This window comes from Perissodus microlepis, unplaced genomic scaffold, assembly GCF_051167445.1.
Source record: "Perissodus microlepis isolate ML-2025 ecotype Zambia unplaced genomic scaffold, ASM5116744v1 scaffold_44, whole genome shotgun sequence".
Taxonomy (NCBI): domain Eukaryota; kingdom Metazoa; phylum Chordata; class Actinopteri; order Cichliformes; family Cichlidae; genus Perissodus; species Perissodus microlepis.
The window spans coordinates 896-72,984 of NW_028182066.1; the positions used below are offsets into that span (position 1 = coordinate 896).

Below are 72,089 nucleotides of genomic sequence, written 5' to 3' on the forward strand. Positions count from 1 at the left end.
TGTGTTAATGCAGAAAGGTATTGAAAAACTCTGGTCAACCAACCAGCAGTCTGCCTGCTGTGTCGTATGAAATGGATGGAAGGAGAGGTACCAACTGTCTGTTACATATAGATAAAAAATAAAGCTCTGACGTGACCTCGGGTCAGCCAGCCTGACGGTCAGAGAAACAGAAACGTGCTGGATTGTGGATCTCTGAGCTGCACATCAAAGATGCACCTATGCACAGATCAAGTCTGAAAAGTGCAATGTACCTCATATACATGTTGATGCGAAGCGCTGCCAGAGCAAACGTTTCCACTGCATTTGCAGAGGTGTTTTTATTTTGGATTGTGTATTTATTGTTTGCAATCTTTAAATATTAGTTTGCAGCTCTTTGCACATATTAATAAAAGGTTCAACTAACTGATCAAATAAAGTCTGTGCGGTTTAGTTGTTCCACTCATATTAAACCAAATGATGGTGTGGCGGCCTGTTCTAGTGTGAACTAAGAGAGGCTTTGAATGTAAGAGAGGGGGGAAAGGAAAAGCAGACCTAACATGTAACCCCTGCAGCTCGACTGAGGAGGTGAGTTACATTAGTGCTTCCTCTTTATTAGAAAGCGGTTTGAGTGAATTAGAAGTCTGTTATTTTTTTGGAGGAGATCTACTCATTAGTCATGCGAGGCATCCATCTGAGCTCTATCAAAATAAAGGTGTATTTGAACTCATTTTAATTTTTTCTAATATCAGAGATATAGGACTATACAAAGTAGCTGGTGACATCTAAAACGACAGCAGACTTATTGTGTCTTTCTTCACCTCATCACTTTTTTCTGTGTGTTTATTTTTCTGTTGATGCCTTTCAAACAAAACTAGCCATGATATTTTCCACCTTCCCCCTCTGACAATTAATATCAGTTAACCCCGCCCCCTTTCAGATTTGTTCACCAAAAGAAAATAAAAATAAAACGTCATTAACGCTGTTTATTATTTGTCAGACCGGTTTCATTTTCATGCTTTGTAAATATCTATGTTGTATGGAGCTTGAACTAAAATGTAAATATGTTTACTGTATTTGTAATAATTATAATCCATTAGCTGTACAGCATAGATGTGTCATGCAGATATCCTAATTCTGTGTATGGTAATCTTGCACCATTGAACTGTTAGTGAATGAGGCAACAATAAAAGTGGGAAACGTGCATTAGCAGATCAAGTGCTGCCTGCTTATTTCCTGCTTTATGTGAGCTTCTGCTGTAGTTTATTATGTGCTTTTAGCCCCAAGAAACCACCCTGTGGCGCACAATAAGATCTTCTGATGTTTGGTGTCATCTTCCTGTGATCTCCTGTGAACAGGTGGATTCATTCATTTCAAGTTTATGTATGTAGCACTAAATCACAGCAGGCGCTGAACAATGTAAAGACTCTAGAATAATTATGGAGGCACAACATTTAAAGCTCCTGTCCTTCCATCCCACAGACCTAAAAGTTAGTTATATGATAAACAGCCCCGTGTTTGTTTACTTGATTTGTAAAATGCAAAGTGGTGACTTTTTCTCTTCAAGTACGTCCTCATATGGAGACAGTTTTTTTAATGGCCCAAAACAAGTCATTGTTTACAAAAATATATATTTTATTCCGCAAAATGAGGTAAACAGTGAAGAAAAGTATGAGAAAAGGGAGCATAGGATCTCCGGAGACTGTGGCAACTAGAATTATTGTATACATGTGTGTATTAAGGACTGACACAGACAAAGAATTAATCATACAATGAAGCAATGTACTTTTTAAATGTTTATTAAAACCATTCAAGTATTGAGTCATGAATAAAACAGCAACCTCTGATCTGCTAATTGGGAAACAGAGGATGTCAGTGTATGTTTCAGTGCTAGTTGTACAAATTGAGTGAGATGACTTTACATTTGAATAGATTCGATTACAAGTTATATTTGGTTTTAATTGAATGAGTTCAATTTGATTTAAATCAAGCCAATTCACAACATATAAACTTGAAATATATGGTAAGATAAAGGTTGTGCAATAATACAGAGGAAGCCCAAACGATCAAATGACCCCCTATGAGCAAGAAAACTCCATTTTCGGCAGAACCAGAATCAGGGAGGGGCGGCCATCTGCCTCCACCGGTTGGGGTAAGAAAATGAAACGAAACTATAGGAAGACAAAGAGGAAAGATGTTCATGATATATATGAAACTTTCCGCTAGCCCTGACTAAAATATTGTTTTTGACAGGAAAGTATTGTTTCATTCATGTTTATTCCACGAGGTGGACAGCAGGAATAGAACAAACCAGATACTAAGAAATAAAGTATACAATGAAATATTCTCGATATGCTAAAATTCCCACTGAGACTGGATAAGATTATTCTAAAACTGGTCAAAATACAATTCTCTTCATGCACAGAAATCCCACCCAGTCCCACAACCCAGGACAAATATTCCTTGTGTGTTCTTGAGCTGGACAGAAATTCCTCTTGCTGAGCGGGGTCCACGCCAGCCTCGTGTCAGGCAGGCGAGGAGCCTCCTGTCCCAGTCTCGTCCGTCAACTGGGTCCATCACATCCCAACCCAGTTCGCATTCTGCATTGGAGTCCGTCGCTCGATACCACCGCGGCTCCCCTCACGTCATCACCTATAAGTAAAAACAAATAGGAGCCAGAACCATCATCCCGGAAGCTGCCCTGGCTTATAACCATGGCGACACTCTCCCAACACGGCTGCACCCAGTGAACAACAGTGAGACACTACTCACAAATGCAGGCAGTATACATCTGTCCTGATGTCAATCACACACGTTGTCTCCTACTGTCGCCGTTCCTGCTGTCGGGACTGGGTCACCACATCACGCTGACCGGTCTCCAGACGAGGCGTCGCACCCCCCACGATCACGCAGCGGCTCCCTCTTTTCCACCTGGCCTTCATGCGTTCCTCTTCCAATCTAGGGCCTCTCTCCTCCCAGTGCTCAGCTTGCTTCCTTTTAATACGACCTTTAAACAGCTGAAAGGACACCTCTGGACACACCCATGCCTCAACATGTGATCACTATCAGCTAATTTGTCCCATTGCCAAGCCAATCCACAGTGGATTAAAACAATGTAAAATAACACACTGAAACAATGTGATACAAACAGAATAAAATCATGCAAATAAAAACTACACTCACAAATAAACACTAAAATCAGAAAAAAAACCAATATAAACGATGAATACAAATTTCTACTGTGTGAAACAGTTTCACTCTTTGAATATTTTTCATTTCTTACAATCAGAATTCTCCAATAGATTTTTAGAAGAAATTTATTTTCTTTCATGCATCACCAACTGACCCTTTTATGTTAACGTCTCAATCTCCAGCCTAACCTCATTGAATTTTGCTTAGCAAAGTACTTTTCAACTCTAATAATTAGTAAGATTATATTTCTTATCATCTGTTGGTCGTCTGACCTGATAAACTTCAATGAGCATTATAACACAGGAATGATTGTCTCTAAAAATGGGCTCCTGCACGCTTGCAGACATTTTTCCATCACAACTTATGGATGATGAAGGATTTGATTAAAGCTGTGAAACATTACTGATAAACTTCATGTGATGTTACATTAAAGCCAATTTTCTATTAAAATCAGGGTCTTTTCTAACTGACCTCTGACCTTTGAGCAGTAGTGTGTACTGTATGCTTGTATGTAACTGTATCTGACCTGGATTTTATCACCAGTTTCAAATAAGAATCTTCTTTAAAGTCTGTCTTTCAATACAAATGAAGTTAAACTTTATCAAGGCTGATGGTAAACTGTCCCTAACAAGTCCACTTTATTGCGTGCTCATTGACTTTCTCCTATCAGAGCTGTTTAACAAGTCCACTTTATACATGCTTATTAATCTATCACGCTTATCAGTGGCTCATGGTTGCTTAAAGCCTATGTCTGAACTTGACCACAGAGCCAGAGCATCGTTCAATCTTGGCAACAGCTCCAGGATGACAAACTCCACTTTCTCTGCATCAAGACAGCTCATAACTTTTTAACAGTCTCTCCTGATAGCCTCATATCATCTGCTCTAATCAATAACCATACACTATCATTACAATGTAGACTACAGCTCAAAAGTCTGAGGTGAATTAGAAATGTCTTGTTTTCAGAATAGACTCAAATTTGGTTTCAGATTGAATCACAGCAATTTATCAAAAATAATCATATAAATGCTTAATATTAACACTGATCACAAATCATGAATGATTTTTAATAGAATATCTACAGAGGTGTTCAGAGACCCATTTTCAGCAATAATCCCTCCTGTGTTCAGTGGTACATTGTCTTATCTAATGCAAGCTTAACACATTAAAGCCAAACTTATCACTCAAAACAGCTTTTTAAGAGATTTTAGCACAAACTGAAACTATTGTGGTGATTAAAGAAACAATAAATGTGTCTGGATCATCCCAGTGTTTGTTTTTAACCTCATGAAACCAAGTTTCCATTTTCCTCTAAAGGGGCTGCAACACCCAGCTGCACAAAACCTTCACTTTTTTTAACAGTTTCACTGTTTTAATATTTTTCATTTCTTACAATCAGAATTCTCCAATAGATTTTTAGAAGAAATTCTTTTTTTTCATGCATCACCAACTGACCCTTTTATGTTAACATCTCAATCTCCAGCCTAACCTCATTGAATTTTGCTTAGCAAAGTACTTTTCAACTCTAATAATTAGTAAGATTATATTTCTTATCATCTGTTGGTCGTCTGACCTGATAAACTTCAATGAGCATTATAACACAGGAATGATTGTCTCTAAAAATGGGCTCCTGCACGCTTGCAGACATTTTTCCATCACAACTTATGGATGATGAAGGATTTGATTAAAGCTGTGAAACATTACTGATAAACTTCATGTGATGTTGCATTAAAGCCAATTTTCTATTAAAATCAGGGTCTTTTCTAACTGACCTCTGACCTTTGAGCAGTAGTGTGTACTGTATGCTTGTATGTAACTGTATCTGACCTGGATTTTATCACCAGTTTCAAATAAGAATCTTCTTTAAAGTCTGTCTTTCAATACAAATGAAGTTAAACTTTATCAAGGCTGATGGTAAACTGTCCCTAACAAGTCCACTTTATTGCGTGCTCATTGACTTTCTCCTATCAGAGCTGTTTAACAAGTCCACTTTATACATGCTTATTAATCTATCACGCTTATCAGTGGCTCATGGTTGCTTAAAGCCTATGTCTGAACTTGACCACAGAGCCAGAGCATCGTTCAATCTTGGCAACAGCTCCAGGATGACAAACTCCACTTTCTCTGCATCAAGACAGCTCATAACTTTTTAACAGTCTCTCCTGATAGCCTCATATCATCTGCTCTAATCAATAACCATACACTATCATTACAATGTAGACTACAGCTCAAAAGTCTGAGGTGAATTAGAAATGTCTTGTTTTCAGAATAGACTCAAATTTGGTTTCAGATTGAATCACAGCAATTTATCAAAATAATCATATAAATGCTTAATATTAACACTGATCACAAATCATGAATGATTTTTAATAGAATATCTACAGAGGTGTTCAGAGACCCATTTTCAGCAATAATCCCTCCTGTGTTCAGTGGTACATTGTCTTATCTAATGCAAGCTTAACACATTAAAGCCAAACTTATCACTCAAAACAGCTTTTTAAGAGATTTTAGCACAAACTGAAACTATTGTGGTGATTAAAGAAACAATAAATGTGTCTGGATCATCCCAGTGTTTGTTTTTAACCTCATGAAACCAAGTTTCCATTTTCCTCTAAAGGGGCTGCAACACCCAGCTGCACAAAACCTTCACTTTTTTTTAACAGTTTAACTATTTGAATATTTTTCATTTCTTACAATCAGAATTCTCCAATAGATTTTTAGAAGAAATTCTTTTTTTTTCATGCATCACCAACTGACCCTTTTATGTTAACGTCTCAATCTCCAGTCTAACCTCATTGAATTTTGCTTAGCAAAGTACTTTTCAACTCTAATAATTAGTAAGATTATATTTCTTATCATCTGTTGGTCGTCTGACCTGATAAACTTCAATGAGCATTATAACACAGGAATTATTGTCTCTAAAAATGGGCTCCTGCACGCTTGCAGACATTTTTCCATCACAACTTATGGATGATGAAGGATTTGATTAAAGCTGTGAAACATTACTGATAAACTTCATGTGATGTTACATTAAAGCCAATTTTCTATTAAAATCAGGGTCTTTTCTAACTGACCTCTGACCTTTGAGCAGTAGTGTGTACTGTATGCTTGTATGTAACTGTATCTGACCTGGATTTTATCACCAGTTTCAAATAAGAATCTTCTTTAAAGTCTGTCTTTCAATACAAATGAAGTTAAACTTTATCAAGGCTGATGGTAAACTGTCCCTAACAAGTCCACTTTATTGCGTGCTCATTGACTTTCTCCTATCAGAGCTGTTTAACAAGTCCACTTTATACATGCTTATTAATCTATCACGCTTATCAGTGGCTCATGGTTGCTTAAAGCCTATGTCTGAACTTGACCACAGAGCCAGAGCATCGTTCAATCTTGGCAACAGCTCCAGGATGACAAACTCCACTTTCTCTGCATCAAGACAGCTCATAACTTTTTAACAGTCTCTCCTGATAGCCTCATATCATCTGCTCTAATCAATAACCATACACTATCATTACAATGTAGACTACAGCTCAAAAGTCTGAGGTGAATTAGAAATGTCTTGTTTTCAGAATAGACTCAAATTTGGTTTCAGATTGAATCACAGCAATTTATCAAAATAATCATATAAATGCTTAATATTAACACTGATCACAAATCATGAATGATTTTTAATAGAATATCTACAGAGGTGTTCAGAGATCCATTTTCAGCATTAATCCCTCCTGTGTTCAGTGGTACATTGTCTTATCTAATGCAAGCTTAACACATTAAAGCCAAACTTATCACTCAAACAGCTTTTTAAGAGATTTTAGCACAAACTGAAACTATTGTGGTGATTAAAGAAACAATAAATGTGTCTGGATCATCCCAGTGTTTGTTTTTAACCTCATGAAACCAAGTTTCCATTTTCCTCTAAAGGGGCTGCAACACCCAGCTGCACAAAACCTTCACTTTTTTTTAACAGTTTAACTATTTGAATATTTTTCATTTCTTACAATCAGAATTCTCCAATAGATTTTCAGAAGAAATTTTTTTTTTTCATGCATCACCAACTGACCCTTTTATGTTAACATCTCAATCTCCAGCCTAACCTCATTGAATTTTTCTTAGCAAAGTACTTTTCAACTCTAATAATTAGTAAGATTATATTTCTTATCATCTGTTGGTCGTCTGACCTGATAAACTTCAATGAGCATTATAACACAGGAATGATTGTCTCTAAAAATGGGCTCCTGCACGCTTGCAGACATTTTTCCATCACAACTTATGGATGATGAAGGATTTGATTAAAGCTGTGAAACATTACTGATAAACTTCATGTGATGTTGCATTAAAGCCAATTTTCTATTAAAATCAGGGTCTTTTCTAACTGACCTCTGACCTTTGAGCAGTAGTGTGTACTGTATGCTTGTATGTAACTGTATCTGACCTGGATTTTATCACCAGTTTCAAATAAGAATCTTCTTTAAAGTCTGTCTTTCAATACAAATGAAGTTAAACTTTATCAAGGCTGATGGTAAACTGTCCCTAACAAGTCCACTTTATTGCGTGCTCATTGACTTTCTCCTATCAGAGCTGTTTAACAAGTCCACTTTATACATGCTTATTAATCTATCACGCTTATCAGTGGCTCATGGTTGCTTAAAGCCTATGTCTGAACTTGACCACAGAGCCAGAGCATCGTTCAATCTTGGCAACAGCTCCAGGATGACAAACTCCACTTTCTCTGCATCAAGACAGCTCATAACTTTTTAACAGTCTCTCCTGATAGCCTCATATCATCTGCTCTAATCAATAACCATACACTATCATTACAATGTAGACTACAGCTCAAAAGTCTGAGGTGAATTAGAAATGTCTTGTTTTCAGAATAGACTCAAATTTGGTTTCAGATTGAATCACAGCAATTTATCAAAAATAATCATATAAATGCTTAATATTAACACTGATCACAAATCATGAATGATTTTTAATAGAATATCTACAGAGGTGTTCAGAGACCCATTTTCAGCATTAATCCCTCCTGTGTTCAGTGGTACATTGTCTTATCTAATGCAAGCTTAACACATTAAAGCCAAACTTATCACTCAAAACAGCTTTTTAAGAGATTTTAGCACAAACTGAAACTATTGTGGTGATTAAAGAAACAATAAATGTGTCTGGATCATCCCAGTGTTTGTTTTTAACCTCATGAAACCAAGTTTCCATTTTCCTCTAAAGGGGCTGCAACACCCAGCTGCACAAAACCTTCACTTTTTTTTAACAGTTTCACTGTTTTAATATTTTTCATTTCTTACAATCAGAATTCTCCAATAGATTTTTAGAAGAAATTCTTTTTTTTCATGCATCACCAACTGACCCTTTTATGTTAACGTCTCAATCTCCAGTCTAACCTCATTGAATTTTGCTTAGCAAAGTACTTTTCAACTCTAATAATTAGTAAGATTATATTTCTTATCATCTGTTGGTCGTCTGACCTGATAAACTTCAATGAGCATTATAACACAGGAATGATTGTCTCTAAAAATGGGCTCCTGCACGCTTGCAGACATTTTTCCATCACAACTTATGGATGATGAAGGATTTGATTAAAGCTGTGAAACATTACTGATAAACTTCATGTGATGTTGCATTAAAGCCAATTTTCTATTAAAATCAGGGTCTTTTCTAACTGACCTCTGACCTTTGAGCAGTAGTGTGTACTGTATGCTTGTATGTAACTGTATCTGACCTGGATTTTATCACCAGTTTCAAATAAGAATCTTCTTTAAAGTCTGTCTTTCAATACAAATGAAGTTAAACTTTATCAAGGCTGATGGTAAACTGTCCCTAACAAGTCCACTTTATTGCGTGCTCATTGACTTTCTCCTATCAGAGCTGTTTAACAAGTCCACTTTATACATGCTTATTAATCTATCACGCTTATCAGTGGCTCATGGTTGCTTAAAGCCTATGTCTGAACTTGACCACAGAGCCAGAGCATCGTTCAATCTTGGCAACAGCTCCAGGATGACAAACTCCACTTTCTCTGCATCAAGACAGCTCATAACTTTTTAACAGTCTCTCCTGATAGCCTCATATCATCTGCTCTAATCAATAACCATACGCTATCATTACAATGTAGACTACAGCTCAAAAGTCTGAGGTGAATTAGAAATGTCTTGTTTTCAGAATAGACTCAAATTTGGTTTCAGATTGAATCACAGCAATTTATCAAAAATAATCATATAAATGCTTAATATTAACACTGATCACAAATCATGAATGATTTTTAATAGAATATCTACAGAGGTGTTCAGAGACCCATTTTCAGCATTAATCCCTCCTGTGTTCAGTGGTACATTGTCTTATCTAATGCAAGCTTAACACATTAAAGCCAAACTTATCACTCAAAACAGCTTTTTAAGAGATTTTAGCACAAACTGAAACTATTGTGGTGATTAAAGAAACAATAAATGTGTCTGGATCATCCCAGTGTTTGTTTTTAACCTCATGAAACCAAGTTTCCATTTTCCTCTAAAGGGGCTGCAACACCCAGCTGCACAAAACCTTCACTTTTTTTTAACAGTTTAACTATTTGAATATTTTTCATTTCTTACAATCAGAATTCTCCAATAGATTTTCAGAAGAAATTTTTTTTTTTCATGCATCACCAACTGACCCTTTTATGTTAACGTCTCAATCTCCAGCCTAACCTCATTGAATTTTGCTTAGCAAAGTACTTTTCAACTCTAATAATTAGTAAGATTATATTTCTTATCATCTGTTGGTCGTCTGACCTGATAAACTTCAATGAGCATTATAACACAGGAATGATTGTCTCTAAAAATGGGCTCCTGCACGCTTGCAGACATTTTTCCATCACAACTTATGGATGATGAAGGATTTGATTAAAGCTGTGAAACATTACTGATAAACTTCATGTGATGTTGCATTAAAGCCAATTTTCTATTAAAATCAGGGTCTTTTCTAACTGACCTCTGACCTTTGAGCAGTAGTGTGTACTGTATGCTTGTATGTAACTGTATCTGACCTGGATTTTATCACCAGTTTCAAATAAGAATCTTCTTTAAAGTCTGTCTTTCAATACAAACGAAGTTAAACTTTATCAAGGCTGATGGTAAACTGTCCCTAACAAGTCCACTTTATTGCGTGCTCATTGACTTTCTCCTATCAGAGCTGTTTAACAAGTCCACTTTATACATGCTTATTAATCTATCACGCTTATCAGTGGCTCATGGTTGCTTAAAGCCTATGTCTGAACTTGACCACAGAGCCAGAGCATCGTTCAATCTTGGCAACAGCTCCAGGATGACAAACTCCACTTTCTCTGCATCAAGACAGCTCATAACTTTTTAACAGTCTCTCCTGATAGCCTCATATCATCTGCTCTAATCAATAACCATACACTATCATTACAATGTAGACTACAGCTCAAAAGTCTGAGGTGAATTAGAAATGTCTTGTTTTCAGAATAGACTCAAATTTGGTTTCAGATTGAATCACAGCAATTTATCAAAAATAATCATATAAATGCTTAATATTAACACTGATCACAAATCATGAATGATTTTTAATAGAATATCTACAGAGGTGTTCAGAGACCCATTTTCAGCAATAATCCCTCCTGTGTTCAGTGGTACATTGTCTTATCTAATGCAAGCTTAACACATTAAAGCCAAACTTATCACTCAAAACAGCTTTTTAAGAGATTTTAGCACAAACTGAAACTATTGTGGTGATTAAAGAAACAATAAATGTGTCTGGATCATCCCAGTGTTTGTTTTTAACCTCATGAAACCAAGTTTCCATTTTCCTCTAAAGGGGCTGCAACACCCAGCTGCACAAAACCTTCACTTTTTTTTAACAGTTTCACTGTTTTAATATTTTTCATTTCTTACAATCAGAATTCTCCAATAGATTTTTAGAAGAAATTCTTTTTTTTCATGCATCACCAACTGACCCTTTTATGTTAACGTCTCAATCTCCAGCCTAACCTCATTGAATTTTGCTTAGCAAAGTACTTTTCAACTCTAATAATTAGTAAGATTATATTTCTTATCATCTGTTGGTCGTCTGACCTGATAAACTTCAATGAGCATTATAACACAGGAATGATTGTCTCTAAAAATGGGCTCCTGCACGCTTGCAGACATTTTTCCATCACAACTTATGGATGATGAAGGATTTGATTAAAGCTGTGAAACATTACTGATAAACTTCATGTGATGTTGCATTAAAGCCAATTTTCTATTAAAATCAGGGTCTTTTCTAAGTGACCTCTGACCTTTGAGCAGTAGTGTGTACTGTATGCTTGTATGTAACTGTATCTGACCTGGATTTTATCACTAGTTTCAAATAAGAATCTTCTTTAAAGTCTGTCTTTCAATACAAATGAAGTTAAACTTTATCAAGGCTGATGGTAAACTGTCCCTAACAAGTCCACTTTATACATGCTTATTAATCTATCACGCTTATCAGTGGCTCATGGTTGCTTAAAGCCTATGTCTGAACTTGACCACAGAGCCAGAGCATCGTTCAATCTTGGCAACAGCTCCAGGATGACAAACTCCACTTTCTCTGCATCAAGACAGCTCATAACTTTTTAACAGTCTCTCCTGATAGCCTCATATCATCTGCTTCAATCAATAACCATACACTATCATTACAATGTAGACTACAGCTCAAAAGTCTGAGGTGAATTAGAAATGTCTTGTTTTCAGAATAGACTCAAATTTGGTTTCAGATTGAATCACAGCAATTTATCAAAAATAATCATATAAATGCTTAATATTAACACTGATCACAAATCATGAATGATTTTTAATAGAATATCTACAGAGGTGTTCAGAGACCCATTTTCAGCAATAATCCCTCCTGTGTTCAGTGGTACATTGTCTTATCTAATGCAAGCTTAACACATTAAAGCCAAACTTATCACTCAAAACAGCTTTTTAAGAGATTTTAGCACAAACTGAAACTATTGTGGTGATTAAAGAAACAATAAATGTGTCTGGATCATCCCAGTGTTTGTTTTTAACCTCATGAAACCAAGTTTCCATTTTCCTCTAAAGGGGCTGCAACACCCAGCTGCACAAAACCTTCACTTTTTTTTAACAGTTTCACTGTTTTAATATTTTTCATTTCTTACAATCAGAATTCTCCAATAGATTTTTAGAAGAAATTCTTTTTTTTCATGCATCACCAACTGACCCTTTTATGTTAACGTCTCAATCTCCAGCCTAACCTCATTGAATTTTGCTTAGCAAAGTACTTTTCAACTCTAATAATTAGTAAGATTATATTTCTTATCATCTGTTGGTCGTCTGACCTGATAAACTTCAATGAGCATTATAACACAGGAATGATTGTCTCTAAAAATGGGCTCCTGCACGCTTGCAGACATTTTTCCATCACAACTTATGGATGATGAAGGATTTGATTAAAGCTGTGAAACATTACTGATAAACTTCATGTGATGTTGCATTAAAGCCAATTTTCTATTAAAATCAGGGTCTTTTCTAACTGACCTCTGACCTTTGAGCAGTAGTGTGTACTGTATGCTTGTATGTAACTGTATCTGACCTGGATTTTATCACCAGTTTCAAATAAGAATCTTCTTTAAAGTCTGTCTTTCAATACAAATGAAGTTAAACTTTATCAAGGCTGATGGTAAACTGTCCCTAACAAGTCCACTTTATTGCGTGCTCATTGACTTTCTCCTATCAGAGCTGTTTAACAAGTCCACTTTATACATGCTTATTAATCTATCACGCTTATCAGTGGCTCATGGTTGCTTAAAGCCTATGTCTGAACTTGACCACAGAGCCAGAGCATCGTTCAATCTTGGCAACAGCTCCAGGATGACAAACTCCACTTTCTCTGCAGCAAGACAGCTCATAACTTTTTAACAGTCTCTCCTGATAGTCTCATATCATCTGCTCTAATCAATAACCATACACTATCATTACAATGTAGACTACAGCTCAAAAGTCTGAGGTGAATTAGAAATGTCTTGTTTTCAGAATAGACTCAAATTTGGTTTCAGATTGAATCACAGCAATTTATCAAAAATAATCATATAAATGCTTAATATTAACACTGATCACAAATCATGAATGATTTTTAATAGAATATCTACAGAGGTGTTCAGAGACCCATTTTCAGCAATAATCCCTCCTGTGTTCAGTGGTACATTGTCTTATCTAATGCAAGCTTAACACATTAAAGCCAAACTTATCACTCAAAACAGCTTTTTAAGAGATTTTAGCACAAACTGAAACTATTGTGGTGATTAAAGAAACAATAAATGTGTCTGGATCATCCCAGTGTTTGTTTTTAACCTCATGAAACCAAGTTTCCATTTTCCTCTAAAGGGGCTGCAACACCCAGCTGCACAAAACCTTCACTTTTTTTTAACAGTTTCACTGTTTTAATATTTTTCATTTCTTACAATCAGAATTCTCCAATAGATTTTTAGAAGAAATTCTTTTTTTTCATGCATCACCAACTGACCCTTTTATGTTAACATCTCAATCTCCAGCCTAACCTCATTGAATTTTGCTTAGCAAAGTACTTTTCAACTCTAATAATTAGTAAGATTATATTTCTTATCATCTGTTGGTCGTCTGACCTGATAAACTTCAATGAGCATTATAACACAGGAATGATTGTCTCTAAAAATGGGCTCCTGCACGCTTGCAGACATTTTTCCATCACAACTTATGGATGATGAAGGATTTGATTAAAGCTGTGAAACATTACTGATAAACTTCATGTGATGTTGCATTAAAGCCAATTTTCTATTAAAATCAGGGTCTTTTCTAACTGACCTCTGACCTTTGAGCAGTAGTGTGTACTGTATGCTTGTATGTAACTGTATCTGACCTGGATTTTATCACCAGTTTCAAATAAGAATCTTCTTTAAAGTCTGTCTTTCAATACAAATGAAGTTAAACTTTATCAAGGCTGATGGTAAACTGTCCCTAACAAGTCCACTTTATTGCGTGCTCATTGACTTTCTCCTATCAGAGCTGTTTAACAAGTCCACTTTATACATGCTTATTAATCTATCACGCTTATCAGTGGCTCATGGTTGCTTAAAGCCTATGTCTGAACTTGACCACAGAGCCAGAGCATCATTCAATCTTGGCAACAGCTCCAGGATGACAAACTCCACTTTCTCTGCATCAAGACAGCTCATAACTTTTTAACAGTCTCTCCTGATAGCCTCATATCATCTGCTCTAATCAATAACCATACACTATCATTACAATGTAGACTACAGCTCAAAAGTCTGAGGTGAATTAGAAATGTCTTGTTTTCAGAATAGACTCAAATTTGGTTTCAGATTGAATCACAGCAATTTATCAAAAATAATCATATAAATGCTTAATATTAACACTGATCACAAATCATGAATGATTTTTAATAGAATATCTACAGAGGTGTTCAGAGACCCATTTTCAGCAATAATCCCTCCTGTGTTCAGTGGTACATTGTCTTATCTAATGCAAGCTTAACACATTAAAGCCAAACTTATCACTCAAAACAGCTTTTTAAGAGATTTTAGCACAAACTGAAACTATTGTGGTGATTAAAGAAACAATAAATGTGTCTGGATCATCCCAGTGTTTGTTTTTAACCTCATGAAACCAAGTTTCCATTTTCCTCTAAAGGGGCTGCAACACCCAGCTGCACAAAACCTTCACTTTTTTTTAACAGTTTCACTGTTTTAATATTTTTCATTTCTTACAATCAGAATTCTCCAATAGATTTTTAGAAGAAATTCTTTTTTTTCATGCATCACCAACTGACCCTTTTATGTTAACGTCTCAATCTCCAGCCTAACCTCATTGAATTTTGCTTAGCAAAGTACTTTTCAACTCTAATAATTAGTAAGATTATATTTCTTATCATCTGTTGGTCGTCTGACCTGATAAACTTCAATGAGCATTATAACACAGGAATGATTGTCTCTAAAAATGGGCTCCTGCACGCTTGCAGACATTTTTCCATCACAACTTATGGATGATGAAGGATTTGATTAAAGCTGTGAAACATTACTGATAAACTTCATGTGATGTTACATTAAAGCCAATTTTCTATTAAAATCAGGGTCTTTTCTAACTGACCTCTGACCTTTGAGCAGTAGTGTGTACTGTATGCTTGTATGTAACTGTATCTGACCTGGATTTTATCACCAGTTTCAAATAAGAATCTTCTTTAAAGTCTGTCTTTCAATACAAATGAAGTTAAACTTTATCAAGGCTGATGGTAAACTGTCCCTAACAAGTCCACTTTATTGCGTGCTCATTGACTTTCTCCTATCAGAGCTGTTTAACAAGTCCACTTTATACATGCTTATTAATCTATCACGCTTATCAGTGGCTCATGGTTGCTTAAAGCCTATGTCTGAACTTGACCACAGAGCCAGAGCATCGTTCAATCTTGGCAACAGCTCCAGGATGACAAACTCCACTTTCTCTGCATCAAGACAGCTCATAACTTTTTAACAGTCTCTCCTGATAGTCTCATATCATCTGCTCTAATCAATAACCATACACTATCATTACAATGTAGACTACAGCTCAAAAGTCTGAGGTGAATTAGAAATGTCTTGTTTTCAGAATAGACTCAAATTTGGTTTCAGATTGAATCACAGCAATTTATCAAAAATAATCATATAAATGCTTAATATTAACACTGATCACAAATCATGAATGATTTTTAATAGAATATCTACAGAGGTGTTCAGAGACCCATTTTCAGCAATAATCCCTCCTGTGTTCAGTGGTACATTGTCTTATCTAATGCAAGCTTAACACATTAAAGCCAAACTTATCACTCAAAACAGCTTTTTAAGAGATTTTAGCACAAACTGAAACTATTGTGGTGATTAAAGAAACAATAAATGTGTCTGGATCATCCCAGTGTTTGTTTTTAACCTCATGAAACCAAGTTTCCATTTTCCTCTAAAGGGGCTGCAACACCCAGCTGCACAAAACCTTCACTTTTTTTTAACAGTTTCACTGTTTTAATATTTTTCATTTCTTACAATCAGAATTCTCCAATAGATTTTTAGAAGAAATTCTTTTTTTTCATGCATCACCAACTGACCCTTTTATGTTAACGTCTCAATCTCCAGCCTAACCTCATTGAATTTTGCTTAGCAAAGTACTTTTCAACTCTAATAATTAGTAAGATTATATTTCTTATCATCTGTTGGTCGTCTGACCTGATAAACTTCAATGAGCATTATAACACAGGAATGATTGTCTCTAAAAATGGGCTCCTGCACGCTTGCAGACATTTTTCCATCACAACTTATGGATGATGAAGGATTTGATTAAAGCTGTGAAACATTACTGATAAACTTCATGTGATGTTGCATTAAAGCCAATTTTCTATTAAAATCAGGGTCTTTTCTAACTGACCTCTGACCTTTGAGCAGTAGTGTGTACTGTATGCTTGTATGTAACTGTATCTGACCTGGATTTTATCACCAGTTTCAAATAAGAATCTTCTTTAAAGTCTGTCTTTCAATACAAATGAAGTTAAACTTTATCAAGGCTGATGGTAAACTGTCCCTAACAAGTCCACTTTATTGCGTGCTCATTGACTTTCTCCTATCAGAGCTGTTTAACAAGTCCACTTTATACATGCTTATTAATCTATCACGCTTATCAGTGGCTCATGGTTGCTTAAAGCCTATGTCTGAACTTGACCACAGAGCCAGAGCATCGTTCAATCTTGGCAACAGCTCCAGGATGACAAACTCCACTTTCTCTGCATCAAGACAGCTCATAACTTTTTAACAGTCTCTCCTGATAGTCTCATATCATCTGCTCTAATCAATAACCATACGCTATCATTACAATGTAGACTACAGCTCAAAAGTCTGAGGTGAATTAGAAATGTCTTGTTTTCAGAATAGACTCAAATTTGGTTTCAGATTGAATCACAGCAATTTATCAAAATAATCATATAAATGCTTAATATTAACACTGATCACAAATCATGAATGATTTTTAATAGAATATCTACAGAGGTGTTCAGAGACCCATTTTCAGCAATAATCCCTCCTGTGTTCAGTGGTACATTGTCTTATCTAATGCAAGCTTAACACATTAAAGCCAAACTTATCACTCAAAACAGCTTTTTAAGAGATTTTAGCACAAACTGAAACTATTGTGGTGATTAAAGAAACAATAAATGTGTCTGGATCATCCCAGTGTTTGTTTTTAACCTCATGAAACCAAGTTTCCATTTTCCTCTAAAGGGGCTGCAACACCCAGCTGCACAAAACCTTCACTTTTTTTTAACAGTTTCACTGTTTTAATATTTTTCATTTCTTACAATCAGAATTCTCCAATAGATTTTTAGAAGAAATTCTTTTTTTTCATGCATCACCAACTGACCCTTTTATGTTAACGTCTCAATCTCCAGCCTAACCTCATTGAATTTTGCTTAGCAAAGTACTTTTCAACTCTAATAATTAGTAAGATTATATTTCTTATCATCTGTTGGTCGTCTGACCTGATAAACTTCAATGAGCATTATAACACAGGAATGATTGTCTCTAAAAATGGGCTCCTGCACGCTTGCAGACATTTTTCCATCACAACTTATGGATGATGAAGGATTTGATTAAAGCTGTGAAACATTACTGATAAACTTCATGTGATGTTGCATTAAAGCCAATTTTCTATTAAAATCAGGGTCTTTTCTAACTGACCTCTGACCTTTGAGCAGTAGTGTGTACTGTATGCTTGTATGTAACTGTATCTGACCTGGATTTTATCACCAGTTTCAAATAAGAATCTTCTTTAAAGTCTGTCTTTCAATACAAATGAAGTTAAACTTTATCAAGGCTGATGGTAAACTGTCCCTAACAAGTCCACTTTATTGCGTGCTCATTGACTTTCTCCTATCAGAGCTGTTTAACAAGTCCACTTTATACATGCTTATTAATCTATCACGCTTATCAGTGGCTCATGGTTGCTTAAAGCCTATGTCTGAACTTGACCACAGAGCCAGAGCATCGTTCAATCTTGGCAACAGCTCCAGGATGACAAACTCCACTTTCTCTGCATCAAGACAGCTCATAACTTTTTAACAGTCTCTCCTGATAGCCTCATATCATCTGCTCTAATCAATAACCATACACTATCATTACAATGTAGACTACAGCTCAAAAGTCTGAGGTGAATTAGAAATGTCTTGTTTTCAGAATAGACTCAAATTTGGTTTCAGATTGAATCACAGCAATTTATCAAAAATAATCATATAAATGCTTAATATTAACACTGATCACAAATCATGAATGATTTTTAATAGAATATCTACAGAGGTGTTCAGAGACCCATTTTCAGCAATAATCCCTCCTGTGTTCAGTGGTACATTGTCTTATCTAATGCAAGCTTAACACATTAAAGCCAAACTTATCACTCAAAACAGCTTTTTAAGAGATTTTAGCACAAACTGAAACTATTGTGGTGATTAAAGAAACAATAAATGTGTCTGGATCATCCCAGTGTTTGTTTTTAACCTCATGAAACCAAGTTTCCATTTTCCTCTAAAGGGGCTGCAACACCCAGCTGCACAAAACCTTCACTTTTTTTTAACAGTTTAACTATTTGAATATTTTTCATTTCTTACAATCAGAATTCTCCAATAGATTTTCAGAAGAAATTTTTTTTTTTCATGCATCACCAACTGACCCTTTTATGTTAACGTCTCAATCTCCAGCCTAACCTCATTGAATTTTGCTTAGCAAAGTACTTTTCAACTCTAATAATTAGTAAGATTATATTTCTTATCATCTGTTGGTCGTCTGACCTGATAAACTTCAATGAGCATTATAACACAGGAATGATTGTCTCTAAAAATGGGCTCCTGCACGCTTGCAGACATTTTTCCATCACAACTTATGGATGATGAAGGATTTGATTAAAGCTGTGAAACATTACTGATAAACTTCATGTGATGTTACATTAAAGCCAATTTTCTATTAAAATCAGGGTCTTTTCTAACTGACCTCTGACCTTTGAGCAGTAGTGTGTACTGTATGCTTGTATGTAACTGTATCTGACCTGGATTTTATCACCAGTTTCAAATAAGAATCTTCTTTAAAGTCTGTCTTTCAATACAAATGAAGTTAAACTTTATCAAGGCTGATGGTAAACTGTCCCTAACAAGTCCACTTTATTGCGTGCTCATTGACTTTCTCCTATCAGAGCTGTTTAACAAGTCCACTTTATACATGCTTATTAATCTATCACGCTTATCAGTGGCTCATGGTTGCTTAAAGCCTATGTCTGAACTTGACCACAGAGCCAGAGCATCGTTCAATCTTGGCAACAGCTCCAGGATGACAAACTCCACTTTCTCTGCATCAAGACAGCTCATAACTTTTTAACAGTCTCTCCTGATAGCCTCATATCATCTGCTCTAATCAATAACCATACACTATCATTACAATGTAGACTACAGCTCAAAAGTCTGAGGTGAATTAGAAATGTCTTGTTTTCAGAATAGACTCAAATTTGGTTTCAGATTGAATCACAGCAATTTATCAAAAATAATCATATAAATGCTTAATATTAACACTGATCACAAATCATGAATGATTTTTAATAGAATATCTACAGAGGTGTTCAGAGACCCATTTTCAGCAATAATCCCTCCTGTGTTCAGTGGTACATTGTCTTATCTAATGCAAGCTTAACACATTAAAGCCAAACTTATCACTCAAAACAGCTTTTTAAGAGATTTTAGCACAAACTGAAACTATTGTGGTGATTAAAGAAACAATAAATGTGTCTGGATCATCCCAGTGTTTGTTTTTAACCTCATGAAACCAAGTTTCCATTTTCCTCTAAAGGGGCTGCAACACCCAGCTGCACAAAACCTTCACTTTTTTTTAACAGTTTCACTGTTTTAATATTTTTCATTTCTTACAATCAGAATTCTCCAATAGATTTTTAGAAGAAATTCTTTTTTTTCATGCATCACCAACTGACCCTTTTATGTTAACGTCTCAATCTCCAGCCTAACCTCATTGAATTTTGCTTAGCAAAGTACTTTTCAACTCTAATAATTAGTAAGATTATATTTCTTATCATCTGTTGGTCGTCTGACCTGATAAACTTCAATGAGCATTATAACACAGGAATGATTGTCTCTAAAAATGGGCTCCTGCACGCTTGCAGACATTTTTCCATCACAACTTATGGATGATGAAGGATTTGATTAAAGCTGTGAAACATTACTGATAAACTTCATGTGATGTTGCATTAAAGCCAATTTTCTATTAAAATCAGGGTCTTTTCTAACTGACCTCTGACCTTTGAGCAGTAGTGTGTACTGTATGCTTGTATGTAACTGTATCTGACCTGGATTTTATCACCAGTTTCAAATAAGAATCTTCTTTAAAGTCTGTCTTTCAATACAAATGAAGTTAAACTTTATCAAGGCTGATGGTAAACTGTCCCTAACAAGTCCACTTTATTGCGTGCTCATTGACTTTCTCCTATCAGAGCTGTTTAACAAGTCCACTTTATACATGCTTATTAATCTATCACGCTTATCAGTGGCTCATGGTTGCTTAAAGCCTATGTCTGAACTTGACCACAGAGCCAGAGCATCGTTCAATCTTGGCAACAGCTCCAGGATGACAAACTCCACTTTCTCTGCATCAAGACAGCTCATAACTTTTTAACAGTCTCTCCTGATAGTCTCATATCATCTGCTCTAATCAATAACCATACACTATCATTACAATGTAGACTACAGCTCAAAAGTCTGAGGTGAATTAGAAATGTCTTGTTTTCAGAATAGACTCAAATTTGGTTTCAGATTGAATCACAGCAATTTATCAAAATAATCATATAAATGCTTAATATTAACACTGATCACAAATCATGAATGATTTTTAATAGAATATCTACAGAGGTGTTCAGAGATCCATTTTCAGCATTAATCCCTCCTGTGTTCAGTGGTACATTGTCTTATCTAATGCAAGCTTAACACATTAAAGCCAAACTTATCACTCAAAACAGCTTTTTAAGAGATTTTAGCACAAACTGAAACTATTGTGGTGATTAAAGAAACAATAAATGTGTCTGGATCATCCCAGTGTTTGTTTTTAACCTCATGAAACCAAGTTTCCATTTTCCTCTAAAGGGGCTGCAACACCCAGCTGCACAAAACCTTCACTTTTTTTTAACAGTTTCACTGTTTTAATATTTTTCATTTCTTACAATCAGAATTCTCCAATAGATTTTTAGAAGAAATTCTTTTTTTTCATGCATCACCAACTGACCCTTTTATGTTAACGTCTCAATCTCCAGCCTAACCTCATTGAATTTTGCTTAGCAAAGTACTTTTCAACTCTAATAATTAGTAAGATTATATTTCTTATCATCTGTTGGTCGTCTGACCTGATAAACTTCAATGAGCATTATAACACAGGAATGATTGTCTCTAAAAATGGGCTCCTGCACGCTTGCAGACATTTTTCCATCACAACTTATGGATGATGAAGGATTTGATTAAAGCTGTGAAACATTACTGATAAACTTCATGTGATGTTGCATTAAAGCCAATTTTCTATTAAAATCAGGGTCTTTTCTAACTGACCTCTGACCTTTGAGCAGTAGTGTGTACTGTATGCTTGTATGTAACTGTATCTGACCTGGATTTTATCACCAGTTTCAAATAAGAATCTTCTTTAAAGTCTGTCTTTCAATACAAATGAAGTTAAACTTTATCAAGGCTGATGGTAAACTGTCCCTAACAAGTCCACTTTATTGCGTGCTCATTGACTTTCTCCTATCAGAGCTGTTTAACAAGTCCACTTTATACATGCTTATTAATCTATCACGCTTATCAGTGGCTCATGGTTGCTTAAAGCCTATGTCTGAACTTGACCACAGAGCCAGAGCATCGTTCAATCTTGGCAACAGCTCCAGGATGACAAACTCCACTTTCTCTGCATCAAGACAGCTCATAACTTTTTAACAGTCTCTCCTGACAGTCTCATATCATCTGCTCTAATCAATAACCATACACTATCATTACAATGTAGACTACAGCTCAAAAGTCTGAGGTGAATTAGAAATGTCTTGTTTTCAGAATAGATTCAAATTTGGTTTCAGATTGAATCACAGCAATTTATCAAAATAATCATATAAATGCTTAATATTAACACTGATCACAAATCATGAATGATTTTTAATAGAATATCTACAGAGGTGTTCAGAGACCCATTTTCAGCAATAATCCCTCCTGTGTTCAGTGGTACATTGTCTTATCTAATGCAAGCTTAACACATTAAAGCCAAACTTATCACTCAAAACAGCTTTTTAAGAGATTTTAGCACAAACTGAAACTATTGTGGTGATTAAAGAAACAATAAATGTGTCTGGATCATCCCAGTGTTTGTTTTTAACCTCATGAAACCAAGTTTCCATTTTCCTCTAAAGGGGCTGCAACACCCAGCTGCACAAAACCTTCACTTTTTTTTAACAGTTTAACTATTTGAATATTTTTCATTTCTTACAATCAGAATTCTCCAATAGATTTTCAGAAGAAATTTTTTTTTTTTCATGCATCACCAACTGACCCTTTTATGTTAACGTCTCAATCTCCAGCCTAACCTCATTGAATTTTGCTTAGCAAAGTACTTTTCAACTAATAATTAGTAAGATTATATTTCTTATCATCTGTTGGTCGTCTGACCTGATAAACTTCTATGAGCATTATAACACAGGAATGATTGTCTCTAAAAATGGGCTCCTGCACGCTTGCAGACATTTTTCCATCACAACTTATGGATGATGAAGGATTTGATTAAAGCTGTGAAACATTACTGATAAACTTCATGTGATGTTGCATTAAAGCCAATTTTCTATTAAAATCAGGGTCTTTTCTAACTGACCTCTGACCTTTGAGCAGTAGTGTGTACTGTATGCTTGTATGTAACTGTATCTGACCTGGATTTTATCACCAGTTTCAAATAAGAATCTTCTTTAAAGTCTGTCTTTCAATACAAATGAAGTTAAACTTTATCAAGGCTGATGGTAAACTGTCCCTAACAAGTCCACTTTATTGCGTGCTCATTGACTTTCTCCTATCAGAGCTGTTTAACAAGTCCACTTTATACATGCTTATTAATCTATCACGCTTATCAGTGGCTCATGGTTGCTTAAAGCCTATGTCTGAACTTGACCACAGAGCCAGAGCATCGTTCAATCTTGGCAACAGCTCCAGGATGACAAACTCCACTTTCTCTGCATCAAGACAGCTCATAACTTTTTAACAGTCTCTCCTGATAGTCTCATATCATCTGCTCTAATCAATAACCATACACTATCATTACAATGTAGACTACAGCTCAAAAGTCTGAGGTGAATTAGAAATGTCTTGTTTTCAGAATAGACTCAAATTTGGTTTCAGATTGAATCACAGCAATTTATCAAAATAATCATATAAATGCTTAATATTAACACTGATCACAAATCATGAATGATTTTTAATAGAATATCTACAGAGGTGTTCAGAGATCCATTTTCAGCATTAATCCCTCCTGTGTTCAGTGGTACATTGTCTTATCTAATGCAAGCTTAACACATTAAAGCCAAACTTATCACTCAAACAGCTTTTTAAGAGATTTTAGCACAAACTGAAACTATTGTGGTGATTAAAGAAACAATAAATGTGTCTGGATCATCCCAGTGTTTGTTTTTAACCTCATGAAACCAAGTTTCCATTTTCCTCTAAAGGGGCTGCAACACCCAGCTGCACAAAACCTTCACTTTTTTTTAACAGTTTCACTGTTTTAATATTTTTCATTTCTTACAATCAGAATTCTCCAATAGATTTTTAGAAGAAATTCTTTTTTTTCATGCATCACCAACTGACCCTTTTATGTTAACGTCTCAATCTCCAGCCTAACCTCATTGAATTTTGCTTAGCAAAGTACTTTTCAACTCTAATAATTAGTAAGATTATATTTCTTATCATCTGTTGGTCGTCTGACCTGATAAACTTCAATGAGCATTATAACACAGGAATGATTGTCTCTAAAAATGGGCTCCTGCACGCTTGCAGACATTTTTCCATCACAACTTATGGATGATGAAGGATTTGATTAAAGCTGTGAAACATTACTGATAAACTTCATGTGATGTTGCATTAAAGCCAATTTTCTATTAAAATCAGGGTCTTTTCTAACTGACCTCTGACCTTTGAGCAGTAGTGTGTACTGTATGCTTGTATGTAACTGTATCTGACCTGGATTTTATCACCAGTTTCAAATAAGAATCTTCTTTAAAGTCTGTCTTTCAATACAAATGAAGTTAAACTTTATCAAGGCTGATGGTAAACTGTCCCTAACAAGTCCACTTTATTGCGTGCTCATTGACTTTCTCCTATCAGAGCTGTTTAACAAGTCCACTTTATACATGCTTATTAATCTATCACGCTTATCAGTGGCTCATGGTTGCTTAAAGCCTATGTCTGAACTTGACCACAGAGCCAGAGCATCATTCAATCTTGGCAACAGCTCCAGGATGACAAACTCCACTTTCTCTGCATCAAGACAGCTCATAACTTTTTAACAGTCTCTCCTGATAGCCTCATATCATCTGCTCTAATCAATAACCATACACTATCATTACAATGTAGACTACAGCTCAAAAGTCTGAGGTGAATTAGAAATGTCTTGTTTTCAGAATAGACTCAAATTTGGTTTCAGATTGAATCACAGCAATTTATCAAAAATAATCATATAAATGCTTAATATTAACACTGATCACAAATCATGAATGATTTTTAATAGAATATCTACAGAGGTGTTCAGAGACCCATTTTCAGCAATAATCCCTCCTGTGTTCAGTGGTACATTGTCTTATCTAATGCAAGCTTAACACATTAAAGCCAAACTTATCACTCAAAACAGCTTTTTAAGAGATTTTAGCACAAACTGAAACTATTGTGGTGATTAAAGAAACAATAAATGTGTCTGGATCATCCCAGTGTTTGTTTTTAACCTCATGAAACCAAGTTTCCATTTTCCTCTAAAGGGGCTGCAACACCCAGCTGCACAAAACCTTCACTTTTTTTTAACAGTTTCACTGTTTTAATATTTTTCATTTCTTACAATCAGAATTCTCCAATAGATTTTTAGAAGAAATTCTTTTTTTTCATGCATCACCAACTGACCCTTTTATGTTAACATCTCAATCTCCAGCCTAACCTCATTGAATTTTGCTTAGCAAAGTACTTTTCAACTCTAATAATTAGTAAGATTATATTTCTTATCATCTGTTGGTCGTCTGACCTGATAAACTTCAATGAGCATTATAACACAGGAATGATTGTCTCTAAAAATGGGCTCCTGCACGCTTGCAGACATTTTTCCATCACAACTTATGGATGATGAAGGATTTGATTAAAGCTGTGAAACATTACTGATAAACTTCATGTGATGTTGCATTAAAGCCAATTTTCTATTAAAATCAGGGTCTTTTCTAACTGACCTCTGACCTTTGAGCAGTAGTGTGTACTGTATGCTTGTATGTAACTGTATCTGACCTGGATTTTATCACCAGTTTCAAATAAGAATCTTCTTTAAAGTCTGTCTTTCAATACAAATGAAGTTAAACTTTATCAAGGCTGATGGTAAACTGTCCCTAACAAGTCCACTTTATTGCGTGCTCATTGACTTTCTCCTATCAGAGCTGTTTAACAAGTCCACTTTATACATGCTTATTAATCTATCACGCTTATCAGTGGCTCATGGTTGCTTAAAGCCTATGTCTGAACTTGACCACAGAGCCAGAGCATCGTTCAATCTTGGCAACAGCTCCAGGATGACAAACTCCACTTTCTCTGCATCAAGACAGCTCATAACCTTTTAACAGTGTCTGTCTGTCCTCATACTTCTATATATTCTTCTGTAATAGATAACTATACGCTATCATTGTAATCAATCTACACCACAGCTCAAAAGTTTGAAGTCAATTTTCACCTGGTTTATAACCATGTGATCGGTCCACACATCAGTGTCTAAAAAAACGCTCATTTTTATCTGTGTCTATCATCAAAATTTGAGTTGATTGCAAACTCTCCCTAACAAGTTCACTTTATTGCGTGCTCATCAATCTCCTCTACAGCTCAGCTAACTGAAGTCAGTTAGAAACGTCTTTTTATCTTAAAAAAAACAAGATTCTTTTTTATATTTTGTAAATTGGTTTTGAATCCAAATAAATATAATTGCTTAAAACTTGCATTGATCACCAATTATGATTAATGTTTGATAAAACATTAGCTGGTGTATGGATGCAACAATAATGGTGGTGTGTGGATTACAACAATAATAGCGAGTGTGCAGATTATATTACCTATCCTCAGTTTATCACATTAAATCTCATCTTACTAGTGACCCAGTAGCTTTTCCAAATACAGCTGAACTAACCAACATCATTTTTTCAAGTAATATAAAAATCGTTTTTATTTATTACCTTTTTAAACATCCCATTTTTTCTTTCTAATGTCATTAAATCAAGTTTGCCCATTTTTATAAAACATTTGGACCTCCACATCTTTTTAGCGTTCAGTTATTTCCTCAGTGTCACACATGGATTAGTTTTCGTCTCTTTCAATAAGAAAGTCAAATCTTCAGACCTTAAAGCAATCTTTGTTTCTTTCAATCATCTTAATATTTTTAATCTCCTGTAATATAATTGCAGTTAACCAGAGCTTAGCTACTCTGATCTACAGTGATTTTGGGGGTTTGGATTTGTTTTTCACAGGTGCAGAGCCTGTTTCTACAAAATTATGAATAAACTGCATTTTTTAAAAGTACCATTAATCATGTAGACTGACAAGTAACTAAACATGTAACACAGTGATCAGTAGAGAAGAAAGAAAATAACCCATTTACACATTTCTAGTTCAGATCAAAATTATTGTTCTGATTAAGGAAACAGTAAATTTGGCCACGTTATTGTCCTGATCCTCCAATTTTCCCTTTTCAATGTGACTAAATAAAATTCAACTTTTTTTTTTTTTTTTTAAATAAAAGCAGATGCACACCCAGATATTTCTTACAGTAAGAATCCTCCAACAACCTTTCAAAAGAAACATTTTTTGTCTTTCCTCAATTTTGAGAGCAACTGAACCCACAAACCTGAAGCTCGAGACCCCAAACTAACCAAATGTAATGTTTCCTTAATCAGCACAGTCATTTTTAACTTTTTGTGTGTTATGTTTACTCACAGTTTTGATGCTTGCTTCTTCGACTTGATCCATGATTAGCTTTTCACCGTCGCTCTGCTGTTTTCTCTCTCCTCATGCTTCTCCTTCATGCGTCCTGTCCTCAAATATAATCCAACCTGCCTCCTTGTTTCCTCCTTGACTTGTATTAGCAAAATTTCCAGGTAAATTAAGAGAAATCCAAAAAAGTTTTCCTGTTTCAAAAGCTCTTCCAGTTGCCTGTCTTCTTGTCCTCCTTCAAATGTGCATTTTTCGACTTATGTATTTATTTGAATTCATATTGCCATGACAACATAGCACAGAGCATCATGGTAGTTTAAAGCAGGTGGTTCTGTCCTCTGCAGAAATGCTGGTGTTCCATAGTGATGTAGAAGTATGTTAATAGTCTTGAAACAGACACTCACTGATCCGGTAAGAGCAGGAATTTAACTACAAACCCTCATAGTCCCCATCAGTATTCTTCATTTTGCTCTGCAGCAATGGTCACAGTGGCTGCTTTAAGTACGTTTGCCCCATAGAAATCCACTGATGTTCAGTGAGTCCCTTTGATACATATTTAGACCTTCATAATTTTCAGGGTGCATGAGTGTTATATCTCCATCTCATCCTAAACATTTTACCAACCAACACGTTCTCACTCCCAACTCGTCAAACGTGTGACGCATGGTCAGGCTCCCTCTGCTTCACTTATTGACGTGCAGGGTCCTCTCATTGAATACTATAGAGCTCCCTTAACGTTGCTTATTGACGACAAGAGATTGCCGCGGAAGAGCCTGTTGTCCGTATATTTATATATTTCCGAAATCACATTGTATTTATAGAATGACTATTAAAAGTCAGCGAGTGTCAGTAATGTTAATGTGGTTATGTTAGTAATACACCGAGTGCTAATATAACAGCTTTAAGATGCATTTGTAGATATTATTACGTGTTTTACCATCTTTATGGTGCTAGCTTAAAGTTACAGTGTAAACGTTAGCTTATATTGTAGTAAAGCTGTTACTGTTTAAACGATGTTAGCACAGAAATATTCGCTTCTGTCATGACTGATGAAGTTACTAGTTAATAAAGTTTTCAGTAAAGTGTTTAATCGCAGCCACAGATTGACAGCAAATATCTCGATTAGCTTCAGTGCATCTATAATAAATATGTGCAAGTTTCAGTGCTTCGTTTAAACTGTATGATACTTATACTGATCCAGGGTCAGTGTAAAATACAATCCTAGCTGTGTGAACAAAGCCTGGCTCCTTTAATCCTGCATGACAAACCTCAGAATGCAGGTTATTATTACTCTTTCCTGCTGGCACACCTGTCACACCTGAGAGTCAGCTAGAAACTTACAGTGACGTGGACATCATGCAAAGACTGCCAGACTCTGTAATACTGCAAATGATCAGTGACTCATGTTAACACTAAACTTTAAACGGTATCTCTGTGTCTCTCTGTGTGTGCTGAACATTTAGGATTGAGTCAGGCTGCATCAGCTGAAGCTGTTATTTGTATATATCAGTATTTTTTTAATTCAGGTGTGGGGAAAATATGTAAGACTGCAGTGAAGCGATGTACCAGATTAATCCCTGGCCAAAGGTATCGTACTTAAATCAGACTACTGATCCAGCCACATCAGCCTTTTGTGAGGTCTGTTTAAAGTAGACTAAAAATGAACTGCAGGTTCCTGAGAGGTGGACTGTGAGCACAGAAACACATGTTCATACATACAGCTGCAGCAAACTTACATTAATTTTAAATAGATTTGTTACTCTGATGTCTGTCTCTGTGTTTGTCCTCTGACAGACTGGTGACCTGTCCAGGTGTGCTCTACCTATGACTACTGGGACAGGCTCTAGCCTCTGTAAAAGAAATTTTCTGTTATTCTCATTTAAAGTATTTAAGTGCTTATGCATATGCTTAGTTGTGACACTGTTATAGACTGTTCAGTGAAAGTTTCTAAAACTAGATGAACTTACTTCAGCATCAGCAGTTTGAGAAAACAACTCCCTTTACAGGTGCTGATAAGGCCAAGGGCACAAAACAGCATAACCATTGATCCGTTAGGTTTCATAGCGAGACACGTGAAGTGTGGTAGGATCAGTTTGTAACTTCCTCCCTCTTCCTTGGAATGCATAAAGGAGTAGGAGCACAACTTCTGTGGCAGCGCTGACATGACTGAACTGTGATGTTTGATGTGTGTTGGCGCAGTAATAAATAGCTTGATCACAGCTCTTTCTGTGTTGCAGACTTTATTTAAAAAATTCCACGACACCCCCCACCCTCCCACTGTGAACCTGAATTGAATATTCAGAAGACATTTGTTTAAATAGTTCTACAAATCTGAGCTGTTGGTGTGTCCTTGGATTGTGTGGTAATAATATTAGAGCTAGCAATCTTTCTTACTGAATCTCTACTATGAGTCATGTTACCTGAGATTAATTCTATGTTTACCTGTCAGCCTGGACAAATGTGCTGTGTGAAGGAAATTAAATTAAATCAGATCTTAACTGCGTACATTTAAGGAACCTGTTCATATTTAATTGAAATATGAACCAGTGATTTTTTGATTGCTGATTCCAAGAGAGTCTTTGTGGAAATCCTGTTTGGCTTTTTGTTATTTTAATTCTCTTCTCTGTTTTCCAGAACAGTTCTCCACAGTCGCTGTCCACATGGGTCAGTGGGACCAAGAAGCACTCTGCTAATGTGTGGACTCTGACCAGCAACATCCAGCAAGACCCAGACAGCGTTTTCTATCTCCCAGCTGGAGTTTTTTGTTTGTCTGTGACTGGAGAGTCAGATTTTTGTTGAGCTTCACACTTGCAGAGGTAAGTCAGTTTGCAGAGATCCCTCCCACCCTGGCTTTTATGTCCTAGATTTCTTATCTGAAACAGTAATATTTCAGTGACTGCTGCTTATACCACAGGTTAATACACGCTACTGATCCCTGATAGGAGAATCATCAATTTTGGCAACAAAGAAGCCTGGTGGATGTTTGTTTGCAGTCTGATGATGGGACATCATGCTCTGCATCTTCAAAGTTTGCCCCCTCATTATTATTCATACCCAGTAATGTGAAGTATGCTTATATCTACTATAACTGAACCAACCTGGTGCTCTTCATTTATGGAGGCTGTTGAGTCTGAATGTTGGATGTTGTGTATCTCGTGTTCTCTGGGCTTCGTTGTCCTCAGTCTTTTTGCAGGATCAGAAAACAAAACCAGGAGGCGTGTAAATGTTTCTTCTCCATGATGTTTCTTCAAATGTTTCTTCTGGATGATGATAAGACTGTGACACGGGATGCCACCTTTGGTCTTGTGATGAAGCAAAGCTCAGGAAGAAGTGGGATTAAATGGTACCCACATGTGTGCTGCTGAGAAGGATGTACAGGGGCACCTGCAGCCAAATCCAAGCTTCAGGTTAGTTGTAGTTGCAGAACGCTATAGGACTGAGACAGCTGAGGCATCAAATGTTTGATTAAACGGATGAAAAAGAGAAGTTTTTTCCCTATAATTATCACTTCTTAAAATCTGTAGCAACTTCAAGTCTGTCAGCGTGCTGAGCATGCTCAGAATGTGACAATATATTTTTGTTCAATATTTAATTTCTTTCAGTTGCAATTGTTAAATGAAAAAAAAAAAAAATATATATTCTTATAATTTAGCAAACTAATTTATCAAAAAATATATATACATATATCTGTATTAGTTTTAATAAACTAATTTGACACCTGTATTGAAAATACCATATTGTATTCATACAGAATCAGTATGGTATCATTGTTTGTCTGCTCACTGATTGTTGAAACTAAGAGCTACTTTGATCTGTTTAGATCTAAAGTATCCAAAGTTGAGCTCTAATGTTTCTTCACCCCTGTGTGTGTGATATCTGATTTCCTACATGCTGGCAGAGCAGCAGTTTGTGCTCACAGATGGTGACGGTGTGGAGAGACGGTGGTGTTTCCTCAGAAGAACCAGCAGAGTCACAAAGGACACCAGTCCATCTCACCACCTTGACTTGCTGACTGATGTTCGTCTGCACTGCACAGAGGAAATCAACTGACCGAGGTTTGTCCAGTGACGTGTTATGAAATGTATATTTGTTTTATGCTTACAGATATGTTTTTCTTGACAGAGGCTCTGCAGAGGTTAGACAAAGCAGAGAAAATATGTGCTTTACATTTTACTGTGATTTATTGAGATATTTGTTGCCTGATGTTCAGCAGGAATGGAGAAATAGAATCAAAGGGAGATGTTTTTGATGTTTTTGTAATGATGTAAGTAAATCTTCAATATTATTTATTTGCTTGGTTATATTAGGAGTGTTTCTGAGTGAGGGAGAGAGGAGTCATCATCCAGTTTAAGTGACGTAGATCAGTGGATACACTTGTCTCCCCTTTAAAGGAGACAATCCAAGTCATCCTTAAATGTTAGTGCTTTCAAATACACAAACATTTTTAAAGGACAAAAATGAACATCCAACTTTGACTGTAATACAAAATAAATCTTTGCATGTGTGTTTTCAAACTCTCAGATGGGCAGGATATCAGTCTTGGACTGTCTAACCTGCCGGAGCAGCACTGAATGACCACCACACATGAGCATGTTCCTGCAACATTCAGCATCTGATCTGTCATCTGTGTGCTTCTGCTTTTGGTAAGTAGAGTTACCCAACTCCAGTAACTCTAAACACATGCCATCCATTTCTAACGGCCTGGTTACTTCCTGTCAGTTACTTTAGAAACCATGTGGTCACCTGACCTAACACTGTTTCTTCTTCTTCCCCTTAATGTTCAAGTGTCAAATGTCCAACAGCTGGAGAGGAAACTACACCAGTGTACTGGGATGTTTCAGCAACACGTGCCAGATGCTGTTCCTTCATGGTGACATCACCAGAGACAGCCCCACCCACCTAAGGACCTCGCCATTGATCATGATGATTATAATGATGACAGCGAGCGGAACTAAGACTGTAAAAATCCACGACCACAATTTTTCTTTCTAATTATTAATGAATACTGAGAGCCTCTTTCTGTGTTTTGTCTGTTTTGGGGTTGTTGTTTTTTACCTCATTTGTTACTAACAAAGTTCACCAAACTCACACAGTTTACATTCTGTATGTTTCCATCTTTACCAGCCACACTCTAACTGCATTTAAGAAAATAATCCTTAGAAATCGTCGTTTTTCTCTTTCGTAATTGATGATAATTCAGTGAATATACTGCGCTGCTTCCTTTTATTGCGTCACACATTGCTTTAAGTTTTTCAGTGTCCAGTTATTTTTTACGGCTGTTTGAATTCTCTGTATGTTTGACCCTGTAGACTGTTTGATGGACTGCTTGTCTTCCTGTTTGTTACCGCTGCCTGTTTTTGACTAAAGATTTGGATTTCTGACTTCAACACAGCCTCTGCGTGTCCTCCCTTTGTGTCCTCTTCCTCTGTGAATGTGTTGCATGTGTCACAGATTCATTTTATTAACAGTTTTCACACAGTGAGTTGCATCAGCATTCATCCACAGCACATTTCAGAAGGATTCAGATTAATACAGTGATCTTATAGTCAGAATTATCCTGACAGACTGCCACTGTAAATTATCTTTCATCAGGTAAATTTTCAAATAAAGTCAAATAAAGTTCAGTATTTCAAAGCAGGAGTTATGAAGAATCATACTGGCATTAGGACTAATAATATGTACTTACAAAGTCAAAGTTTTTTAATTATGCTAGAATACTGGAAGACAATCAACTTTTAGTGTTTTCCGCATATTAATTATTCCGAAATAGAGATGGTGACCCTAACCGTACAGAAGCACACTAAACAACTGACAATCTAACAGACATCATTGGCCTGAGCTGTCATGCACAGTGAGTCTGATCCTTTGCTGTGAGAGTCTGACAAGCATGTTTCTGGTCAGTTTGGAAGAAATAATATCACAATGTTGATCTTTTTTTCCAATATTCCTTCTCTTTTACAACATAAACTGTGATCAAAGCTACTTGTGTTCACAGCATGTAATAATACTGACAGTCCAGGGCATTGTGGTCTGTTGAGCTAGGGTTAGGGTTAGCAATTCAGACATATGTAATCAATATTAAACGTCTCTGACGTGGGCCACTGTCCGCAGTGTTGGGAAATCCATACCAGGCTGGAACGAGTCAAGGTAGGTGAGCATCCACGAGAAGACACAGCAGATGCATCCTACTAATACTGACAGGACCAGGAGACTCCAGAAACCGAGCATCTTCTCTTCAGTGCCATCCTCTCCTGTCACCCTCTCTGCCCGCAGCTCTTTGAGTATGGGGTAGATAAGGGCGCAGAGAAAGCCTCATTACTAATTTATATTATAACTCAATTTTCATGAAATATTCATATTCAGTATTGGTCCTTTTATATTATAACCACGTATCCACCCAGGCTCATGGTGGGGCAGGGCTCTGTCCTGGGATGCTTGAGTACAAGGTAATGTACACCCTGACCAGGTATCCAGTCTGTCAGAATTGTTTTCAATATTTGGTTCAAAAACATGAGTGACAACAAAAATCCAACTAGGATTCTTGCATATGATGAATGAAGTCTGTCTTTGACTGTATTGTCCAGCTGATCCATCAAACCCCCAGCAGGTGAACCTTATTCATGACATAACACGGCAACAATGTAAAAAATTAAACAGCAACAGTCTAAATGTAAAGTGCATTCTAAACTCCTCTTCAATAAATTATATGCAAAGAGTCATTCAGGACTGTAAAACGTGAACTACAGAACCCAGAGTATTCATCATTAAATCTCTGGTTGCTTCATTTTTCTATCTATCCTATATCAGATACTTTAAAGGTTAGGTTAGGTAAAGTTGCATTCTCATGGTGAGGCAAAGTGCTTTATGTGTGTGTGTGCGTGTCATGAACGGCTATAAAAGGCCTATAATTAAAGAACAAAGCGGGGTTTGAGTTCGAGTTGCGGCAGACTGTCACTACTTGTAAATGGAACGCAGCCTTCCTACGGCGGACAGCTAATAACAGGAATCGGACGCGGTCCACCCAAGTCCACAGCAACCACCATAGCAACCGCCTAGCATGACCTTAAAAACATATTCTGTCTTCATAACTATCAAAAACATGAAATGATTTGCAAAGTGTTTAAGTGTTACAGCTGCAGAGAGCTATGGCGGTATCTTTGGAAGCTGTTTACATAGCTAATAATATACGATGTAACCATGGAGACAGTCAGTCACGTGAGCTAGCGGTGCATGTTTACTACAGTGAATAAGGTGATTGCGTGCACAGCGTCCACACGCTGCAGGGGGTAAAGACATTACTTCAATATTGTTTTATATTGATATATATTTGCCTTCTGTTGACCATCACCTCAGGTTCACCATTACAGTTTCAGCATACAGATGCACACTGTCTAAATATCAACACATTCAAAAACTTATGTCTCAGAAATAAGCACAGCTGTTCATGTTTGTCATTAGAGTTTTATTTGTAAGAAAATTATGAACTTCATATTGTGTATCAAATAAAAGAACATTTCACAACTCTGAGTCAACAGAAACAGGTAACAGAAATGTCTCTAATGTAGACATGTACAGTGTAGTGTAAGCATTAAAAGATCATAAAGGAAAAACTAACATTTATGTGAAACTAATTGTAATAAAAAAAATGAACAGGTGGTTTATAGATGTAAAAGAAAGAATCTGAAAACAACACTTTTTTGGTCTAAGTGATCAAAGTAGAAAACAGAACTGATGTTCAAAAACAAACCGTAGCTGCACTAATATTACACATCTCCATTGTTGTGGTGAACAGACATGTTGCTTTTAAAACCACATGCAGTGTGTGACCGTGACTGTTCACTGAGACCATGAACGCCACTTCGCTGAAGCCTTCGCCTTCTTCTTCTTCTTCTAAAATGGAAGCAGAAGGAGCACGAGCTGCTTTGATCTACTGAAAGGAAAAAGCAGAACATCTGAGCTGAAACCAGTCAGCTGAAATCATTAAGACAGGAACAATCATTCAATGCAGTGTCTCAGGTGGCTTAGCCTGTTACAACTGTTGATACAAGCTAAATACGGTTAACACACAGTGTCAGGGAGCTCCAGTGTGGGAACTAGTGGCTTTAGGTTTGTAGTCATTTAACTTTCATCCATTCATTCATTTAATTCAGGAGGAAGAAATGTCAGGTTGATGCAGGCTGGTTACATGCATTTGGTCCCATGCTGTCTTTAACTAAATGACTTGGTTCATTTTATGGCTGGGCTGTACGTGGGGTTATATCATGTTATTTGGGCAGGAGTACCTGTCCCCTGTTAGACTTAGAAAGTTTCTCCATAAGTAGAGTTTCTAACTCTTCTAGCACATCTGTTGCTGACAGCTTTTTGGTGGCTCTTTTTACCCCACACTGGTTGTGAGTGTGTAAATAGCCCCACTAGTTCTTTTGGGTTGCAGTTAACTTGGGAGGAAGAGGTAGGTCTGCCATGACTAGATGAATAACAATTATCTGGGATACATAAATTTCATAATGCATGCATATATCTCTCTAAACCTGGCCTGAGGGCTGCCATTTTTTACATTCAGTTATTTCTTTGTTGAATCTAAATAATGAATGTGTTACAGTTAAACTGACACTGATCAGTGTAAATGGCTCATTGGGACACAGAAACCTTTAAATTAAACCCTATCACCTGATATCGAGTGTCAAACAATATCAAAGCTGTAAAAGCTGTTTACAGTCAGAATTTATAAAGCTATGATTGTAAATAAATTCAAACAAGTGAGCTTTTCTCTTTGTGCTGAATATCAACACTGTGATTTCTTAGACTGCAAGCTTTACTTTAGCACAACCAGTTGTAGAAGCTGCCACTCCAAATGTCTTTTGATAGCAAGAAAAAATACCTTTTCAGTACACGGCCTGAAGTTCTTCTCTGACATCTTCTGCAATCGGCTTTGTCTGCTGGTTTGAAGACAATAAACCACAAAAAGATGATTTAGTCACTTTGTCTGCGTCATGCAGCTCGAATGTGTCGTGTAACGATGTTGAATAGCCGTCGTTATCCCTCTGCTGTGTCAGTAGGATTGTACTGTACAGCATCTCATTGATATGTGAGGAATGCTAATGTAACACGATAAGAGACTTACATCATTAAAACATAAAGGACAGGAGATATTTACATATTTTTATATTTATATTACATTTTATAGCTGACGGATATTACTAAATAGATAGAATTTACTAAATAGCTGGATGAACATGAAAAATATGTCTATAATAACAAATGACCATGAGAGCCAGTAGAATTAATTCAACTGGACACTCAAAAGATGTCCTTAAATGCTCTTTAAGTGGCAGAACAAACGAACAAACAGTTAATTGCTTACTTGAGATGAAATCTGCTCAGCTACTTTGAAAACAGCTTCTAAGTGGTTCCTCCTTTAACAGGATGACTGCTCAGGGGTAAGGCCATCATGCAATCCAGCAACCTTTATGGTTCTGCTTTGATTCACCAGGAACTATTAGGGAAACCTTCCAGCGCCTCCTGTGAAAGACACAGGCATAAACACACAAACATTTATTAACATGTTCCACAGTCTTCCAGTTTGATTTTCTCATCCTGTGGACAACAACGTACATGGATGCAGGTTTATTGTTAACTTTTGTAAGGTTTATTTAGTGAACATATCCAGCTGCAGCTCCACTGTGATCCTGAACTGGATAAGCACTTAAGAAAATGTGTCAATAAATGGACATACATCAACTTACTATATTTATCCAAACAGACGGGACCAATAATGCTTCACTGAGTTAGAGACTTTAACAGTCTCTTCTATGTAAGAATGTCTCGTGCTGATATACCTGCAAACTTGACAACAAAGGTTTTTCAGACTACATTTAGCTGTCCTCTATGTCAGCTCACACAATCACATTCATGTCACACTTATTTCTGCTTTCCCATTTTATAATTATTACTTACATTTTGATTAGATACCTTGAGTTTGTAAATGATCAGATTACATAATTGGAATACAATGTATCCAATTCAGGGTTGCGGGAGGATGAAGCCTATCCCAGCTGATACAGGACAAAGACAGGCTGCCAGTTTATTGCAGGGCTAACACAATATGTGTAACAGAAAATCCACTTAAATGTTTGATATTTCTTATAATAATCATAATTATGACTATTATTTAAAGGTTTCTTTATAAATACATTTTGATTTTTTATAACACCTAAAATCCAAACCTGAGCTGTTTCAGATTCTGACCTCTGACCTCAGTGACCTGGCTGTGTCCTCACTGCAGCTCCCTCTTGGAAGTACGTCTGCTTCTTGTCTACCCCCAGTGTTGACCGCCTGCCCTTGATATCACGTACTGTACCTGAGGAACAAAAAAGGACAAACACTTGCCTTCATTTAAGAAGTACATTCATACAGAGGTAATCTATGGAAACACACTAGTTCACCCTTTGGGAGAAATCAGTTCCTGTGAAACATTTCTGTAAATGAACATCATGTGGAGAATGAATGAAATGAGTTCTTCAGGTGACTCAGCAGACCCACACTGACAAATGAAATCTAGTTAAACTATTAAGCATATTTGCTCTTCTGAAATCTGTGTTAAACAACAACAAACATAAATTAGTAACAAAAATACAGCTGAGTAGAGGCTTTACAAACCACCAGCAGCCATAATGCAAAATTTTAATCTTCAAATGTTTCTGAGCCGTCTTCAACCTGCTTTTAACACATTAAAGTCCCACAGTCAATGCAGCCTGACTCAATCCTAGATGTTCAGCACACAGAGACACAGAGGTACTGTTTAAAGTTTAGTGTTAACATGAGTCACTGATCATTTGCAGTATTACAGAGTCTGGCAGTCTTTGCATGATGTCCACGTCACTGTAAGTTTCTAGCTGACTCTCAGGTGTGACAGGTGTGCCAGCAGGAAAGAGTAATAATAACCTGCATTCTGAGGTTTGTCATGCAGGATTAAAGGAGCCAGGCTTTGTTCACACAGCTAGGATTGTATTTTACACTGACCCTGGATCAGTATAAGTATCATACAGTTTAAACGAAGCACTGAAACTTGCACATATTTATTATAGATGCACTGAAGCTAATCGAGATATTTGCTGTCAATCTGTGGCTGCGATTAAACACTTTACTGAAAACTTTATTAACTAGTAACTTCATCAGTCATGACAGAAGCGAATATTTCTGTGCTAACATCGTTTAAACAGTAACAGCTTTACTACAATATAAGCTAACGTTTACACCGTAACTTTAAGCTAGCACCATAAAGACGGTAAAACACGTAATAATATCTACAAATGCATCTTAAAGCTGTTATATTAGCACTCGGTGTATTACTAACATAACCACATTAACATTACTGACACTCGCTGACTTTTAATAGTCATTCTATAAATGCTGTCCGTTTAAATGGTCTTACCTGTACACACTGCTGTATCCACATGTATTCCATAAGTTCCAAAAATTTAAATGAGTTCTGACTGTGTTGGGATGATAGTGTTGTTTGTTGTCTGCAGTTGCTGGTCCCTGGTGGAGAGAAGCAGGTGATGCTGGAGTCACTGCAGCCAGATGCACGTTACAGCATCTTGGTCACCGCTGAGTACCACAACAGAGAAGGAGGCAGCGGTTCAGCTCAGGGCAAAACTGGTGAGTCAAACAAGGGAAAGATGCCAAGACAGCTCAAGTGCAACTTCCAGTTAAGACCGACAGGCTTACATGCAAAAAGTGCAAATGTACCATTACTTTACCCTTACAGGAGGATATGCATACTTGAAGGTTTCCACATATAGAAACATCAAGGTTTTTGGGCAGTATTGTTTCTACAGTACTACACGTACAGTCATTTTGGTCCAGAGACACAGATTCCTTTCTCTGCATAATGATGGGCTGTCTGAACAATGAGACAGAAGCCAGTGCCGGTACAATGACAGTACTGCTCTTGATACTTGGTTGGAAGTTCAAAAATTACTGGGTGCACTGTGTCTACGGTTATTGTCCAAGCTAGTGTGCAGATGACATTCTTTGGCTTTGTGTTTTTTGTTTGTTTTCTGGCTTTTTTCTGTTTCTCTAGACACTTTGTGGGTAAGCAGTGCGAGTGTGGTCAGGTCAGACCACTCCAGTATCTGTGTGTCATGGAGACCAGTATCTGCCGTTGATGGATATCCTATTGTAATCCAGGATGTAAAAGGTATTCTGTAATCAGTGATGTGAAAAGGTGTTTCCCCCCAAGTTAATACAAAATGCAGTTTTTAAATGATGATTTCATAGATTAGGGAGAAAGATTATCCAAACCTCCCTGGTCCTGTGTAAAAACAAATTGCCCCCCTTGTTAAATCACGAGTTAACTGTGATTAACCAATTTTGGAAACCTCAGTTCAGTGTTACTAGACACACTCAGGCCTGATTAATTGCAGACTTGTGAATCAAGAAATCAGTTAAATAGAACCTGTCTGACAAAGTGAAACAGGCTAAAAGACCTCAAAAAGCAACACATCGTGTCACCAGCCATCCTCCTGGTCCTCAGTGTTAATGCCCACTTAACTGGGTCCTTCAGTGGAAAGGCTCAAGCAGATGAAGCCTAATATAACAAGATGAGACTGACAAATATTCTGTTTGAATGTTTAAAAAGAAAAATATCACAGTATCTATGCTTTCACTGAGCATATACCTGCATCACGAGTGTCAATGATGAACTCTGCAGCCTGAAAAGTCCTGGCCTCGGTCAGCCCCGGTCCACTCACACGCACACGGCTCACATCACCAATCCCTGACTGCTTGATCATAACAGCAATTGGGCTGCTGGGAACATGACGGCCGTTCTTCTTGATGTTAACAAGGTGCTCACCAATGTCCCTGGGTTACAAATGAGATTCCTAACACAGACAGACAAAACAGATGAGGGTTAACGCTTATTCTTGTGTGTGCACGCAGCCCGTTTCAGTTGCTCCTGCTTCTTTCTCCATGTTTTAACTTTATTACTTTCCCCCTCTGTCTTTTACTTAGGGGTTAATAAAGTATTTGGATTCTGATGAGTCTCATTGTTTTGCAAACTTCTCACTTATCAGACGGACACTCACCAATGTGAGCATCTCAAACACACAACGTGTATCGTGCCTGTTTATCTGCACACTATACTGTATGACAGAGTTTGCTGCACAGAAAGTGCCGTAAGCTATTTTAAAGGAACAGTTTCACAAACAACCTGATTTCTTACAAAATGAAACAATTGTCTTTACACTGCAGTCCTTGTCACTGTTAGATGTAACGCTGGCTCTGGAAAGGCTGCTGACAGCTCTGTCACCTTTGTGACTCTTTTCCTCTGTCAGCGATGAACCTCAGTGGGAGTGACATTCGTGATGTTCACTCTGTCACTCAGTCAAAGAAAAAAAAACTATACATTCAGACGTGAGGTTGAGCTGAACACAATGATACCAAGCAAGGCGAAAAAACCTGAAGGTGAAATACAAATGCAAAATTAAAAGTAGTCAAAAACGGCCAGTTATATTTTGGACCTCAGAGGGTTAACCCAACAAATCATGAAAAATTAGGTTTAAATTTTTATTCATGACAGTGCAGATTTCTCACATTTCAATTTAAGCATGTAACAATTTGATTTTTTCTAACACAAAAGGAGTGAAACTTAGGTTAGACTTGTGTTTGCAAATGACCCACCCCATGTTTTGTAGCTTTCTGGATTTCATACTTATTGGGCTATATATTAATTTATTATACAGACTTATACAGTACATTAAATCAAAATTCACGTTTTATGTAACTGAAATGTTTAATTATGTGGGCTACAGAAAATAATTAAGTTATAGACTATATTTATAAGAAACATGTACACTTACACGAGGAAGTGGTGTCCCAGAAACGATGTGGGCTCCATAGATAATTGGCAAACCTTCTGGAGGAAACCTGGTCTTGTTAGGAGAGACGGCATCCATCCCACTTTGGATGGAGCAGCTCTCATTTCTAGAAATATGGACAAATTTATTAAACCCCCCAAAATATGACTATCCAGAGTTGGGACCAGGAAGCAGAGTTGCAGTCTTACACGCCTCTCTGCAGCTTCTCTCCTCCTGCTACCCCCCCAAAAACCCATCACCATAGAGACTGTGTCAGCTTCCAAAAAGACAAAAAACAAACTAAAAACCAGCAACAAACAACTTAAACATAAACAATTACAAAGAAAGAACAATACAGTATCCACATCTGAACCAAAGAGTAAAACAGTGAAATGTGGATTATTAAATATTAGGTCTCTCTCCTCCAAGTCTCTGTTAGTACATGACTTAATAATTGATCAACAAATTGATTTACTCTGCCTTACAGAAACCTGGTTGCAGCAGGATGATTATGTTAGTTTAAATGAATCAACACCCCCGAGTCATTCTAACTACCAGAAATCTCGAAGCACAGGCCGAGGGGGCGGTGTGGCAGCAATTTTTCACACCAGCCTATTAATTAATGAAAGACCAAGACAGACTTTTAATTCATTTGAAAGCCTGATGCTTAACATTGTCCACCCCAGCTGTGAAACTCAGAAACCAGTCTTACTTGTTATCATCTATCGTCCACCTGGGCCTTATACAGAGTTTCTGTCTGATTTCTCAGACTTTATATCTAATTTAGTTCTGAGCTCAGATAAAATAATTATTGTGGGTGATTTTAACATCCATGTAGATGCTAAAAATGACAGCCTCAACATGGCATTTAATCTGTTATTAGACTCAATTGGTTTCTCTCAAAATGTAAAAGAACCCACCCACCACTTTTATCACACTCTAGATCTTGTTTTAACATATGGCATAGAAACTGAACATTTAACAGTGTTTCCTGAAAACCCTCTCCTGTCTGATCATTTCCTGATAACATTTACATTTACAATAATTGATTACACAGCGGTGGAGAGTAGACTTTATCAAAGTAGATGTCTTTCTGAAAGCGCTGTAACTAAGTTTAAGAATATAATCCACCCACTGTTATCATCTTCAATGCCCTGTACCAACACAGAGCAGAGCAGCTATCTGAACGCTACTCCAACAGAGGTCGATTATCTTCAGAAGTACCTGACTGGTGGTATAATTCTCAAACACGTAGCCTAAAGCAGATGACTCGTAATCTGGAGCAGAGATGGGCAGTAACGCGTTACTTGTAATGCGTTACTGTAATCTGATTACTTTTTTCAAGTAACGAGTAAAGTAAGGGATTACTATTGCAAAAACGGTAATTAGATTACCGTTACTTTCCCGTAGGAACGCTGCTTTACTGCGTTACTAAAACCATGATTTTTTTTGCAAGAATGTCTCATGACAGTGACGTAAGCAAGTGCCACCTTCGTGACAACAGCTGTCTGCAGATCAACAATGGATCATATATCGAGTGCAGGAGAGAGTATGAGCGTGCAGCGTTTAAAGCGTGGAAGTACTGACCTTACTTTGAATTTGATTCCATAAAAAGTGACAAAAACATTAGTGTCCGTTGTGCGTGGGAAGAAAACTTCTTTTTACACCGAAAAAAAACCCTAAACAAGCTTCGAGTGGGCAACGTCATAATGGGAAATTCACAGAGAAACTCGCGGATTCTTCCACTGACCGCTGCGCCACACCTGCACCAGGGTAAACCTCCGCCTACCCAACTCCTGCTTTACAGGTGAAAATAGAGCAACAGGACCGCTAGTCTTTGATTTTATTTACTTTCTGCTGTGTTTTACTTGCATCTATTTGAAAGACTGAGTGTAAACACAAAAAATATTTTATTTTATGTGCTGGAATGTGCAGAAAATAGGTTTAAATGTTAAACTAATTTCTTCAAGTCAGAGAATGGTGCATATAATTTAATTTTTGCTTGATGCATAAAGTTAAAAGATTAAACTGATAAAACAAGTTTAAAAAAAAGAGACTTTTCCATTTGATTACATTTTGTATGATGGATTATGCAGAAAAAGTAGAATTGGGTTGACAGATCTATCGCTTTATCACCTATTCAGGTTGTAAATCGTGTTTTTAAAAAGTAACTAAGTAACTAAGTAACTAAGTAATTAATTACTTTTGAAAATAAGTAATCAGTAAAGTAACGGGATTACTTTTTTGGGGAAGTAATCAGTAATTAGTTACTGATTACTTTTTTCAAGTAACTTGACCAACACTGGTTGAGAGTGAATTGATTTAAACAGCACAATACGCTGCTGAATCACTCTCATTGTTATTGTTATTTTATTTCCTGTCAGTAGCTGAAGTACTGGTGACAAAAGAGAACGGTTGAGTTTCATCTCATAAAATTGACACCGCTCCAGAATAGCTGGAGTAGAAGGGCGTGTTAATAACCACTCTTATTCGTCTAATACCAGAGAAGGCTCTGCAGTTTCTGTTTAATGGGTAATCAGCCCACTAAGTTTACTGTTGACGAACAGTGGTTAGAAAAAAAATGTCCAGGCGCCGGACAAATTAGTGTGCAAGGATGGAGAAATCCATCTGCACTATTACAACTTAAAGAAGTAGGAGAAAGAAAAGATTTAAAGAAAGAAGGAAAACGCACATAAGAATTAGAATATTTCCAAGTGTGGAAGCGAGAGGTAACAGACAGGGACAGAGGAGAGGAAATAGAGGCAGAGGAAGAGGAGGATTTAGAGGAAAGGGCCAGAGATACGTAGGGCAGACAGACTTACGCGAAAGAAGTGAAGAAAGAGATAATACGTGCTGGAATTGTGGCAAGGAAGGGCATTTCGCCAGAGATTGCAGACATAAAACAGACAAACGGCAATATTCAAAAGAATGACTAAATGAGAAAAAGCCAAATGAAAATGACAAAAGTGACGCAGAAGTATTTAATGTCTATCAATTAGTGTCTGAAGTAAAAGGCAAACTTACGCTGACAGTATATGTTAATGGAAAACCACTGCAGATGTTATGTGATACAGGAGTATGTAAAACCGTTTTGAACAGAAAACCACGGGAAGTACAATTCTCAGAAGATACTTTAATAGTAAAATCAGCATCAGGTCACACTACAGTGCAGTGACTGATAAAACCCTTATTAAGTGAAAACCAGAGATCAAAATAGTTTAAAGTAGTTTAAAAAGGTCTGAAACAGACCCCACCGAACAGATATAAATATAAGAAGTACAAAAATAAAATAAACAAAGACAAAATTACATTAGAACTTATTTTTAACGTATTGAAACTAATAATAGCAAGGATAACAACCTGTAAACTGATATTAACAATGAAACATAGTTGGCATGACGACCATGCCCAGAATGTATAAAATGAATAAAAGGAAATAATTCACACGAAAACCTTTTAAATAAAATAGAGAGATGCATAAGGTACATTAGGGCTGTGTCATTGTTCAGCCAAGGAAAGTGTGTGAAAAGGTAAATGTCTCCAGCTTGGGAAAAGGTGAAACTGCAGATCACCCGAAGCCCTTGATGGATACAAAATAAAATATAAAATATATAATAATAAATTGCTTGGTTCGTCACGCAAAAGAGAGAATGAATGTGACTGAAGGTTGGATCGGAGATGAGACAAACAGAAGACCGGTCTAAAAAGTAGGCACAAACCTGTTCAGAGAAAAAGCAAATTTGTACAAATTGGATGAATTCTAAATTATCTGTTTGCTGAGTAAGATGATCCTAACTATTAAATTGGCTCAGTAGTAGTATAGTGGTATACACTAATAAAATATTGTAATATACTATTGTTATTATATAGAAAGAAAAAGATGATAATATTAATAATGACATAATATTAATAATAAGAAGCAACCTAGTCAGTTATGATGTGAGGTGGATGATTGTTATGAAGTAATCTGCATCAAGCTTAAGGTTTGCTCAAACTCAGTATAATGACATATGAGATGAAGAAAATAAAGAAACTATCTAAACTAATTAAGTGCATAGAGGCACTTGACCTGCTTGAAAACCTGTCATTTATCCTGGATAAAACATTACTGAGATATAGAGCACACCTATAATAACAACTAATAAGCCAAACCCTGTAGACAACAGCTAAAGCTACAGGATTGAGAAGCTGAATTAAATATGTGGACACCGCTAAGTTGATGAGCATGTTACACATTTTCTTTTATTTTTATTTGTTTGTTTTTAGAGCAGAAGCTGCATAAAAGCCAATACATGCAGCTGTCTGTGAGCTCAGTTTTTCCCTCACACTTCTGCTCTGTTTCAGTAGCAGCATTTTTCTTTTTGTGTCCTGACTCATGTATGTTTTCTGTTTTGTTTGATTATTTTATTTTGTTGATTTGGAAACGAATTTGTGACCATACTTGTGGATCACAGTGACACATAGTGATTAGGCATATGATTTATAAATGCCTAGTTTTAGAACTGTGGGCAATTCAAAGTTTAAAAAAAATATATATATATAAAAAACCCTAACTTCAAAGTTTGAAATATGTAAGATGTGTGAGATGGGTGAATTCTTTGAAAAACTAGAAATTATCTAAAAATGTAAAAAGTGAAAATATAATGTTGCATCTATAGAGAAGAAAGAAGAAGCATTCAGTTATTTAAAAATAGGCATTACAGACAGATACAGTTTTAGCACTGCCTGACTATGATAAGCCTTTCTACTTACGTGTAGATAGAGGAGCAGGTTATATGAAAGCTGTGATAACACAGGCATTTGGAGAAAAATAACACCTGTTAACATTCCTGGTGAAATTTAGACTCGTGTAAATTAGACTCTGTAGCGTCAGGCCTGCCTGCATGTGCAAGCCTGTGTAGCCGCAGCAGAGGCAGTAAAAGAGTCAGCTGCACGTATGTAGTCATATGTGCATATGAATTGCACGCAGGCCAAGATATAAATATATACACTGACAACCAGTTTGTTTTTTCAGCAGTGCACCACTTTGCAAAAATTTGGCATAATAGAGGTATGGTCACCTCTACGGATAACCCCGTGCAACACGGCAGCTTATTAAAAATCTTATTGGAAGTGATCAGCTTGCCAAAACAATTGGCACTTTGCAAATGTGCAGCAAATCAAAAAGACAATTTTATTGTCACAAAAGGAAATAATTTTGCAGATCAAGCAGCAAAACAGGCTGCACAACAATCGGCAGAGCTACTAGTATCCGACTACTGCCCACAAATACCACTTGACGTACTAAAAACCGAACAAAAAGCTGCAACAACCACTGAACAGAACAAGTGGCTGAAATGTGGAGCACAACTGAAAGATGACTTAATGGTCTGTGATGGAAAACCAATATTACCAGAGTCGTTACACAGGACAGCGGCTGTAGTGACACATGAAGTAATACATGTGTCAGGACAGCGGCTGTAGTGACACATGAAGTAATACATGTGTCAACAGGAGGGAAATATAGTATAGATAAACAATACACACTTTTACACTATAAATTTTGAAACTTCAGCGAAAAATTTGTAAGAACATGCCTATTCTGTCAAAAACACAACTCACAAGGAAACTTAAGACCTAAGAGAGGCCAGTTCTCCACACCATCCACATGGATTTTATTGAATTGAATGAATGTCAAGGATCAAAATATACCTTAGTGATCATAGATGTGTTTTCAAACTGACCAGAGATATATCCAGTAAAAAGCAGAGGCAATCTCCATTGCAAAATGTTTATGTAATCATTTTATTCCAACATATGGTATCCCTTCTCTGATAAGATCAGACAATGGGACACATTTTGTCAATGATGTGATCAGTAAGGTCTCTGAAGCACTAGGATTCAGCATAAGAAATCACTGTGCTTATCATCTATGGAGTGCAGGGTTAGTAGAGAGAACTAACGGCACCATAAAACAGAGACTCAGAAAATGCCTGAAATAGATAAAAATGCAAAGAGTTTAGTTTATTTAAAAGGCAGTGTGTGTGAGAGGATTATGAAATTATTGTGTGAATGATGCTACATTTTAGATTAAAAGTTAGTAGAATTACAGAGGGTTTGTAGATTGTAAATACAAAATGAGTTTGATTAGCCTGTAGAAACACAAAAGAGAGTAACAGGAAGTGTGTGTGTGACAGGACCTTTGCATGCCCATAGAGGGAGTGAGCACCCAGAGAGAAAAACAGAAGAGACAGACTCTAGCCAGATGAAGCAAATGGAGGCTTTAAGAAAAGAAATGAAAATGATATTAATGGTATGGTTTAGTGTGTCAATATAGGTCACAAATAAATAAAGGTGGACTTTTCTCAACCTAGGATTTTGAGCACAGCAGCAAAACCATAGATCAACATAATTGGGAGAAAACAAGCCAAAGTTTGGCTTAAAATTTTACAGCTTGACCTCCCACTTGTCCCGATCCTGAGAAGAAGCTCAAAGGACAGTCAATCTCCTGATGAAGACCAACGGAACATCGTGGACTTGAAGAATTAACAGCAGGCTGGTAAGAACAGTGTGACATAACTGTTTAAAGGCACTGAATGTGATATTTTGCCTGGCTGGGACTTAATCTAAAAGGAAGAAACAGAGAAGAAACAGATTGTGTTTGCTGGAGATTTAAGACAACAAAGGACACTTTGAGAAGGGTACAGGGGCCAGTGGGAAGGTGAAGCCCAGAGGAGTATAATTGGGTTGAAATTGAAGCCTGAACTCATGATGGTGTTTAGAGATGTCCACCAGATCACAACAAAGAGGTAAACAAAAATAGAAAACACACATATATAAATTGTTACATGTGAAATTATTTTTGGAAAGAATCAGAAGTAAGATAGTTTGAATCAGACCTCAGTGAAAAGATGCATGAATTGATGCAAGTGAACTAATAGATAAATCTGTTAGAAAGACAACTTTAGTAGAATGAATGGCAAAACTAGTAGAAAATAGGGATATTGTTTTGAACTGCCATGCAACACTTCTCAAGTCTTTTGCAGATTAAAACCAGGTGAAGGTCCATACCAAGTACTCCTAACGACGCCAACAGCTTGCAAAATCGCTGAGAGGCCCTCTTGGATCCACCAGAGCCATTGCAAAAAGCGGAAGTGAGTGATAGCACAACCTAAAGACACCACCACCCCGACTCTTTGGTGATCTACAGGTGAAGGGAGGGCTGATTGGGTATATCCCGCCTTCTACTTCTCGCCTGTAGTCTACTCACCAGAGTAAATCGGTGTGTCTGGTCATCATGAAGATTATTCTGTTTACCACCTTGGCCCTGCTGCTTACAGCATGGACCCTGATGCACTTAAAGGATCAAGAAGCCAACTTGCATAGAAGGGCATGGATATATGACAACTCACACCTGACTGAAGTGACACAGGACTACATCCATCCCTGGATGAACAACGCCTGGTATAGAAAATATATAATCGCACAGAAGGCAAAGATTGTTGTATATGCTCACACATGCCTGCTACAACACAGCATGCTACATTATATGGCAGACTTATGAACATGACTCAAGTGACATGCGCAGCAAGCTTTGCCAGTCTAGGTTATCAATATTTAGGAATTGTCCTAAACCACAGCGACTTCCTGACTATTGGACTATCGTTTTGGGCTGTTTTTAAATGCATTGACCAGCATCAACAAAGAACAAAATCAGGAAATTGATGCCATGAGAATAACTGTTATGCAACACCGAGTTGCCCTGGACATGATCTTGGCAGAAAAGGGCGGACTGTGTGTTTTGTTTAATATAACTTGTTGTACATATATTCCAGACAATGTGCATTCTGATAATATGACAAATGCTCTACAATTACTTAGAAACGTTCAACAGGCACAGGTAACCGATTGGGCAAATTTACAAAGTAATTGGTGGGATTGGTTTATGAGCGGCTCATGGAGAACATTGATGTTTAAGGTTTTGATGTTTATTGGCCTAATACTTATCATGTTTTGTATCTTTACTACATGCATTATCCCCTGTGTAAGAGGAATGGTATCAAGAATGATATCCCAATCTCTTGTTGCATATGTCACTGTGCCAGACGAGGAGGAAGGAGAAGATGATGAGTATGAAACTAATGTGATGAATGATTATATTTGAATGATACACATTTTATGACGACCAGACCGAAAGCACTCACAATGTAGGGTCTGTGTCTGAAACACATTGATGTATCTGTTTAATTTCAGCTACAAACAGGAGGGAATGATGAAAGATTTTTAATTTTGTGATTATTGTTTAGTTGTAGCTTCATTTAAGATAGGAGAGCTTGTGAGTTGGAACCACCACAGGAAAGGAAAGTGGAACCAGATGTGTAGAGGAATGCGGTGACATACGATACTACCTCCTGAGTTAATGGTCTCTCTCTCTCTCTCTCTCTCCTTATATGGGAATGTTTAAATTTCTATACATACCAAGCTATCTCCTGTTTCAACAGACAAGCTAAAGGTCTCTCCTTTTATGGAAATGTTTTTGTATTCTGAACATGCCACTCCTACTTCCTTGGAAACTTGCTTGAAGTATAAATAAAGGATGTGCTAAGAGCCCTGGGCGGTTTTCCTCTGGGTCACATCTGTTCTGCACACAGTTGGTGCAGAGCAGATCGGACCGTGATGGGGGATCGCCCATGTATATGTACATGTAAATAGATATCTGAGTTTGAGTATCTTTGCCTTCTAACAATTTTCTCTTCACAATAGGCCTTTTATAGCCGTTCATGACACGCACACACACACATAAAGCACTTTGCCTCACCATGAGAATGCAACTTTACCTAACCTAACCTTTAAAGTATCTGATATAGGATAGATAGAAAAATGAAGCAACCAGAGATTTAATGATGAATACTCTGGGTTCTGTAGTTCACGTTTTACAGTCCTGAATGACTCTTTGCATATAATTTATTGAAGAGGAGTTTAGAATGCACTTTACATTTAGACTGTTGCTGTCTAATTTTTTACATTGTTGCCGTGTTATGTCATGAATAAGGTTCACCTGCTGGGGGTTTGATGGATCAGCTGGACAATACAGTCAAAGACAGACTTCATTCATCATATGCAAGAATCCTAGTTGGATTTTTGTTGTCACTCATGTTTTTGAACCAAATATTGAAAACAATTCTGACAGACTGGATACCTGGTCAGGGTGTACATTACCTTGTACTCAAGCATCCCAGGACAGAGCCCTGCCCCACCATGAGCCTGGGTGGATACGTGGTTATAATATAAAAGGACCAATACTGAATATGAATATTTCATGAAAATTGAATTATAATACAAATTAGTAATAAGGCTTTCTCTGCGCCTATATCTACCCCATACTCAAAGAGCTGCGGGCAGAGAGGGTGACAGGAGAGGATGGCACTGAAGAGAAGATGCTCGGTTTCTGGAGTCTCCTGGTCCTGTCAGTATTAGTAGGATGCATCTGCTGTGTCTTCTCGTGGATGCTCACCTACCTTGACTCGTTCCAGCCTGGTATGGATTTCCCAACACTGCGGACAGTGGCCCACGTCAGAGACGTTTAATATTGATTACATATGTCTGAATTGCTAACCCTAACCCTAGCTCAACAGACCACAATGCCCTGGACTGTCAGTATTATTACATGCTGTGAACACAAGTAGCTTTGATCACAGTTTATGTTGTAAAAGAGAAGGAATATTGGAAAAAAAGATCAACATTGTGATATTATTTCTTCCAAACTGACCAGAAACATGCTTGTCAGACTCTCACAGCAAAGGATCAGACTCACTGTGCATGACAGCTCAGGCCAATGATGTCTGTTAGATTGTCAGTTGTTTAGTGTGCTTCTGTACGGTTAGGGTCACCATCTCTATTTCAGAATAATTAATATGCGGAAAACACTAAAAGTTGATTGTCTTCCAGTATTCTAGCATAATTAAAAAACTTTGACTTTGTAAGTACATATTATTAGTCCTAATGCCAGTATGATTCTTCATAACTCCTGCTTTGAAATACTGAACTTTATTTGAAAATTTACCTGATGAAAGATAATTTACAGTGGCAGTCTGTCAGGATAATTCTGACTATAAGATCACTGTATTAATCTGAATCCTTCTGAAATGTGCTGTGGATGAATGCTGATGCAACTCACTGTGTGAAAACTGTTAATAAAATGAATCTGTGACACATGCAACACATTCACAGAGGAAGAGGACACAAAGGGAGGACACGCAGAGGCTGTGTTGAAGTCAGAAATCCAAATCTTTAGTCAAAAACAGGCGGCGGTAACAAACAGGAAGACAAGCAGTCCATCAAACAGTCTACAGGGTCAAACATACAGAGAATTCAAACAGCCGTAAAAAATAACTGGACACTGAAAAACTTAAAGCAATGTGTGACGCAATAAAAGGAAGCAGCGCAGTATATTCACTGAATTATCATCAATTACGAAAGAGAAAAACGACGATTTCTAAGGATTATTTTCTTAAATGCAGTTAGAGTGTGGCTGGTAAAGATGGAAACATACAGAATGTAAACTGTGTGAGTTTGGTGAACTTTGTTAGTAACAAATGAGGTAAAAAAACAACAACCCCAAAACAGACAAAACACAGAAAGAGGCTCTCAGTATTCATTAATAATTAGAAAGAAAAATTGTGGTCGTGGATTTTTACAGTCTTAGTTCCGCTCGCTGTCATCATTATAATCATCATGATCAATGGCGAGGTCCTTAGGTGGGTGGGGCTGTCTCTGGTGATGTCACCATGAAGGAACAGCATCTGGCACGTGTTGCTGAAACATCCCAGTACACTGGTGTAGTTTCCTCTCCAGCTGTTGGACATTTGACACTTGAACATTAAGGGGAAGAAGAAGAAACAGTGTTAGGTCAGGTGACCACATGGTTTCTAAAGTAACTGACAGGAAGTAACCAGGCCGTTAGAAATGGATGGCATGTGTTTAGAGTTACTGGAGTTGGGTAACTCTACTTACCAAAAGCAGAAGCACACAGATGACAGATCAGATGCTGAATGTTGCAGGAACATGCTCATGTGTGGTGGTCATTCAGTGCTGCTCCGGCAGGTTAGACAGTCCAAGACTGATATCCTGCCCATCTGAGAGTTTGAAAACACACATGCAAAGATTTATTTTGTATTACAGTCAAAGTTGGATGTTCATTTTTGTCCTTTAAAAATGTTTGTGTATTTGAAAGCACTAACATTTAAGGATGACTTGGATTGTCTCCTTTAAAGGGGAGACAAGTGTATCCACTGATCTACGTCACTTAAACTGGATGATGACTCCTCTCCCCCTCACTCAGAAACACTCCTAATATAACCAAGCAAATAAATAATATTGAAGATTTACTTACATCATTACAAAAACATCAAAAACATCTCCCTTTGATTCTATTTCTCCATTCCTGCTGAACATCAGGCAACAAATATCTCAATAAATCACAGTAAAATGTAAAGCACATATTTTCTCTGCTTTGTCTAACCTCTGCAGAGCCTCTGTCAAGAAAAACATATCTGTAAGCATAAAACAAATATACATTTCATAACACGTCACTGGACAAACCTCGGTCAGTTGATTTCCTCTGTGCAGTGCAGACGAACATCAGTCAGCAAGTCAAGGTGGTGAGATGGACTGGTGTCCTTTGTGACTCTGCTGGTTCTTCTGAGGAAACACCACCGTCTCTCCACACCGTCACCATCTGTGAGCACAAACTGCTGCTCTGCCAGCATGTAGGAAATCAGATATCACACACACAGGGGTGAAGAAACATTAGAGCTCAACTTTGGATACTTTAGATCTAAACAGATCAAAGTAGCTCTTAGTTTCAACAATCAGTGAGCAGACAAACAATGATACCATACTGATTCTGTATGAATACAATATGGTATTTTCAATACAGGTGTCAAATTAATTTATTAAAACTAATACAGATATATGTATATATATTTTTTGATAAATTAGTTTGCTAAATTATAAGAATATATATATATTTTTTTTTCATTTAACAATTGCAACTGAAAGAAATTAAATATTGAACAAAAATATATTGTCACATTCTGAGCATGCTCAGCACGCTGACAGACTTGAAGTTGCTACAGATTTTAAGAAGTGATAATTATAGGGAAAAAACTTCTCTTTTTCATCCGTTTAATCAAACATTTGATGCCTCAGCTGTCTCAGTCCTATAGCGTTCTGCAACTACAACTAACCTGAAGCTTGGATTTGGCTGCAGGTGCCCCTGTACATCCTTCTCAGCAGCACACATGTGGGTACCATTTAATCCCACTTCTTCCTGAGCTTTGCTTCATCACAAGACCAAAGGTGGCATCCCGTGTCACAGTCTTATCATCATCCAGAAGAAACATTTGAAGAAACATCATGGAGAAGAAACATTTACACGCCTCCTGGTTTTGTTTTCTGATCCTGCAAAAAGACTGAGGACAACGAAGCCCAGAGAACACGAGATACACAACATCCAACATTCAGACTCAACAGCCTCCATAAATGAAGAGCACCAGGTTGGTTCAGTTATAGTAGATATAAGCATACTTCACATTACTGGGTATGAATAATAATGAGGGGGCAAACTTTGAAGATGCAGAGCATGATGTCCCATCATCAGACTGCAAACAAACATCCACCAGGCTTCTTTGTTGCCAAAATTGATGATTCTCCTATCAGGGATCAGTAGCGTGTATTAACCTGTGGTATAAGCAGCAGTCACTGAAATATTACTGTTTCAGATAAGAAATCTAGGACATAAAAGCCAGGGTGGGAGGGATCTCTGCAAACTGACTTACCTCTGCAAGTGTGAAGCTCAACAAAAATCTGACTCTCCAGTCACAGACAAACAAAAAACTCCAGCTGGGAGATAGAAAACGCTGTCTGGGTCTTGCTGGATGTTGCTGGTCAGAGTCCACACATTAGCAGAGTGCTTCTTGGTCCCACTGACCCATGTGGACAGCGACTGTGGAGAACTGTTCTGGAAAACAGAGAAGAGAATTAAAATAACAAAAAGCCAAACAGGATTTCCACAAAGACTCTCTTGGAATCAGCAATCAAAAAATCACTGGTTCATATTTCAATTAAATATGAACAGGTTCCTTAAATGTACGCAGTTAAGATCTGATTTAATTTAATTTCCTTCACACAGCACATTTGTCCAGGCTGACAGGTAAACATAGAATTAATCTCAGGTAACATGACTCATAGTAGAGATTCAGTAAGAAAGATTGCTAGCTCTAATATTATTACCACACAATCCAAGGACACACCAACAGCTCAGATTTGTAGAACTATTTAAACAAATGTCTTCTGAATATTCAATTCAGGTTCACAGTGGGAGGGTGGGGGGTGTCGTGGAATTTTTTAAATAAAGTCTGCAACACAGAAAGAGCTGTGATCAAGCTATTTATTACTGCGCCAACACACATCAAACATCACAGTTCAGTCATGTCAGCGCTGCCACAGAAGTTGTGCTCCTACTCCTTTATGCATTCCAAGGAAGAGGGAGGAAGTTACAAACTGATCCTACCACACTTCACGTGTCTCGCTATGAAACCTAACGGATCAATGGTTATGCTGTTTTGTGCCCTTGGCCTTATCAGCACCTGTAAAGGGAGTTGTTTTCTCAAACTGCTGACGCTGAAGTAAGTTCATCTAGTTTTAGAAACTTTCACTGAACAGTCTATAACAGTGTCACAACTAAGCATATGCATAAGCACTTAAATACTTTAAATGAGAATAACAGAAAATTTCTTTTACAGAGGCTAGAGCCTGTCCCAGTAGTCATAGGTAGAGCACACCTGGACAGGTCACCAGTCTGTCAGAGGACAAACACAGAGACAGACATCAGAGTAACAAATCTATTTAAAATTAATGTAAGTTTGCTGCAGCTGTATGTATGAACATGTGTTTCTGTGCTCACAGTCCACCTCTCAGGAACCTGCAGTTCATTTTTAGTCTACTTTAAACAGACCTCACAAAAGGCTGATGTGGCTGGATCAGTAGTCTGATTTAAGTACGATACCTTTGGCCAGGGATTAATCTGGTACATCGCTTCACTGCAGTCTTACGTATTTTCCCCACACCTGAATGAAAAAAATACTGATATATACAAATAACAGCTTCAGCTGATGCAGCCTGACTCAATCCTAAATGTTCAGCACACACAGAGAGACACAGAGATACCGTTTAAAGTTTAGTGTTAACATGAGTCACTGATCATTTGCAGTATTACAGAGTCTGGCAGTCTTTGCATGATGTCCACGTCACTGTGAGTTTCTAGCTGACTCTCAGGTGTGACAGGTGTGCCAGCAGGAAAGAGTAATAATAACCTGCATTCTGAGGTTTGTCATGCAGGATTAAAGGAGCCAGGCTTTGTTCACACAGCTAGGATTGTATTTTACACTGACCTTGGGTCAGTATAAGTATCATACAGTTTAAACGAAGCACTGAAACTTGCACATATTTATTATAGATGCACTGAAGCTAATCGAGATATTTGCTGTCAATCTGTGGCTGCGATTAAACACTTTACTGAAAACTTTATTAACTAGTAACTTCATCAGTCATGACAGAAGCTAATATTTCTGTGCTAACATCGTTTAAACAGTAACAGCTTTACTACAATATAAGCTAACGTTTACACTGTAACTTTAAGCTAGCACCATAAAGACGGTAAAACACGTAATAATATCTACAAATGCATCTTAAAGCTGTTATATTAGCACTCGGTGTATTACTAACATAAGCACATTAACATTACTGACACTGGCTGACTTTTAATAGTCATTCTATAAATGCTGTCTGTTTAAATGGTCTTACCTGTACACACTGCTGTATCCACCGGATTCCAGCCAGAGTGGATTCTGGATCCTCCATCTGGATGGATGAGAACAACCTTCTGAACAATCTAGCAGGAGATGGCCCATATCTATGGGACTGATTTGTGCTAATAACGCCCATTGTATGGACTGATAACATCCGAAGAGGGTGAATAAAGTCACCCAGTCGCTAGCTGTGCCATTACCCAGCATACATCACTCCCTCCATAAATGCAATAAACGATACAAAAGTATCGTTCTACCTGTTTTTCCAGGTAGTTGTTTACATTATATAATTTATTGTGTTCAGTATACGTCACTACAATGTGATTTCGGAAATATATAAATATACGGACAACAGGCTCTTCCGCGGCAATCTCTTGTCGTCAATAAGCAACGTTAAGGGAGCTCTATAGTATTCAATGAGAGGACCCTGCATGTCAATAAGTGAAGCAGAGGGAGCCTGACCATGCGTCACACGTTTGACGAGTTGGGAGTGAGAACGTGTTGGTTGGTAAAATGTTTAGGATGAGATGGAGATATAACACTCATGCACCCTGAAAATTATGAAGGTCTAAATATGTATCAAAGGGACTCACTGAACATCAGTGGATTTCTATGGGGCAAACGTACTTAAAGCAGCCACTGTGACCATTGCTGCAGAGCAAAATGAAGAATACTGATGGGGACTATGAGGGTTTGTAGTTAAATTCCTGCTCTTACCGGATCAGTGAGTGTCTGTTTCAAGACTATTAACATACTTCTACATCACTATGGAACACCAGCATTTCTGCAGAGGACAGAACCACCTGCTTTAAACTACCATGATGCTCTGTGCTATGTTGTCATGGCAATATGAATTCAAATAAATACATAAGTCAAAAAATGCACATTTGAAGGAGGACAAGAAGACAGGCAACTGGAAGAGCTTTTGAAACAGGAAAACTTTTTTGGATTTCTCTTAATTTACCTGGAAATTTTGCTAATACAAGTCAAGGAGGAAACAAGGAGGCAGGTTGGATTATATTTGAGGACAGGACGCATGAAGGAGAAGCATGAGGAGAGAGAAAACAGCAGAGCGACGGTGAAAAGCTAATCATGGATCAAGTCGAAGAAGCAAGCATCAAAACTGTGAGTAAACATAACACACAAAAAGTTAAAAATGACTGTGCTGATTAAGGAAACATTACATTTGGTTAGTTTGGGGTCTCGAGCTTCAGGTTTGTGGGTTCAGTTGCTCTCAAAATTGAGGAAAGACAAAAAATGTTTCTTTTGAAATGTTGTTGGAGGATTCTTACTGTAAGAAATATCTGGGTGTGCATCTGCTTTTATTTAAAAAAAAAAAAAAAAGTTGAATTTTTTCACATTGAAAAGGGAAAATTGGAGGATCAGGACAATAACGTGGCCAAATTTACTGTTTCCTTAATCAGAACAATAATTTTGATCTGAACTAGAAATGTGTAAATGGGTTATTTTCTTTCTTCTCTACTGATCACTGTGTTACATGTTTAGTTACTTGTCAGTCTACATGATTAATGGTACTTTTAAACAATGCAGTTTATTCATAATTTTGTAGAAAAAGGCTCTGCACCTGTGAAAAACAAATCCAAACCCCCAAAATCACTGTAGATCAGAGTAGCTAAGCTCTGGTTAACTGCAATTATATTACAGGAGATTAAAAATATTAAGATGATTGAAAGAAACAAAGATTGCTTTAAGGTCTGAAGATTTGACTTTCTTATTGAAAGAGACGAAAACTAATCCATGTGTGACACTGAGGAAATAACTTAACGCTAAAAAGATGTGGAGGTCCAAATGTTTTATAAAAATGGGCAAACTTGATTTAATGACATTAGAAAGAAAAAATGGGATGTTTAAAAAGGTAATAAATAAAAATGATTTTTATATTACTTGAAAAAATGATGTTGGTTAGTGCAGCTGTATTTGGAAAAGCTACTGGGTCACTAGTAAGATGAGATTTAATGTGATAAACTGAGGATAGGTAATATAATCTGCACACTCGCTATTATTGTTGTAATCCACACACCACCATTATTGTTGCATCCATACACCAGCTAATGTTTTATCAAACATTAATCATAATTGGTGATCAATGCAAGTTTTAAGCAATTATATTTATTTGGATTCAAAACCAATTTACAAAATATAAAAAAGAATCTTGTTTTTTTTAAGATAAAAAGACGTTTCTAACTGACTTCAGTTAGCTGAGCTGTAGAGGAGATTGATGAGCACGCAATAAAGTGAACTTGTTAGGGAGAGTTTGCAATCAACTCAAATTTTGATGATAGACACAGATAAAAATGAGCGTTTTTTTAGACACTGATGTGTGGTTCGATCACATGGTTATAAACCAGGTGAAAATTGACTTCAAACTTTTGAGCTGTGGTGTAGATTGATTACAATGATAGCGTATAGTTATCTATTACAGAAGAATATATAGAAGTATGAGGACAGAGAGACACTGTTAAAAAGTTATGAGCTGTCTTGATGCAGAGAAAGTGGAGTTTGTCATCCTGGAGCTGTTGCCAAGATTGAACGATGCTCTGGCTCTGTGGTCAAGTTCAGACATAGGCTTTAAGCAACCATGAGCCACTGATAAGCGTGATAGATTAATAAGCATGTATAAAGTGGACTTGTTAAACAGCTCTGATAGGAGAAAGTCAATGAGCACGCAATAAAGTGGACTTGTTAGGGACAGTTTACCATCAGCCTTGATAAAGTTTAACTTCATTTGTATTGAAAGACAGACTTTAAAGAAGATTCTTATTTGAAACTGGTGATAAAATCCAGGTCAGATACAGTTACATACAAGCATACAGTACACACTACTGCTCAAAGGTCAGAGGTCAGTTAGAAAAGACCCTGATTTTAATAGAAAATTGGCTTTAATGCAACATCACATGAAGTTTATCAGTAATGTTTCACAGCTTTAATCAAATCCTTCATCATCCATAAGTTGTGATGGAAAAATGTCTGCAAGCGTGCAGGAGCCCATTTTTAGAGACAATCATTCCTGTGTTATAATGCTCATTGAAGTTTATCAGGTCAGACGACCAACAGATGATAAGAAATATAATCTTACTAATTATTAGTTGAAAAGTACTTTGCTAAGCAAAATTCAATGAGGTTAGGCTGGAAATTGAGACGTTAACATAAAAGGGTCAGTTGGTGATGCATGAAAAAAAATAAATTTCTTCTAAAAATCTATTGGAGAATTCTGATTGTAAGAAATGAAAAATATTCAAATAGTTAAACTGTTAAAAAAAAGTGAAGGTTTTGTGCAGCTGGGTGTTGCAGCCCCTTTAGAGGAAAATGGAAACTTGGTTTCATGAGGTTAAAAACAAACACTGGGATGATCCAGACACATTTATTGTTTCTTTAATCACCACAATAGTTTCAGTTTGTGCTAAAATCTCTTAAAAAGCTGTTTTGAGTGATAAGTTTGGCTTTAATGTGTTAAGCTTGCATTAGATAAGACAATGTACCACTGAACACAGGAGGGATTATTGCTGAAAATGGGTCTCTGAACACCTCTGTAGATATTCTATTAAAAATCATTCATGATTTGTGATCAGTGTTAATATTAAGCATTTATATGATTATTTTTGATAAATTGCTGTGATTCAATCTGAAACCAAATTTGAGTCTATTCTGAAAACAAGACATTTCTAATTCACCTCAGACTTTTGAGCTGTAGTCTACATTGTAATGATAGTGTATGGTTATTGATTAGAGCAGATGATATGAGGCTATCAGGAGAGACTGTTAAAAAGTTATGAGCTGTCTTGATGCAGAGAAAGTGGAGTTTGTCATCCTGGAGCTGTTGCCAAGATTGAACGATGCTCTGGCTCTGTGGTCAAGTTCAGACATAGGCTTTAAGCAACCATGAGCCACTGATAAGCGTGATAGATTAATAAGCATGTATAAAGTGGACTTGTTAAACAGCTCTGATAGGAGAAAGTCAATGAGCACGCAATAAAGTGGACTTGTTAGGGACAGTTTACCATCAGCCTTGATAAAGTTTAACTTCATTTGTATTGAAAGACAGACTTTAAAGAAGATTCTTATTTGAAACTGGTGATAAAATCCAGGTCAGATACAGTTACATACAAGCATACAGTACACACTACTGCTCAAAGGTCAGAGGTCAGTTAGAAAAGACCCTGATTTTAATAGAAAATTGGCTTTAATGCAACATCACATGAAGTTTATCAGTAATGTTTCACAGCTTTAATCAAATCCTTCATCATCCATAAGTTGTGATGGAAAGATGTCTGCAAGCGTGCAGGAGCCCATTTTTAGAGACAATCATTCCTGTGTTATAATGCTCATTGAAGTTTATCAGGTCAGACGACCAACAGATGATAAGAAATATAATCTTACTAATTATTAGAGTTGAAAAGTACTTTGCTAAGCAAAATTCAATGAGGTTAGGCTGGAGATTGAGACGTTAACATAAAAGGGTCAGTTGGTGATGCATGAAAAAAAAGAATTTCTTCTAAAAATCTATTGGAGAATTCTGATTGTAAGAAATGAAAAATATTCAAACAGTGAAACTGTTAAAAAAAAGTGAAGGTTTTGTGCAGCTGGGTGTTGCAGCCCCTTTAGAGGAAAATGGAAACTTGGTTTCATGAGGTTAAAAACAAACACTGGGATGATCCAGACACATTTATTGTTTCTTTAATCACCACAATAGTTTCAGTTTGTGCTAAAATCTCTTAAAAAGCTGTTTGAGTGATAAGTTTGGCTTTAATGTGTTAAGCTTGCATTAGATAAGACAATGTACCACTGAACACAGGAGGGATTATTGCTGAAAATGGATCTCTGAACACCTCTGTAGATATTCTATTAAAAATCATTCATGATTTGTGATCAGTGTTAATATTAAGCAATTATATGATTATTTTGATAAATTGCTGTGATTCAATCTGAAACCAAATTTGAGTCTATTCTGAAAACAAGACATTTCTAATTCACCTCAGACTTTTGAGCTGTAGTCTACATTGTAATGATAGTGTATGGTTATTGATTAGAGCAGATGATATGAGGCTATCAGGAGAGACTGTTAAAAAGTTATGAGCTGTCTTGATGCAGAGAAAGTGGAGTTTGTCATCCTGGAGCTGTTGCCAAGATTGAACGATGCTCTGGCTCTGTGGTCAAGTTCAGACATAGGCTTTAAGCAACCATGAGCCACTGATAAGCGTGATAGATTAATAAGCATGTATAAAGTGGACTTGTTAAACAGCTCTGATAGGAGAAAGTCAATGAGCACGCAATAAAGTGGACTTGTTAGGGACAGTTTACCATCAGCCTTGATAAAGTTTAACTTCATTTGTATTGAAAGACAGACTTTAAAGAAGATTCTTATTTGAAACTGGTGATAAAATCCAGGTCAGATACAGTTACATACAAGCATACAGTACACACTACTGCTCAAAGGTCAGAGGTCAGTTAGAAAAGACCCTGATTTTAATAGAAAATTGGCTTTAATGCAACATCACATGAAGTTTATCAGTAATGTTTCACAGCTTTAATCAAATCCTTCATCATCCATAAGTTGTGATGGAAAAATGTCTGCAAGCGTGCAGGAGCCCATTTATAGAGACAATCATTCCTGTGTTATAATGCTCATTGAAGTTTATCAGGTCAGATGACCAACAGATGATAAGAAATATAATCTTACTAATTATTAGAGTTGAAAAGTACTTTGCTAAGCAAAATTCAATGAGGTTAGGCTGGAGATTGAGACGTTAACATAAAAGGGTCAGTTGGTGATGCATGAAAAAAAAGAATTTCTTCTAAAAATCTATTGGAGAATTCTGATTGTAAGAAATGAAAAATATTAAAACAGTGAAACTGTTAAAAAAAAGTGAAGGTTTTGTGCAGCTGGGTGTTGCAGCCCCTTTAGAGGAAAATGGAAACTTGGTTTCATGAGGTTAAAAACAAACACTGGGATGATCCAGACACATTTATTGTTTCTTTAATCACCACAATAGTTTCAGTTTGTGCTAAAATCTCTTAAAAAGCTGTTTTGAGTGATAAGTTTGGCTTTAATGTGTTAAGCTTGCATTAGATAAGACAATGTACCACTGAACACAGGAGGGATTATTGCTGAAAATGGGTCTCTGAACACCTCTGTAGATATTCTATTAAAAATCATTCATGATTTGTGATCAGTGTTAATATTAAGCATTTATATGATTATTTTGATAAATTGCTGTGATTCAATCTGAAACCAAATTTGAGTCTATTCTGAAAACAAGACATTTCTAATTCACCTCAGACTTTTGAGCTGTAGTCTACATTGTAATGATAGTGTATGGTTATTGATTAGAGCAGATGATATGAGGCTATCAGGAGAGACTGTTAAAAAGTTATGAGCTGTCTTGATGCAGAGAAAGTGGAGTTTGTCATCCTGGAGCTGTTGCCAAGATTGAACGATGCTCTGGCTCTGTGGTCAAGTTCAGACATAGGCTTTAAGCAACCATGAGCCACTGATAAGCGTGATAGATTAATAAGCATGTATAAAGTGGACTTGTTAAACAGCTCTGATAGGAGAAAGTCAATGAGCACGCAATAAAGTGGACTTGTTAGGGACAGTTTACCATCAGCCTTGATAAAGTTTAACTTCATTTGTATTGAAAGACAGACTTTAAAGAAGATTCTTATTTGAAACTGGTGATAAAATCCAGGTCAGATACAGTTACATACAAGCATACAGTACACACTACTGCTCAAAGGTCAGAGGTCACTTAGAAAAGACCCTGATTTTAATAGAAAATTGGCTTTAATGTAACATCACATGAAGTTTATCAGTAATGTTTCACAGCTTTAATCAAATCCTTCATCATCCATAAGTTGTGATGGAAAAATGTCTGCAAGCGTGCAGGAGCCCATTTTTAGAGACAATCATTCCTGTGTTATAATGCTCATTGAAGTTTATCAGGTCAGACGACCAACAGATGATAAGAAATATAATCTTACTAATTATTAGTTGAAAAGTACTTTGCTAAGAAAAATTCAATGAGGTTAGGCTGGAGATTGAGACGTTAACATAAAAGGGTCAGTTGGTGATGCATGAAAAAAAAAAATTTCTTCTGAAAATCTATTGGAGAATTCTGATTGTAAGAAATTAAAAATATTCAAATAGTTAAACTGTTAAAAAAAAGTGAAGGTTTTGTGCAGCTGGGTGTTGCAGCCCCTTTAGAGGAAAATGGAAACTTGGTTTCATGAGGTTAAAAACAAACACTGGGATGATCCAGACACATTTATTGTTTCTTTAATCACCACAATAGTTTCAGTTTGTGCTAAAATCTCTTAAAAAGCTGTTTTGAGTGATAAGTTTGGCTTTAATGTGTTAAGCTTGCATTAGATAAGACAATGTACCACTGAACACAGGAGGGATTATTGCTGAAAATGGGTCTCTGAACACCTCTGTAGATATTCTATTAAAAATCATTCATGATTTGTGATCAGTGTTAATATTAAGCATTTATATGATTATTTTTGATAAATTGCTGTGATTCAATCTGAAACCAAATTTGAGTCTATTCTGAAAACAAGACATTTCTAATTCACCTCAGACTTTTGAGCTGTAGTCTACATTGTAATGATAGTGTATGGTTATTGATTAGAGCAGATGATATGAGGCTATCAGGAGAGACTGTTAAAAAGTTATGAGCTGTCTTGATGCAGAGAAAGTGGAGTTTGTCATCCTGGAGCTGTTGCCAAGATTGAACGATGCTCTGGCTCTGTGGTCAAGTTCAGACATAGGCTTTAAGCAACCATGAGCCACTGATAAGCGTGATAGATTAATAAGCATGTATAAAGTGGACTTGTTAAACAGCTCTGATAGGAGAAAGTCAATGAGCACGCAATAAAGTGGACTTGTTAGGGACAGTTTACCATCAGCCTTGATAAAGTTTAACTTCATTTGTATTGAAAGACAGACTTTAAAGAAGATTCTTATTTGAAACTGGTGATAAAATCCAGGTCAGATACAGTTACATACAAGCATACAGTACACACTACTGCTCAAAGGTCAGAGGTCAGTTAGAAAAGACCCTGATTTTAATAGAAAATTGGCTTTAATGCAACATCACATGAAGTTTATCAGTAATGTTTCACAGCTTTAATCAAATCCTTCATCATCCATAAGTTGTGATGGAAAAATGTCTGCAAGCGTGCAGGAGCCCATTTTTAGAGACAATCATTCCTGTGTTATAATGCTCATTGAAGTTTATCAGGTCAGACGACCAAGAGATGATAAGAAATATAATCTTACTAATTATTAGAGTTGAAAAGTACTTTGCTAAGCAAAATTCAATGAGGTTAGGCTGGAGATTGAGACGTTAACATAAAAGGGTCAGTTCGTGATGCATGAAAAAAAAAATTTCTTCTAAAAATCTATTGGAGAATTCTGATTGTAAGAAATGAAAAATATTAAAACAGTGAAACTGTTAAAAAAAAGTGAAGGTTTTGTGCAGCTGGGTGTTGCAGCCCCTTTAGAGGAAAATGGAAACTTGGTTTCATGAGGTTAAAAACAAACACTGGGATGATCCAGACACATTTATTGTTTCTTTAATCACCACAATAGTTTCAGTTTGTGCTAAAATCTCTTAAAAAGCTGTTTTGAGTGATAAGTTTGGCTTTAATGTGTTAAGCTTGCATTAGATAAGACAATGTACCACTGAACACAGGAGGGATTATTGCTGAAAATGGGTCTCTGAACACCTCTGTAGATATTCTATTAAAAATCATTCATGATTTGTGATCAGTGTTAATATTAAGCATTTATATGATTCTTTTTGATAAATTGCTGTGATTCAATCTGAAACCAAATTTGAGTCTATTCTGAAAACAAGACATTTCTAATTCACCTCAGACTTTTGAGCTGTAGTCTACATTGTAATGATAGTGTATGGTTATTGATTAGAGCAGATGATATGAGGCTATCAGGAGAGACTGTTAAAAAGTTATGAGCTGTCTTGATGCAGAGAAAGTGGAGTTTGTCATCCTGGAGCTGTTGCCAAGATTGAACGATGCTCTGGCTCTGTGGTCAAGTTCAGACATAGGCTTTAAGCAACCATGAGCCACTGATAAGCGTGATAGATTAATAAGCATGTATAAAGTGGACTTGTTAAACAGCTCTGATAGGAGAAAGTCAATGAGCACGCAATAAAGTGGACTTGTTAGGGACAGTTTACCATCAGCCTTGATAAAGTTTAACTTCATTTGTATTGAAAGACAGACTTTAAAGAAGATTCTTATTTGAAACTGGTGATAAAATCCAGGTCAGATACAGTTACATACAAGCATACAGTACACACTACTGCTCAAAGGTCAGAGGTCAGTTAGAAAAGACCCTGATTTTAATAGAAAATTGGCTTTAATGCAACATCACATGAAGTTTATCAGTAATGTTTCACAGCTTTAATCAAATCCTTCATCATCCATAAGTTGTGATGGAAAGATGTCTGCAAGCGTGCAGGAGCCCATTTTTAGAGACAATCATTCCTGTGTTATAATGCTCATTGAAGTTTATCAGGTCAGACGACCAACAGATGATAAGAAATATAATCTTACTAATTATTAGAGTTGAAAAGTACTTTGCTAAGCAAAATTCAATGAGGTTAGGCTGGAGATTGAGACGTTAACATAAAAGGGTCAGTTGGTGATGCATGAAAAAAAAGAATTTCTTCTAAAAATCTATTGGAGAATTCTGATTGTAAGAAATGAAAAATATTAAAACAGTGAAACTGTTAAAAAAAAGTGAAGGTTTTGTGCAGCTGGGTGTTGCAGCCCCTTTAGAGGAAAATGGAAACTTGGTTTCATGAGGTTAAAAACAAACACTGGGATGATCCAGACACATTTATTGTTTCTTTAATCACCACAATAGTTTCAGTTTGTGCTAAAATCTCTTAAAAAGCTGTTTTGAGTGATAAGTTTGGCTTTAATGTGTTAAGCTTGCATTAGATAAGACAATGTACCACTGAACACAGGAGGGATTATTGCTGAAAATGGATCTCTGAACACCTCTGTAGATATTCTATTAAAAATCATTCATGATTTGTGATCAGTGTTAATATTAAGCATTTATATGATTCTTTTTGATAAATTGCTGTGATTCAATCTGAAACCAAATTTGAGTCTATTCTGAAAACAAGACATTTCTAATTCACCTCAGACTTTTGAGCTGTAGTCTACATTGTAATGATAGTGTATGGTTATTGATTAGAGCAGATGATATGAGGCTATCAGGAGAGACTGTTAAAAAGTTATGAGCTGTCTTGATGCAGAGAAAGTGGAGTTTGTCATCCTGGAGCTGTTGCCAAGATTGAACGATGCTCTGGCTCTGTGGTCAAGTTCAGACATAGGCTTTAAGCAACCATGAGCCACTGATAAGCGTGATAGATTAATAAGCATGTATAAAGTGGACTTGTTAAACAGCTCTGATAGGAGAAAGTCAATGAGCACGCAATAAAGTGGACTTGTTAGGGACAGTTTACCATCAGCCTTGATAAAGTTTAACTTCATTTGTATTGAAAGACAGACTTTAAAGAAGATTCTTATTTGAAACTGGTGATAAAATCCAGGTCAGATACAGTTACATACAAGCATACAGTACACACTACTGCTCAAAGGTCAGAGATCAGTTAGAAAAGACCCTGATTTTAATAGAAAATTGGCTTTAATGCAACATCACATGAAGTTTATCAGTAATGTTTCACAGCTTTAATCAAATCCTTCATCATCCATAAGTTGTGATGGAAAAATGTCTGCAAGCGTGCAGGAGCCCATTTTTAGAGACAATCATTCCTGTGTTATAATGCTCATTGAAGTTTATCAGGTCAGACGACCAACAGATGATAAGAAATATAATCTTACTAATTATTAGAGTTGAAAAGTACTTTGCTAAGCAAAATTCAATGAGGTTAGGCTGGAGATTGAGACGTTAACATAAAAGGGTCAGTTGGTGATGCATGAAAAAAAAGAATTTCTTCTAAAAATCTATTGGAGAATTCTGATTGTAAGAAATGAAAAATATTAAAACAGTGAAACTGTTAAAAAAAAGTGAAGGTTTTGTGCAGCTGGGTGTTGCAGCCCCTTTAGAGGAAAATGGAAACTTGGTTTCATGAGGTTAAAAACAAACACTGGGATGATCCAGACACATTTATTGTTTCTTTAATCACCACAATAGTTTCAGTTTGTGCTAAAATCTCTTAAAAAGCTGTTTGAGTGATAAGTTTGGCTTTAATGTGTTAAGCTTGCATTAGATAAGACAATGTACCACTGAACACAGGAGGGATTAATGCTGAAAATGGATCTCTGAACACCTCTGTAGATATTCTATTAAAAATCATTCATGATTTGTGATCAGTGTTAATATTAAGCATTTATATGATTATTTTGATAAATTGCTGTGATTCAATCTGAAACCAAATTTGAGTCTATTCTGAAAACAAGACATTTCTAATTCACCTCAGACTTTTGAGCTGTAGTCTACATTGTAATGATAGCGTATGGTTATTGATTAGAGCAGATGATATGAGGCTATCAGGAGAGACTGTTAAAAAGTTATGAGCTGTCTTGATGCAGAGAAAGTGGAGTTTGTCATCCTGGAGCTGTTGCCAAGATTGAACGATGCTCTGGCTCTGTGGTCAAGTTCAGACATAGGCTTTAAGCAACCATGAGCCACTGATAAGCGTGACAGATTAATAAGCATGTATAAAGTGGACTTGTTAAACAGCTCTGATAGGAGAAAGTCAATGAGCACGCAATAAAGTGGACTTGTTAGGGACAGTTTACCATCAGCCTTGATAACGTTTAACTTCATTTGTATTGAAAGACAGACTTTAAAGAAGATTCTTATTTGAAACTGGTGATAAAATCCAGGTCAGATACAGTTACATACAAGCATACAGTACACACTACTGCTCAAAGGTCAGAGGTCAGTTAGAAAAGACCCTGATTTTAATAGAAAATTGGCTTTAATGCAACATCACATGAAGTTTATCAGTAATGTTTCACAGCTTTAATCAAATCCTTCATCATCCATAAGTTGTGATGGAAAAATGTCTGCAAGCGTGCAGGAGCCCATTTTTAGAGACAATCATTCCTGTGTTATAATGCTCATTGAAGTTTATCAGGTCAGACGACCAACAGATGATAAGAAATATAATCTTACTAATTATTAGAGTTGAAAAGTACTTTGCTAAGCAAAATTCAATGAGGTTAGGCTGGAGATTGAGACGTTAACATAAAAGGGTCAGTTGGTGATGCATGAAAAAAAAGAATTTCTTCTAAAAATCTATTGGAGAATTCTGATTGTAAGAAATGAAAAATATTAAAACAGTGAAACTGTTAAAAAAAAGTGAAGGTTTTGTGCAGCTGGGTGTTGCAGCCCCTTTAGAGGAAAATGGAAACTTGGTTTCATGAGGTTAAAAACAAACACTGGGATGATCCAGACACATTTATTGTTTCTTTAATCACCACAATAGTTTCAGTTTGTGCTAAAATCTCTTAAAAAGCTGTTTTGAGTGATAAGTTTGGCTTTAATGTGTTAAGCTTGCATTAGATAAGACAATGTACCACTGAACACAGGAGGGATTATTGCTGAAAATGGGTCTCTGAACACCTCTGTAGATATTCTATTAAAAATCATTCATGATTTGTGATCAGTGTTAATATTAAGCATTTATATGATTCTTTTTGATAAATTGCTGTGATTCAATCTGAAACCAAATTTGAGTCTATTCTGAAAACAAGACATTTCTAATTCACCTCAGACTTTTGAGCTGTAGTCTACATTGTAATGATAGTGTATGGTTATTGATTAGAGCAGATGATATGAGGCTATCAGGAGAGACTGTTAAAAAGTTATGAGCTGTCTTGATGCAGAGAAAGTGGAGTTTGTCATCCTGGAGCTGTTGCCAAGATTGAACGATGCTCTGGCTCTGTGGTCAAGTTCAGACATAGGCTTTAAGCAACCATGAGCCACTGATAAGCGTGATAGATTAATAAGCATGTATAAAGTGGACTTGTTAAACAGCTCTGATAGGAGAAAGTCAATGAGCACGCAATAAAGTGGACTTGTTAGGGACAGTTTACCATCAGCCTTGATAAAGTTTAACTTCATTTGTATTGAAAGACAGACTTTAAAGAAGATTCTTATTTGAAACTGGTGATAAAATCCAGGTCAGATACAGTTACATACAAGCATACAGTACACACTACTGCTCAAAGGTCAGAGGTCAGTTAGAAAAGACCCTGATTTTAATAGAAAATTGGCTTTAATGCAACATCACATGAAGTTTATCAGTAATGTTTCACAGCTTTAATCAAATCCTTCATCATCCATAAGTTGTGATGGAAAAATGTCTGCAAGCGTGCAGGAGCCCATTTTTAGAGACAATCATTCCTGTGTTATAATGCTCATTGAAGTTTATCAGGTCAGACGACCAACAGATGATAAGAAATATAATCTTACTAATTATTAGAGTTGAAAAGTACTTTGCTAAGCAAAATTCAATGAGGTTAGGCTGGAGATTGAGACGTTAACATAAAAGGGTCAGTTGGTGATGCATGAAAAAAAAGAATTTCTTCTAAAAATCTATTGGAGAATTCTGATTGTAAGAAATGAAAAATATTAAAACAGTGAAACTGTTAAAAAAAAAGTGAAGGTTTTGTGCAGCTGGGTGTTGCAGCCCCTTTAGAGGAAAATGGAAACTTGGTTTCATGAGGTTAAAAACAAACACTGGGATGATCCAGACACATTTATTGTTTCTTTAATCACCACAATAGTTTCAGTTTGTGCTAAAATCTCTTAAAAAGCTGTTTTGAGTGATAAGTTTGGCTTTAATGTGTTAAGCTTGCATTAGATAAGACAATGTACCACTGAACACAGGAGGGATTATTGCTGAAAATGGGTCTCTGAACACCTCTGTAGATATTCTATTAAAAATCATTCATGATTTGTGATCAGTGTTAATATTAAGCATTTATATGATTATTTTTGATAAATTGCTGTGATTCAATCTGAAACCAAATTTGAGTCTATTCTGAAAACAAGACATTTCTAATTCACCTCAGACTTTTGAGCTGTAGTCTACATTGTAATGATAGTGTATGGTTATTGATTAGAGCAGATGATATGAGACTATCAGGAGAGACTGTTAAAAAGTTATGAGCTGTCTTGATGCAGAGAAAGTGGAGTTTGTCATCCTGGAGCTGTTGCCAAGATTGAACGATGCTCTGGCTCTGTGGTCAAGTTCAGACATAGGCTTTAAGCAACCATGAGCCACTGATAAGCGTGACAGATTAATAAGCATGTATAAAGTGGACTTGTTAAACAGCTCTGATAGGAGAAAGTCAATGAGCACGCAATAAAGTGGACTTGTTAGGGACAGTTTACCATCAGCCTTGATAAAGTTTAACTTCATTTGTATTGAAAGACAGACTTTAAAGAAGATTCTTATTTGAAACTGGTGATAAAATCCAGGTCAGATACAGTTACATACAAGCATACAGTACACACTACTGCTCAAAGGTCAGAGGTCAGTTAGAAAAGACCCTGATTTTAATAGAAAATTGGCTTTAATGTAACATCACATGAAGTTTATCAGTAATGTTTCACAGCTTTAATCAAATCCTTCATCATCCATAAGTTGTGATGGAAAAATGTCTGCAAGCGTGCAGGAGCCCATTTTTAGAGACAATCATTCCTGTGTTATAATGCTCATTGAAGTTTATCAGGTCAGACAACCAACAGATGATAAGAAATATAATCTTACTAATTATTAGAGTTGAAAAGTACTTTGCTAAGCAAAATTCAATGAGGTTAGGCTGGAGATTGAGACGTTAACATAAAAGGGTCAATTGGTGATGCATGAAAAAAAAGAATTTCTTCTAAAAATCTATTGGAGAATTTTGATTGTAAGAAATGAGAAAAAATATTAAAACAGTGAAACTGTTAAAAAAAAGTGAAGGTTTTGTGCAGCTGGGTGTTGCAGCCCCTTTAGAGGAAAATGGAAACTTGGTTTCATGAGGTTAAAAACAAACACTGGGATGATCCAGACACATTTATTGTTTCTTTAATCACCACAATAGTTTCAGTTTGTGCTAAAATCTCTTAAAAAGCTGTTTTGAGTGATAAGTTTGGCTTTAATGTGTTAAGCTTGCATTAGATAAGACAATGTACCACTGAACACAGGAGGGATTATTGCTGAAAATGGGTCTCTGAACACCTCTGTAGATATTCTATTAAAAATCATTCATGATTTGTGATCAGTGTTAATATTAAGCATTTATATGATTATTTTTGATAAATTGCTGTGATTCAATCTGAAACCAAATTTGAGTCTATTCTGAAAACAAGACATTTCTAATTCACCTCAGACTTTTGAGCTGTAGTCTACATTGTAATGATAGTGTATGGTTATTGATTAGAGCAGATGATATGAGGCTATCAGGAGAGACTGTTAAAAAGTTATGAGCTGTCTTGATGCAGAGAAAGTGGAGTTTGTCATCCTGGAGCTGTTGCCAAGATTGAACGATGCTCTGGCTCTGTGGTCAAGTTCAGACATAGGCTTTAAGCAACCATGAGCCACTGATAAGCGTGATAGATTAATAAGCATGTATAAAGTGGACTTGTTAAACAGCTCTGATAGGAGAAAGTCAATGAGCACGCAATAAAGTGGACTTGTTAGGGACAGTTTACCATCAGCCTTGATAAAGTTTAACTTCATTTGTATTGAAAGACAGACTTTAAAGAAGATTCTTATTTGAAACTGGTGATAAAATCCAGGTCAGATACAGTTACATACAAGCATACAGTACACACTACTGCTCAAAGGTCAGAGGTCAGTTAGAAAAGACCCTGATTTTAATAGAAAATTGGCTTTAATGCAACATCACA

At 36.6% G+C, this 72,089-nt stretch overlaps 3 long non-coding RNA genes across 10 annotated transcripts; 1 reads left to right on the forward strand and 2 right to left on the reverse strand.

Moving 5' to 3' along the window:
• Positions 1–27,250: 27,250 nt before the first annotated feature.
• Positions 27,251–32,823, forward strand: LOC146360500 (uncharacterized). Of its 3 annotated transcripts, XR_014799667.1 has the most exons (5): positions 27,251–30,857; positions 31,349–31,505; positions 31,758–31,866; positions 31,972–32,093; positions 32,236–32,823. It is a non-coding gene; the product is annotated as an uncharacterized LOC146360500 (long non-coding RNA). The 3 variants fall into 3 exon arrangements; XR_014799665.1 differs by having other exon boundaries at positions 27,255–30,857; positions 31,758–32,093; XR_014799666.1 differs by having other exon boundaries at positions 27,256–30,857; positions 31,354–31,505; positions 31,758–32,093.
• Positions 32,824–34,839: 2,016 nt separating this feature from the next.
• Positions 34,840–42,518, reverse strand: LOC146360501 (uncharacterized). 2 transcript variants are annotated; one of them, XR_014799669.1, is made up of 7 exons: positions 41,313–42,518; positions 40,130–40,334; positions 38,882–39,105; positions 37,696–37,807; positions 36,812–36,969; positions 36,329–36,386; positions 34,840–35,380 (listed from the first exon to the last, which is right to left on the reverse strand). It is a non-coding gene; the product is annotated as an uncharacterized LOC146360501 (long non-coding RNA). The 2 variants fall into 2 exon arrangements; XR_014799668.1 differs by having other exon boundaries at positions 36,812–37,807.
• Positions 42,519–51,061: 8,543 nt separating this feature from the next.
• LOC146360502 (uncharacterized) lies at positions 51,062–56,325 on the reverse strand. Of its 5 annotated transcripts, none has more exons than XR_014799663.1 (5): positions 53,537–56,325; positions 52,890–53,046; positions 52,529–52,637; positions 52,302–52,423; positions 51,062–52,159 (listed from the first exon to the last, which is right to left on the reverse strand). It is a non-coding gene; the product is annotated as an uncharacterized LOC146360502 (long non-coding RNA). The 5 variants fall into 5 exon arrangements; XR_014799664.1 differs by having other exon boundaries at positions 52,302–52,637; positions 53,537–53,761; positions 53,916–56,324; XR_014799662.1 differs by having other exon boundaries at positions 51,346–52,159; positions 52,302–52,637; positions 53,537–54,309; positions 56,154–56,323.
• Between the last annotated feature and the right edge of the window lie 15,764 nt (positions 56,326–72,089).